The 69,094-nt window shown below is 40.6% G+C and overlaps 2 protein-coding genes across 2 annotated transcripts; one reads left to right on the top strand and one right to left on the bottom strand.

Moving 5' to 3' along the window:
- Positions 1-20,789: 20,789 nt before the first annotated feature.
- Positions 20,790-39,800, bottom strand: NSUN2 (NOP2/Sun RNA methyltransferase 2). Its single transcript, XM_080611194.1, has 19 exons — positions 39,631-39,800; positions 39,395-39,552; positions 39,177-39,281; positions 38,968-39,073; positions 38,255-38,326; positions 36,881-36,965; positions 35,877-36,069; positions 35,415-35,489; positions 34,115-34,245; positions 30,495-30,568; positions 28,725-28,855; positions 28,044-28,140; positions 26,741-26,916; positions 26,117-26,209; positions 25,059-25,194; positions 23,682-23,762; positions 23,321-23,459; positions 22,253-22,292; positions 20,790-21,553 (listed from the first exon to the last, which is right to left on the bottom strand). The coding sequence occupies exons 1-19, from the start codon at positions 39,718-39,720 to the stop codon at positions 21,124-21,126; spliced, it is 2,412 nt and encodes an 803-aa protein (XP_080467320.1). The 5' UTR covers positions 39,721-39,800; the 3' UTR covers positions 20,790-21,123.
- Positions 39,801-40,101: 301 nt separating this feature from the next.
- Positions 40,102-54,835, top strand: SRD5A1 (steroid 5 alpha-reductase 1; the record flags this gene model as incomplete). The annotated part of the gene is made up of 5 exons (XM_080609682.1): positions 40,102-40,418; positions 42,385-42,551; positions 49,527-49,628; positions 51,174-51,324; positions 54,769-54,835. 5 exons carry the CDS (start codon positions 40,102-40,104, stop codon positions 54,833-54,835), a joined length of 804 nt encoding a protein of 267 aa, XP_080465808.1.
- Positions 54,836-69,094: the final 14,259 nt, after the last annotated feature.

Here is a 69,094-nt window from a genome sequence, read left to right as displayed (position 1 = left end):
CTACAGCAGAAAGAAACAAAAGAGTAACAAAGCACAGCGGAGTTTAAACACAAGCAGAGAAGCAGCAGAGCAGGTGTTCTTGCAGTATTGGTGCAAAACCACTGCTCAGGTTATCTATAGATGCTTTGCCAGTGTAACAGTTTGTCAGCTAGATGGGGGAAAAATAATCAAAGCCTTCACCAAAATGGCTATGCAGGTCAGAACCACTCAGTTTTGTGAATGTAGCTGGTTTCTTACACTTCTCATTTGCATCAGCTGCCTCTTATCTGTCTCTAACTGTTGGTGGTACCCACAGGGTTTGCCTTACCTCTGTTATAAATGGAAATGCTTGGTACCACAAATCTGCCCAAATCTTGCTGTGGATTTATCTCACCCTGCTTTATACTTGGAGAGAATACTATAATCAGTGTATATGTGTTTTTCCCCTCAAACTGTGTATCAATTCTGTGCATCCAGCAGCAGAATGTGACTTTTGAGTGAGGAGTAACATTTCAAGGAGTTTATTTACTCAGTTTTATAAACACTTCTTTTTCTATCCTTTCTGAAAGAGGGAACAAGGATGTTTAGGCATCAAATAATTTGCAATCCCTGCAAGGACTGCCTGAGAACCTATAGAGGGATGTAGCACTGGAAAGCATGAGATTTGTTCTTTCCCTTTGGAAAAACTGTTCCCTCATCAGCACAGTAAAATTATGTTAAAAGCAGTGTGAAGGTGTGGTAAATCTTGGAGGGAGGTTATTTCTTTTCTGCTGTTTTTTAACCTGTCTTCTTTTTCTGTCAGTGGGTTATTTTAAATCTTCCTGAGAACCGTATCTTTAATATTTAATTAAAGGGTTAGCTAAAAGGAACATAGTGGGTGGATTGCTACCACTTCCCTCAAGCCTACTTATTATGTGTCTTCTTAAGTGTGCTTTAAATAGTTATAGCAAACATCATTGCTAAAAGTCACAGTTACTTTCTGGTTGTAGGAGGTTCTCTGTATCAGAGCCTTGGAGCAGCAGGAGAGGCAAATAAAAAATCTGGAGAGCTTTGAAGCTGTAGCAGAAGGGGAGCAGAGCGTGTGTGGTAAGCTGCAGCAACAAATCGTGCAAGGAAGAAAGAAGGAAAAGTACTCTGCATGAACTAGGGCGGGATGAAGGTCCTGACGCACCAAAAGTAAGGCTGCTCCTATTGAAGAGACAACAGCTTATAGCAGGAGCAGCCTGTGCCGGGGAAGATGCTGGAAAAAGGGGACAGCAGGGAGCACAGAAGTATTATGCTTCTGACCAGGGAGGAATGGAGATGGCTGGATAAGAATGTAGTTAATTAAGAGATTTAGAAAGAAGGTTGATCTATTTTAGGGAAAATTAGTCCATGTTTTTTTCTAGCTGCATGCTAGACAGGGTCTACTTGCTCTGCAAGCCTAACGAGAGTATTGGGAAAGGAAAGGTCTGTTAGAGGAAGGAAGAGAGGAAGACCTGAGAGAGAAGCGTAGGCTGAGGAGGATGTAACTGGGCACCTGAAACTCAGGATAAAAAAAGTCTGGTGATGGAAGGGTATGAAATGAGGGGTCAAAGGAGAGCAGCACAGCACCATAAAAAGCAACAAGGAGAGCTGGAGGACAGCAGTTTAGATAGGACCTACTGCAGGAGCTGGTTTCAGAGCTGCTCCAGGTGCCTTTCTGTTGAGGAGCTTCACTGAAAAAGATCCTATAATGTCCTTTTTGTTTGTATCCTAGAAAGCCGTATGTGCTTCCTCCTTGTTCTGACCTTGTGGCAGCTGAGAAAGATGTTAAGCTTTGGAGCCGTGGTGTGGAAATCAAACCAGGCTGTTGCCTCGCTTTTGTGGTAGGAATAAAGCCAAGTGTCATTCCCAGATCCCAAACTTGAGGGAGCCAAAATCAAAGTAGGTTGGCCAGTTGTCTGCTTTGTCAAAGTTCTTCAATATCAAGGAAGGGGGAGGATTTTTTTTCAGAGAGTAAACATGAACAGTCGTCCTTTATACAGTCAAAAATCTCCTTAGGACTTCTTGTACAATTAGCAGTCAGCACAGGTCCTCCAGCTCTCATTAAACCCATTTTATCAGGGATATTATTTTCCATCTGCTATCCCCAGAACAGATGATTAATTTAAAAAGAGCATCTGGGGAGGTGTGACGTATTAGGAAGTTGTTCCCTGGCTTTTTTAGAACGTGTCCTTTTGGAGGACCTTCTTTCAGTCTGAAAAAGCTACTTGACCGAATACACGCATTGCACAGAGAACGCTTCTGATAAAGGGAGAAAGCTGTCTCTGAATACCTAAACACTGAAGGATATCCACAGGGAGCAGAGCTGATGATTTATTTGGGCATGTATTTTTGTCTCATTAGAAATCAGTCCTAAAAGTTCAACAATCAAAAACTCACCAGTCAAAGACCTCTTGCACTTGCCTTGTTTTCTCTCCCGAAGGCAGTCAGTGTATCTCCTTCATTCCAGCCTAAACTTCAGTCCTGAATCCAAAGAAAGATAATAGGTGTGGTCTGTTCATTTGGTGCTGTGACGCTGTATTATATTAAACTCACTTCATTCTCCTTGTCCAATGCAGGACATAAAATCCTAAACCAGAACTTCTTGCATGAACAGCAGGGTTGGAACAAAGCCTTTCTAGTACAACAAATATATGTGATATGACTGTGTAATACACCCACTTTTACAAGACTCATTTTGAAAGCCATTCAGAGTCACAGCTGCCCAGCAGTGATCGATGTGATGGGCAGTGCTCTGATATGTGTTTATTTGCATTCCACAGGAACCTGCAATAGAGAGAAATCTATTCTTGATAGGCTGGCTGTACAGAGAAAATACTTTAGAACTAACTGGCACTGGGATTTAAATCTCAGTGTATTTGCCATATTTTACTTCTCCTCTCTCCTCCCCATTAAGATTTTCAGGCACAGACCTGGAACCATAGTCTTTGCTTTACACCAGCATTATGCCCAGTGTGGTTACATGACTCCAACGAGGTGGTCAATTATGAACACACTTCTTGTTGAGAAAGTTTTTAGAGGAAGAATGTCTTCCAGCTGAATACTTGGGTGTGGAGCTTGGCTGATGTCCTGAGGATTTACTTTTTCATGCTGGATGGGCAGATGCGATGCTTAGCTGAAATTACATGGGGAAGCATTTGCACAGAGTGAGTCAGTGTGAAAGGTTTATCTCTTCCATGCAGGAGGTAAGTTCTGGTGAAGGAGATTCCTCTCAAACTGCTATACAAACAGAATTAAGCAGGCCTACCTGCTGGTACAGTGTAATTTTCCAGTTACATACCCCTTCCAGCCAAGCACCAACCTGTATTAAATAGCCCACTACAGACCTCACATTTCAGAAGATGATAGTCAGTAGAGATACTGAAGAAAAACTCCTGGGTATCTATCTCTTCCAGCCTTCTTGATGCATTCCTGAGGGGAAGATGCAGCACTGATGTAAGTGAATGAGAGAGACCAAGAGGGCTGTGCACATGCACTAAGGGCATGCAGTGCCCTGCAAAGCGTCAGCTGTGGGAAGCTGGGGCAGCAAGCCTCCGAGCTTACCTACACCATGTGCATCCTGTCTTGTATGCATATACTGGTCTTGCAAATACTTTACAAATGTGTGTGTTACTTGTACTGAGTCAAAGGGTTCAGTGTATCTGATCTGAGCAAGGATTTGCAGAGCAGATGTGTTACTAAATACACACTGGAGGTTTTTGTGCATGTTAGTGACACATTTAAAGTTTTTCTTTGCTCGCTCTGACGAATAAAGTGGCTGTCAAACTAGGTCTGAGGACAAATAGGTTGAAAGTGAGTCACCTGCTATTCTCAGCACAGCTGCACTGGAGAAGTGATTTCGTTTGTGCATCAAAAGGTAAAGGTAAGGTACTGCAGCAAGAGCAGCTATTAAGACATTACAAGATAATATGAAGACAGAGCTTGTCTCTGTTCCCCCCTATATTATTGACTACTTAATTGCATTCTCTTAAATAGACTTTGCTCTGCTTTGTAAATTTTACCTCCCTTTATATCACTTCCAAGTTTTACTGAAACACTAAGGAAACATTAAAACAAGTCATGTAAATTTACATTTAAAACCTGCATTTCAGTCTAGAAGCATGCAAATGCCATGCTGACACCTGTCAGATTTCACCAACAACTTTCTCACACTAGTAAGTGTTGGACAAATCCATGATGATGGTATTTAACACAAAAATAGAAACTGTGTAATTTGGATGTTTGACTTTTTTTCCTGGATTGCTTTGTCTTTCAGTTTGATTGACTTCAGACGAGAACGTCAAGCTAACAGCAGTGAAGCTGTCATAGTGTTGTTTATTTATAACAGTTCCTTTTGTTCATGCTGCTAAATAAGGTGGCAATAAATATTCATCGCAGTTGCATTTCACCAAATGGGAATTCAGAGATAACTCCTCACACTCCGAAAACTTTGCATTTTATACGTAGTGTTTGCCACCACACTTACATTCATTATCTTTTGCTGACAAACGTTCTGGTATTTTCTCATTCAGTGACCTCATGTGTTTTGAATTATTTGTGGTTTACTAACAGAAATATTTGAAGTATGTTGCAGGTCCTCATGGCAAAATCAGGGAAACGTGACTCAACCAAATCTAATTGTCTGTGTGACTTAGAGGAGTTCTTCACTTGCCGTTTGCATTAACAACATCCATAGACTTTTACTAAAGATTCCCCTTTCGAAGTTCCTCAACAAACTAAGACTTCAAATTCAGCAGGAAATCCATGCTGACATAGATTAGCATGTACCTTGGGAATGAAAGGAGACCATCCCTAAGAGATATTTAAACCATTTCTTCATTTATGCCAACATTGTTCAGTTCTGAGAATGTATAACAACAATACAAACACAGGTAATGCCTTATACTGGATGAGATCGTTCTTATTACATTATATAATGTTATAGTGTATTAGTGGAATTTATGATATTCTACCAAATTGTGAGGAATGATTGATACCTTGGGAGGCAGGGCTCACATTCAGAGGGTCCTAGACAAGCTGAATGAATGGGCCAGCAGGAATATCATGAAGTTTGGCACTGGAGTAAGTTGCCCAGAAACAGTAGCATCTCCACTGTAGGAGAGTTTTGAGACTCGACTTGATAGTGCTGAGTAACCTGATCCATCTTATAAGTTAGCCGTGCTCGAAACAGGAGTTCGGACTAGAAATCTTTATAGGTCTCTTCCAAACTAAATATTTCTATGATTCGTATACATTATTTATATTACAAATTTTGCTGTTCAGAGCTATTGGGGAAACAAATTTCATGGCCAAAAATATGCCTGAGAAGTTCTGTCTGATTCATAAAGCTGCTGACCTCCAGGAAGGGCCAGCTGATCATGACTCTGTACTTAGTGTGAAGTACTCTATTCCAAGCACCCTATGCTCTAACTTAACTGCATGGAGGTAGGTGTACAAAGTTGTGTAAACACGTTGAAGGTGTCACTAATTAGCATATCCACAAACATTTTTGCATACATACACCAGATACCAGCCCAATGTTATAAATATTTTCCATGTAAATAGGTGTTTTGAGAGAACTTTTAATTGTGTTTTCCATTAAGAACTCTAGGCTTAACGGGTTTTTCATGTTGTCTGTTATCCTGCAATGCAAGATTGAAATATACTTCCCTCAGCAGAAAGAATAGAAAGGAAACCACATAAAACAAGCCTGGAACTTATAGATGGGATCTTCTGCAGGAAAACTAAATGCTGGAAAGCAAGTTATTGTAACTGAAGTTGTCTGATATTGCAAGGTTTTTGTGATTGCTAACGTGAGCTGTTCTTGAATTCCTAGGGCCAAAGCCTCTGTTCTCAGTCTTGCCTGCATCTCGTTTTACCTGCATCCTCTAAACATTCTGCAAATTAATGCCTGAGGCAGAAAGGATTTTGGTGCCATTTCTGACAGGAACTGTCACCCAGAATGATGTGTTTGATGTCCCTGTTCTGCTGCACAACATATCCCAGTCTGGTCAATACACATATTTCCCCTGCCCACCTTACAGAGTCAAAGATGGCCTCTGTATGGACCTGGGTTTGTCTTCTCCTTCCCTGCTCCCTCGTATGCTTTGCATCACTGTTCTTGGATAGGAAAGCCTTCTCTGATTGCACTTATTTTGACCCATTGCTGAGATAAAGTTGTGTTGTCAAGTATCCTTCCCTCACAAGCTCAGTCAAAGCACTTGGAAAAACAAAGGGATAGAACAAAGGACTAATGTATTCAAAGTGACTAGCCCTAGAGCCCAGCTGTTCACATTGCCACAGTGAACAGTGTGTGATTCAGCTTGTTCATCCTCTGTGCTGGAGCAAAATGGAGTAATACTGGAAATGCAGTTGGTTTGAATGTTAAGCGCTGCAGGAGCAGTTCTGCTCCTTTCAGTGAGCACAAGAGGTGCTCAGCATTTACAGGGTATCTTTCCAACAAGGGTATCTATGTTGAGTTGCCTGTCACCTCTCCTTCACCACTAGGCAGAAAGAATCTGAGCCTTGGCCTGACCTTCTGGACAGTTACTCTACGGGCATTTGGTTATTCTTGATGTATTTTTAATTTTTTAATGTATTTTTATTTTCTAGTTACATATATATGTATATATACACACATATACATGTGTGTGTGTATATATATATTATATATACAGGGGAAACTTGGACCCAAGTCAAAAGCAAAGCTGAAACAGACTGTTCTGATATTCCTTCCACCATAACACCCATAAGGCTTTCAAATCTGGAGCATAACTACATACACATCTTCTGCAGCATTAGGGGTATAAATGACAACTTTCTCTCTAAGCCATTTCTGTTCTTTCTGCAATGGCAGTTAATAAATTCAAAGGTTTCTACCCATTGGACGTGACCTGAAGAGAAAGTACATTTCTTGACATGAATGTCACTGACGGATAACATGACCTGCTTGCTAGTTGCAGCTATCTACTCTACAATTCATGCGCCATCTCCCAGATGGAGACAGCTGGACACTGTCCATAATACCCACGGTAAATTCTTTATGGAAAGAGCCTAAATGTAACTAGGCAAGCCGCAGTATGAGTGGTGAGGATCCACTCTGGCGAAGGTGGCAAAGGAGAAGTCAGAAATAGTCTCCACCAGTACACCTGCTGACCATAAATTATTGTAGGCAACCATGTTCCTGGAAGAACTCACAAGTCCTTTGGAAGGAAAAGAAGCAGAGGCTATTGCAGCCTCCCGAAGGAGAAGCTTCAGTTTATGCAGTTGATTTCTCTTTAAATCTTCTTCTGACAGAGAAGAACATAAATTCTTGTCAGTAAAGAAAGCCAAACTGGGGTGGCCGAGAAGTCAGGAGGTGCCAGGAATTTGAAAAACTACCAGAAAATTAGTCCTTACACCTCTTTCTCCTATATTACCTCACAGGCCTGGAGCAGCCATTCAGTCTGAATGTATCTTCCCACTTTCCCAGTGTTTTCCCAAGAGATGCGGAGTACACGTGGCTCATACCCAAGGGGCCTTGTCACTGCGACCATCATGGGCCAGTGTGGACTCCTTCTAAATGAAAAGTTGCGAGCACTAGTAGGGAGAAAAGCACTCACAAATGTTTGTGTCCTCAGCCAGCAGGCATCTGTAAGTTGTATGACTTGTACCTGCTTTGCAGAGCTGTATACTTGATTTGGTATATTTTTAGGTGAGTTTTGTGCAACGTACCAGCTGGAGAGAAAGTGGGAAGTTGTCGGTGTCGCAAGTAAATTGCAGTGTGTACTGAGCTTATGGAGCACAAATAAACATAGCTGCTGCTTTTTTGTGTGGTTTAAAGTTATGCTCTGCAATAGTGACAGCTATCTCCTGTTAGAGCTAATGTATGAATCCAAGAGTAGACAGCCCTGGTTTATACCACAGTCATGTCATCTCCGTCACTGAAATTAATTTCAAGAAATAAATTCTTTCTTCAGGACACTTCTTCAAGTGATCTGGGATGTTGTCCCATGACATGTAACAACAGCTCTAATGTAATAGAGAAAATGAAACGGCGTTTCATTTCCCAATGCCTACATTCCTTTAATACTGATGCTGTAAAACAAATCGTGAAAGCTTAAGCATACTCGTTAACTCATGAAGTTAAACAGCCGGCATATCCAGCTTCAGCTGAACAGGGCAAAGCACCAAGGAGTTTTTTAAATGTTTGGTCAGATTTTTCTCTATATAAGCAAAAAATACTTAAAGGATCAGACCTCTCTGTTTCCAACTGAAAAATGTCTTCAAAAGAATCCTTAACTTCTTAGGGAGGCTATGTTTACACTAAGGGCAAGCAATCTTTTCTAAGCGGAACCCCCTGCCACTGTGCTTCCAGCTTCCACAGAGGTGTCTGGCCCCTGGTTCCCTGGTAGACTCGGCCAAACCAGGAATACCATTGCTCAGCAGATGACAACATTGGCAAAGTTTAGTCAGCGTTAGCACCGGTAACATAAAGAGATTATCCTCTCCAATTCAAGCAACTAGTAAAAATTTAATCCTTTGTAGGCATTACTTCAATTAAATTCTTTCAATCTGGAAGAGAGGCATTTAGGTATCTGTGATGGAACCCACCCACTTATGAGAAAATACAAAGTCTTGGCTTCTTGACTTCAGAACAAAATAAGGAGACTTCTTTCTATTTTCATGACTCCTTGACCAGAGATATCACTTTGTTTACAGGCTACATATTGAAAAAACTGATTTTCTGTTCACAGTTTCTTCCTTGACTTCTCCAACTGAAGCATCTGCTGCTGCCTAATGGATAAACCAACCAGATTCCTTGTGGTGGACTAGAAATGGAGAGGTGCTCCAGCCCCTTGATCATCTTTGTGGCCATCCTCTGGCCTGGCTCCAAGAGGCGCATGTCTTTCCTGTACTAAGGACTCCAGAGCTGTACACAGTACTCCAGGTGGGGTTTGCCCCACATTGCTGGTTCATGTTCAGCTTTTCATCCACCAGATCTTCAGTTTACAGTGATCTCTGTAGATCTTTGCCTGTTACTGCCCCTGATCTCACTGGAAACTTCCAACATGCTCAAAGCTGGTCAAAGAGAAATCTTAGTTTTCATATTGTTATGCGTGGAGCACCTTTGGCTAGCTGGTAATTGCCAAGGCATTTGAAGACTCTGAACACAATGTACAAACAGACTGGCTTTTCCTAAAGAATGCCTGACAATATTTATATGTTATAACTCATCATCTTTCAATATTACTTGCAAATTCCATTCATGTGTTCATGATATGCAATAAAAACAACTGGTTTATCTTGTGCTAGGCAAAAGTTGAAACAGGCATCTGGTTTGTATTTCTGATATAACATAGAAATGTTGAGATCAGTACAAATGAATTACCCATCTGGATGAGACAGTCATTTAGTTCAGTATCCTGATGGGTCAGAGGGAACCATCACACTTTTGTCCTGAGGATCAGAATGCTTCAGGCTGGAATGGAGATGATCTCGTTCAACCTCTTGCTCCAAAAGGCCAACTTTGAGGTTAGATCAGGTTGCTTAGGGTCTGCTTGAGTCCCAGATATCTCACAAGGTGGGCATCCCACCACCAGCCTGTTCCAGTGCACAGTCACCCTCTGGGTGATTGAACTTTTCCTCCTGTCCAGCTAGTACTGTGCCTGCTGGCTCTAGTCTTCTTCCATGGGCACCTCTGAGAGGAGCTGGCGTTGGGAGAAGTGAATATAAAACCAGTTCAAGAAGAGAGCAAAGAACTGTTACATTTCCCTACTTTGTGTGTCAGCGTGACATGTCAGTGTTGTACCTGCCTGGAATCACCATCAAGCAGAGGTCTCCCCTGAGCTGTGTACAGCAGCACTCAGATCTCACCACCGTGCTGGTGTTCTCTGTCTGAAATTCAAGTGTTTGAGGAGTTCTATCTTTTCTCCACAGTGCTCCTTCCTTTGTGTTCACTCTGGAGAGCCATTCATCACGGTATCTCCATTTGTTTGTCTTTCACTAAGTTCTTCTTCATTTGACTTGCCTTGTAATGTTCTCAGGTTTTAGCTAAATCAGATAGCCATGTGGCCTCTGCAGATTCCACTAATTCACTGTTCACATTCTCTTTCCAAATTCCCAAGTATTTCGTATGTTATGCAGATCAACTGTTGAAGCTTAATGTTCTTGAACATTCTATAACATTTCTCATCTTTTTCCATCCTGAAAGTTGGTTTCTCAGTCCTACCCTGTTTGCTGCATCATGGCCAGACTTGTAGCGGTAAGAAGATTCTGTAATTTTATATCTGCTAAGAAAGGACTTCCTCAAAGGTTTTTGAATGATTGATTGTGTTGTGTTGTCCTTTGTCTTTTCTTTCTTTCTTTTTTTTTTCTTCTTTTTCATTTATTTCTTTCCTTTAATTGGTCAATTGACCAATTAAACCTGTTTGCCAGCTGCAGGCACAAGGTTTTACTGGCTCTTGGTTCTCTGGATCACCCAGGAAGCTTTTTTTGATCTGAAAAATAAAACCCCAACCCAAACCCAACCAAAAAACCAGAACAGAACACTCAGCATTTTGCGTATCTTTAACCCTATAGCACAAAATCAGGTTTCAGCCTAGTGGAACCGGATAATTTTTATGTGCCATTTGGTTTAGTACCTACTGTTTTGTTCACCAATTTGTCCTGGTACTTTCTGTCCTTACAAGACTTCATCATTACTCCCAAGCCCAGAACTGCCATGTCTTCAAATTGACTGCAGAGGCAGTTGCCATTAAGAAGTCACATAGCTTGCTAGCAATGCCCTGAACTGCTCCCTTTAAGCACTCAAGGGATCAGCTCTTGCGTGGTCACAGTTCCCTCAGGAGCTGGAACCAGTAAATGCATCAGTGCCTAAATCTGTTGTTCGCTCCTGGGAAGCCACAGTTTTAGCACCGTGCATATGATGCCCCAGGTGCATGTTTTTCTTTTAACGTTGGCTATTTGATCTTCAAAATCCTTCTAACGTTCCTCTCATCCACAGCCAGCTGCAATCCTTCATTCGCTTTTTCTTCCAAATGTTCCAGGATTCCTGTTTCACCCAGCAATCTTCCCCCATTTCCCAGTGCTTATCTTTTGCCATCCTGCTTCCCACCCAGTTTATCACTTCTCCCTGGAGCTTTCTCTGCCTTGCAGCCTCCCTAGGGACTCACAGCTCATTCCACTTACCCGCTGGGAAGCTCAGAGCCATTTGTGAATGGACACATCCGCACAAGGAGAAGCAGGCGCAGTGTTTAAGGGCGTATTCATAGTCAGGCCAGACAAGCTTTTCCCCCGTTCAAGGAAAAGTGCTGCAGGGGTGTCTATGGGAGGAAGCAGCTTTTATTTGGTGTTTGCAATGGTTCTGCTATGCGGAAACATCGCTTATGCACACTGCTCCACTACAGTGCTGTTTCAGCATCCTGGGCTCCTCCAGACCTATTCTAAATAGAATCATAGAATCACAGACCGGTTTCAGTTAGAAAGGACCTTAAAGCTCACGCAGTTCCAAACCCCCTGCCATGGGCAGGGACGCCTTCCACTAGACCAGGTTGCTGCAAGCCCTGTCCAACCTGGCCTTTAACATCTTCTCTGGGCAACCTGTGCCTGTGCCTCACCACCCTACATCCTTCAGGGGTGTGGGGAGACAGTGTTTTGGAACAGTTTGTTGAACAGGGTCACCCCCCTCCAAAGAACATTTACATAATGAGAGCTTGTGGAGCTGTTATCACAGGCTGCATATGCTTCGACTTCTTTTGACAGGTTGTTTCTGGGCCGTCTCGTATGTGCCATATGTGGGAGCCATTTGTTGCTGGTAGCACACTTCTTCCACACGTAAGGGGCAAACAGCTCTAGTGCCAGAGCCAGTCTTTCTGTCTGTGACCTTCAAGCTCAGCTGGGGGTGTGGAGGCAAATACAGTGGATTTCCAGTGATCATGATGCATTTGTTGGACTCCAGTCCCCAGACCTTGCTTACGAACACTAGTAGACAGCTTTGCCTGGTGCTAACAGCCATGAATTCAAGTCTTGTTCTTACCAGCTGTTGAGACTTAACTTCTTTTTATTATCAGCATCTCCTATTCATTTTTGCACAGTAATGCCCCTCCATTGGCAGTTTTAGCAGTTAGCCTGACAAAAGGTGTCATCTGTATACATCTCTCTACATTCTCTCTGTAAATCAATGGCAATTTGTCAGTAATCACTCATTTCCTACCAAGGCCTCCCTGTTCTCCCATGTACTGTCTTTGTGTGTGTGTGTGTGTGTGTTAAACTCGAGTACTGCATTTCAGGAAAACACAGTAGTATTTCAGCACAGCTGTGTAAAAGTCCAGCTGGCTTCTCTAGAGCTACGTTTTGATGAATGCTTCCCTGCAGGAATGGGTGAGCACGGGAGCAGTGCCCAGAGGTGATGGACCCTCCACCCTGTGACATTCCCAAGACCCACATGGACCCTAAGCAACCAGCTCCAGCCTTGAAGGTGACCTCTTGTGGTGCAGGGGGCTGCACTGCGTAACCTCCCCAAGTCCCTTCCAACCCAGCTTGTTCTGCTGTTCTATGGTCCTGTGCTCTTGGTTTAGTGGGCAGACTTGATTAGAAAAGCAGTCTTGTCTGCCTCAGAGCATAGCCCGGAAATTAATCTGGAGGGACAGAAAATTACATCAGCTTTTTGTAGTTGGTTGGCACGTTACAAAGGACGTATCAGGGAAATACCCTGCTTCATGATGTCTACCTTTTCAGATTAAACCTGATTTAATGTGCTTTACTTTGATCTTCAGGAAAGAATTGGGATGAGTTTGGCTCTCCTTTCAATGTAGCTCAGAGGAGTCAACAGTATTGCCCTGTTATCATAGCACTACCAAGGCAGGCTGTGGTACAAAACGTTAATGTTCTGCCCTGTGCTCAGGGTAATCAGAAAAACAGTTTTCAGCACTAGTATTACATTATCCCTGCTATTTCTTCTCAGCGGGAACAGCACAGTCTCTATAATAACATGATCAGAGATTTCGTATTATTTTAACCCTGCAAGCCTTTTTGTATGACATCAATTCTTAATGGAGCATGTCACTTCCATGGCCTCTTGCAATTTGTCACAGGAAACATTAAAGAGTTAGGATTAAGTTAAGACCAAGAGCTAAAGAGTTAGTTCTTATTTGAGGGTTTTGAGTGAGGTACTGTGTGAGCTTTCCCGAACAATGACTGTGAAAAGCAGAATAATTGCAATGGCCATAGGAAGCAAATAAATTGTTCGTCAGTTGTGATGACTGCTATTGTTATCTGACACCTTTTTCCAGGTTTTCTTTCAGCTCACGTTTTTTCTGGTGCAATTTCATAGCAGTGGTGCTTGGAAAGGCTTATTTTCCTTTTTTCAGACCGAAACCCCAGATTAAGTGAGTTGTTTCTGCTACTCGCTGAACACTGAAGACCCCCTGACAGGAAAGTTAGATTCAGTTGCCTTAATGTTATCTCTGACTGTCTTTAAGATGGTCTAGAGCATCGGAAACATCTCCACGGGACTGGCTGACGTGACATGGAACCTACTACACACCCATGTATTACGTCTCTCCACAGACCATTTGCTTTGAGATGGTCTCATGAGCCATCTAGAACAAAGCAAACAACTTGCTATCAACACCTTCAACTAGTATTTCTTCCCAAAGGGGAACTTCCCAGCCTCCTTGAAACAATCCCAGCAGGATTAGTGCCTCACAGGCTGTCATTCCTTTCATACCAACACTTCCTTTCTGAAATGAGATAACTGAGAAACTGAATCTCCCGAGCCCCCTCGTTTTACCACATGCCAGCTGGCAATGTCTTATATCCCCTCTGGGCACAGTGCTGGGGTGGCACTTATTCACGTGGATGGACATCTCCTGGCCAAAGTCGAGGGGAACATGAGCTTTCCTGTGCTGTCTGTAACCAGATAACCCTGCCCTCATTTCATTTCATTCCATTATACGTTTTTTTTCCAGGAAATGAAGATGTTCTAAAATCCCTCAGATCTGCCCTTTCTGTCTGAAATTCATAGTTGCTATATATAACTCACGCTCTGCCTCTAGAGACAATGTAACATTTACAGCTGAACATATGACTTAACGAAAACAAGAACAATTCAGATCTGTAAATGACTCACATTACTCGTGTACTGCAGCTTCCTTCAGTTAGGAATGCAGCATTTTGAAACATAGGACACGATTCACCAGCCGTGTACCTTCTGTAGTGTTACTGAAGCAATGGTATGGTGTGGTGACACAAAAAGCCAAGGTGGAGGCTCCCTTCTACCATAGTAATCTAACACTAACAATTTCATCAACAGTTTCAGCTCAGTTCTCATTTATCCTCTGATTTATGACAAAGTTGAACTAACAATAAGGTTATTCCTACTGCATTTTGGCAGATTCCACAATTAACCTGAATTACAGTAAATGAAAAGCACTAGCAATACTAAATGACTGCACATAGTCAGTGCAGCGACTATGTTGTTAAACCACTGCATCTGGTTTAACTTGAGTTTAATGTGTGCACATGCTTCCCTCATCGCTAAATGCAATACTTTGATGTCTGAATAGCCAGAGGGTGGCAAAGGTGCATTGAGTAGAAGAGTCTCAGAGAGCTGCGAGTGTCTGTACATTGCTGAACGCATTCACCTGGGGGTGATCCTAGAACCAGAAAAAGGCTAAGGTTTGACTCAGCTCTGGAGGTTGGCTCAAAGCAAGGCTAGCTTCACGGCTAGATCAGCTTGCTCAGGGCCTCCTCAGCCAAGTTCTGAAGATCTCCAAGGATGGAGACCCACAGCCCCACTGGGCACCTTGCCTCAGTGCTCAACTCCTCATAAACTGGAATTTCCCTTGCTGCATCTTCTATCCTTTGCTGTGAGTCCCACCACTTTGCCTGGAGAAGTGGCTTTGTCTTTTCTATTGCCACCTGTTACTTACTAGAAGACAGCAATTAGATCTCACCTACCCTTTTTTCTCCAGGCTGAACAAATCCATTTTTCCCAGCTCACAGGCCATGGGCTCCAGCCTCCTAACCACATTGGTGGTCCCTCACTGGTGGACTTTTAAGCAGAAAAAGAATTCATAAAAGAATGAAAACTTCTATTTGCTGAAGTGAATGTAAAATAATACATGCATCTAAGGAAGAAATATGTGAAAAATGAGATTCAATTTGGCAAGAGAACTACAGGATATCAAGAAATCACTCTGCAGTTTGTTCTTACCTTGTTGAACAGCCCTAAAAAAACACTGATAAATAGATTCAAGGGAAAGGAATCAGCAGTTGATTTCAAGCTGACTGCCTGTTACTCCCTTTGAATCTCTCCTTTCTAAATAGTAATTAACGTATCTAAAAAGACGAACTATCCCTTTAAACAGATGGGGCTGTTCATGCACATAGTCTCAGTGAAAAGGTCTGAGGGACCAGAGAAAGAATGAGATAGTAATGAAATGTTAGCCGTAATGAAATAAACAAATTAGACATCTTCAAATTAGACAGCCCTGATAAGCATTATCTAAGGATGCCTAGAGATGTGGCTTCAGCTGCCTCAGAAGCCTTAGCAGTCATCTGAAAAACTGAGTTATGGGAGATTAGAAAAGAGCAGATGTCTCTGAAATGCTAGAAGAAAGGAGCTGGGAAATAATAAAACAATCAGCTTAACTTCAAGGCTGTCAATCTGGCACCTTCCGCAAGCCCTGAATTATTTTTACCATAACAATAAAAAAATACAGATCCAGGTAACTTAAGCTGATTTTGCAGCAATCAATTTAAACTCCCCCACCCCCCCCCCTTGCAAATGTATTACTAAGGTGTAGAGGAGCACATATTTCTAAGACCACTTCAGATCAGATGAGTGTACTTGTCCCTTCACACTCAAAACCAAGCCCTGAAAGCTAGGAAATGATAGGATATAGAAACATGCATAAAAAATAAGCTTACTATAAGCACCATAAGGTCTGTGCGTATGCAAATGCCAGATCTGGCACTGCAAAACTCAAGGAAGTGTTATAGTGTCCATAGCAGCAATTAAAGTTTCACAAGAAAAGTGGCAATGTTCAACAGTTCTGGGAAGTGGGAGGTTGGTTTCTTTTTGTCCTTGTGAACAGCCATTCAGGACGAAGGTGTCAGCTCACTGCTTCTCTGGATTCGTGCTTAAGATCCTATAGGTGCTAAGAAACTACATTACAGGGGACAGAGGGAACTTTCTTCAGAAAAGGCGGATATCTGGGCCACTAACAGGCAGTTCCATGTGTTATCTGTGAGAGAAGGTGCACATACAAAGAGGTAAGAGCTCCTCTTTCTCTGCAGTTTAGAGAGGTTTTTCATTAGTGTGATAGGTAACCTGTTGCAAACAGAGACCTGTGAGCACAGTGAGGGCCTTACAACAAATGGTGCACATACTCTGGCTACCTGGGCTATTCAAAGGCCTCTTAGCAACAGCCCAAACCTAAGAAAACACACTATCTTCCATCCATCATCTATCATCGTTACACTTTGTTGATTTTCTTTCTTTTTTAGGAGAGGGAAGAAGTTGGGTGGATTCAACCCTGCTCAGGATTGGAAGCTGCGCAATCTGAAATCCTAACTTGCAGGTGTAACAGGATTGCAAGTTAAGGTGGAGAGCCCCGCTCAGAAACCCAGACAGGACCTCAGAAGAGAGGATGAGAAGCAGTTTGCACTGCTGCCTCACTAGTAACTGTCCCCGAGAGCAGATCCATTACACACCGACCCAGACAGCAAGACTCAAAGCACTCAAACACTCTTTGCCTGTGGGACATACGTGCGTAGGCAGTGGACGAAGCTGGGAGCTTCTGGCTGTTCCTTTTTTATCATGATGTAGTCATGCCCTTCGGCTCCACTCTATACTGCAGTCAGAGATGAGAAGTGCCTTTTCTGCCTCTATAGCCTGTACTTCTAGAACAATGTATTGGTTCTCTAAATGGAGATCATGTGGCATTCCCATGAGTTCCAGCCTTTTTCTGCATTGAGAACTATTTTGAGGTGGAAAAGAGGTACACAGCTTTGCATTAAATATGATCCACATATTAATTATAGTTTTTAAAATCATCAAGTAATTTACATTCTCATCACGAGCGTGTCACCACACAAAAAGCCCTTCAGCAACGATTACTGAAAAATCTTTGCATTTCATTTTATTATCTCTTTCAGCTCAAGAGAACTTTGCACAGCACTAGCTGTATCTTCATGTGCAGTCAACTGGCACATTTTGAACAGCTGCACAGATCTGTGCCATCAAGAGAACAGCGATCTGAAAAATCAGAATATGAAAATGAAGTTTCAAGGCACAGAAATCCACCAAGAATATTCCGGAGTAAATGCAGTGGCATATACTTCCTGAAATTTAAAATGCTCATGGAGTAGCTAGGGGTTTGAGGGCAGTGATTACTCCCCTCTGAGCTGCTTGCAGGGCTGTATCTGCAGAACTGTGTCAAGCATAGGCCTCCTATTAGATTTGCCAGTGAACTGGAGATGGCTAGGAGGGTGCAATCTATGATGGATGAGGAGGGGAGAAGAGAGCTGGGTCTGTGTACCCTAGAGAAAATGGTTAGAGGTTTCGCCTGCTCTCTTCAACACCCCAACAAGTGGTTACAGAGAAGATGGAGCCAAACTTTTCTCAAGGGTGCAGTCAGTGATAGGACAAGGGGAACAGGCAGCGATTGTAGCAGGGAAAATGGGAACATGAAAAAAACTTCTTCCCCATGAGAATGGCTAAGGGCTAGAAGAGCTTGTCCAGAGAGTTGGAGCATTGTTGGATGGTGCTTGCAGCACTTGAAAATTCCTAAATTTTCAAGACAGAACTGGACAGAGCTCAGAGCAAACAGGCCTGTTTGTTGGGAATAACAGAACTGCTGTTGTAACCACACCGCTTTGCTGGGCCTTGTTTACAGGACTGGTCCTGGAAAGGCAGCAGGGCAAGACCATGTGCCAAGCCTCAGCTCCAGCAGCAATGTGGCACAAACACACCGTCACTTGCTTCTCGGGGTGGAGTTTTGCCACTGGAAGAAATGCATGCACTGATTTCCCTGTGCTGCAGCCCCAGACAGGGATTGTTCCAGGACCTAACCTGCTTGCTTTCACTGCCAAGACTAAATCTGAAGTTTTTAGGCAGGAATTTTTCAAGGGGTCTGTATACACTGAGAAGTCTCATTGGCTTCTAATAGCACTCAAGACATTTAAGAGAAAAATAAATCACTTCAGTGGCCCTACACCCTACACTACTGTATATTGATTTTGCATCAATCTAAAGTATGAAAATTATAACAAGCTTCCAAAGCAATTACTACCTTTAGATAAGTACTAAAGAAAAAGCTACAAAGGAATATCGCATGTGGTGTTTTCCCTCCTTTTCATTCTAGGCTTTTCAGTCAACAGATTATCTTCTGAAGGCTCCAGCTGCTTCTCCTAAGGACATCTCTAAGTAGAACATAATCACACCATTTAAATGCAGGAAACTTTTTCTTGCTCCCCCCTCTATCACATACAAAACCCCCCACCATCAGTGCAAAAATCTAGAGTCCTTTGTTTCCAAAAACCAGCAATGCTAACTAGAGGAATCTTCTGACTTTAAATCTTTAATAGGGACTGCTTACAAGGATGGACTTAGTGAACTTTTAACCTAACGATTTTTAAGGCTTTCATATTTTCAAACTTAACTTGATTGCACATTCTCTTTTGCCTTTCTTTTGTTTGCAGCAACCCACATTCAAAACCACCAAAGCAGAGGTTCAGCACCTGACCATCAAAGCTGCAGGAGGACATAACAGAGACAGACAAACAAATCACTCCCTGTTTCACTAGGCTCCCAGCCCAAGAAGCTAGGACAGCATTTTCAGCCACCATGTAGAGCTTTGGACATCTTCCTTCCTGGCAGTCAAGGCAAGACTAAATGGGACAGAGCAAGTGGTGTAAGCAACCTCAATCTCTGGGGCCTTTTGAGATAAGGAGTAAAACTGCTCATCAGCACAAGAAAATTACCCTCCCGGTTTCCTGATCAAATCTCCCACTTGCACTTGACAGGCAAAAAACAACTCCAAAAAAGGTCATAGATAACGCAGGACAATGGAACTCTTCAAAGGATTTAAAATGATGCAGATGCGGGCTCTTACCTATGACAAGTCTAAGTTATACTCAATTCCAGTCAGTTTATGATCCAATAAGCTACTTTTCTTTACCACCCAGATAATCTTTCTACTCTCATTTTAGTCTGCCCGTGGTAAGCTCAGTCCATAAAAAATCAAGATTCTTAATTTTCTATAAAGTTCTTCGCTTTTGGTGATTTGTCTGGATTGTCTATATCACAAGTATTCTTATCAGCTTGTCATAAACTTGTATCCTCAGCAGAGCCACTGACTGAAACAAAGCTTAAACTGCTGCTGAGGCACATCAGTAGACACAGGCATAATTCAAAAACTAATTCTGGTTTCTTCACATGAGTTTTAACACTTGACCTTCTAGTAATTTATGGAGATCATTACAGCATAAAAAGATTAGATGGATTAAAATCAAGTCATCCTCAGGGTTGAGTACTGCAGACTGTGATGGTGATGAGGATTTAAAAATGATCCTGGTCTTCCACTTCAAATGCCAGAATAAATGCAATGATGTTTCATGCTTGAAGTTTCAAGTTACTATTATTTTTTCCCTCATATGCTTGTCAGAATTAGAAATTGTACTCTGCATACACCTCGATTCAAAAGAAATTTCTCCTATGCTGCTCTTCAGCCTAAGGAGCAGACAAAAAAGCACCTGTCCAATTGTAGCTCCTGATTGAAAGAACAAACTCAAACGTTAGCAAACTACAACGGCAAGAACTGGTGTTTTATTAACCTATTTTACAGACTCTCAAGAGGAAATGAGTCCTGTCAATGGGTCTTCACTGCATGAGACTAGTATCTCATCAGAGGACATGGCATTATTTCACTTTTACATCTCTCCCTCAAGACTACTCCCTCTGATGAAGTAGTTCAAGGGCAAGCATCACAAAGTGCTGTAGCAAGGTACAGCAAATGGATCCGAGCCACATTAGGACGTCATCGGCAAAAATAAACATGGTGAAACTCAGTTTGACAAGCAACACAAATATTTGCATTGCCATGTGATTGGCATTGTCCTACAGAAGGACAATACCTTGTACCATGGGTTGCTTTCCTTTCAGGTCCACTTGATACAAGTACAAAGAATACTGCTGAAACTAAGCCACAAAGGATGGAATTTATATTATAAGTTTCTGAGGTAGCCAACTATTTTTTTTAAAGTCAGATTAGGTAAATTACCCTTCTGCACCTAAATAACCTCTTTTAGACATTTACTATACAACAATATTTATACCTCCACAGGGCTTTTTAAACTGTTATTTCAGCTATAAACAAGTATGCTGCAAAAATCAGAGATGACTCGCACCTGAAGAAATGATGGAGAAACAGATGACTGCAGCAGATTTGAGGGAAAGTCACAGACTTTTAAAACAGGCACATTTCAAGGTACAAGTCTCAGGCATGCTCAGCATAGCTGAAGATCTAAACAACATTCACTAGCTGTGCCTGTCAAGCAATCTGTCACTCTCAAGAAGAATTTCAGGCATCAGTCTCCAGCAAAATGCATTCTGCATTTTTGTTTCCAGATGCGTGGTTTTATTAACCAGGTTCTCAGTTATTTATCCTATACACGCATTTTTATGCATGCTCACACTGATTCCCTTACCCATTTAAGAACCTGTGTAAGTAGTCATCAGACTGGGTGGTAGATGGAGTAAGCAATATTAAGAGAAAACCATTCTTCTAGAACTAATGTGTTTTGAATGAAACAGGTGTTTTCTTCTGAAGGAATTCTTGACCAGTTACACAAGTAGCTTGTTTGTACACGCCACTATTCCATTTCAAATATGGGCTTTAGCTTTTACTGGCGCATGGTCTGTTGCCAGCAACAGACACAGAAACCCACCAGTAATACAGAGCTTAAAATGGTAAAAAGAAGACACACTTGAAAAGAAGTATCTTTATATATAGTTTTCGCTTAAAAAATAAAATAGGTGGAACTTTAAAAGAGGAACATCCCATTCCAAACAAAATTTTAAAATACACTTCCATGCTAAAAGCACAAGTCCGGATGTCAGCCTCATAGAAGCTGCCAAGTAACAGAGAAAGAAACCTAATCTTTCACAATACTCCTATCTGTGTCTTTGCTTTCTGGGATTACATGACTATTGGCATTTTTACCAGATTGATCTAAATCCTCGATTTTATTTTCTACTTCCATAGCACTGTTTTCCACAGGACTGTGGGAAGATTCTTCACCTATTTCTGCTTCCATTTTTGTAACTAAATCATGTTCTTTGTCTTCCACATCCATTCCTTCCTCTGTTTGTGCCAGCCTATGTTGAACTTCTTCCTCCGTTTTACTTTCCAATTCCTCATCTTTTTTACTTTCCGACTCCTCATCTTTCCTCTTTGCTTTAAACACTTCAACCCCCATCATCCTCAGGTAATGAAGTCTCTCATTCCTGGGCACAAAGGCACGGAGTGATGTCTTCCCTTGCCAACCACACAGCAGTATAGGGCACTGAAGATCATCAGGTTTTCTACAAACAAGCAGTTACATTCAGTCAACTATGAGAAAGTTCACCTTCAAAACTTAACCTTATAGCCATACCCTGTGTGCATGTACGTAAGTAAGTGCACAATCTTTAACACTGAATGCATTTTATGACTATTTACAGAAGACAAGTAAATTTGTCTTAACTTCTAATATCTAAACTTAACTTAATATCTAAACAGATGCCTGGCTGTTTACAAGCAAGCAACCAAAACAAATAAGCTCAGTGTTATTAAATTTCTGCAACAGGCAAAACAATTTTCTAGCTCTGGTTTCAAACTAATATAAGCAAAAGCAAGATGACAGCTTACATTTTAAAAGTTCTCAAGAGTTTCTAATAATACTTTTACAAAAAAAAAAGAACAACAAAAAAGTTTAGCTTTTTCTATTCCAAATACTGGACTTCACAGGGTAACAAACAATCAAACACACACACACAAATCACATGCAGTGATACTGTGAACCTCTGGCACAACTACTAGCTCTCCTTTATAAAGCTAAACTCTACAGCTGTTTTAAGAATACACAGGCAAGATAGCTTCTTTCCCTGTATATTCTTTATATCCTGTCTGGTGCTATTGTTGGCTTCACAGCCCCTCTATGCCTCCACTTCTGTTTTTGCTGAGTGAAAAATTCTTGTCTAAGTTATAAAACTGCATAAATGGAAAGCAACAATTCTACTTACGCAGGGTCTGGGTCGTACTTCAGAACTATACTTCCCATTGCTACAAGGAAAGGGAAGAGGGTGGGGGAACAAGACCAGAACAGATGAATTACTTGGTACAATGTTAAAATTACTGCAACTTGAAAATGTTCAAGAAAACAAGTTCTTAGACAGTCACAAAGCACGAGCTGTTAACAGTTATCTATGTCAGTACAGTGACCTATAGACAGTATCAGTTTTATTCCTTTTATTTTGTCTTTTTCTCCAGACCAAAGCGTTTCTATAATTCCAAAAGCAACTGCTAACCCTGCTCCCACACAAACAAAGAAATTCAACTAAAAAAACCACGTAGTGGATTACTTTACTCAGTGAACCTAGGAAGGAACTCTTACTTAAGTAAAACGAACATTAAGAGTATGCCAGCCCAAACTTTAGAAAAATTGTTCCTCCCATTTCATCTCATCAAACACTGAAGTACAAGGACCAGCGATGACATGGAAATAAAACAACATAAACAAAAGACAGAAAACCAGCCTTCATTTCTTCAAGCATCCAGCACAAAGGAAATAAAAACTTATTATGACTAGGCATTGATCCCCATATTTAAGAAAATAAAAACTTGAATAACTAAATTTGATACAGAAAATCATGATAAACAATTGCAGATGACAAACAGTTTCAGCTGGAGCACTAACACATAAGTATCAGTAGCACATATAAAATCTTTGATCATCAGGTATTTTAAATGCTGCCTCACACCACTGTGTCACAAAAGTCAAAGTTTGGCAACTCTTCTGTTCTCTGGAGTTCATAAACCTTAAAGGCTGAGATCAGAAAGGACTACAGTTTGTAGTAGCACACCTGGTTTCCATAATGCTTACTTACTTAATTACCAAGTATATTTAAGATAAATCCAGTCAAAATTTTTAGCAGTTTATGTGGCAGGATTCTCATAGTCTTTTCTATATATATATTATATATGTAGTATATTATATATAAAAATATATATAATATGTGTGCATATATGTTTTATATATATATAATACGTATATACAATCCTTTTGTCATAGCACAAATTAGAAGGCTTACCCATGTCTTTGACTTTCTTCTGTGTTTCACTGCTAAATTTACTTAAGAATGGATTTTCCTGGGTTAGCAGAATTTTAACATCTTCTATGCAGACATTTATAATCCTCGCATGAATGAATGGGTACAGAGTATAAATTCCCTGTTTAATAAATAAATATAATTATTTCAAAATGCAATCTCTACTTTCTGAAGAAAATTGTTAAATCAGTATTTTCTTTAGCTAATGTCAGAAAACAATTTTCACATTTTAGACCATACTGAAAATGTCAATTGTCATTAATCTGACAAAGTTAATGCCAGCCGTGCTATAGGCTTTAGGGGAAATGAAAGTATCTCCATTGAAAATACATTCTCAAATTACCTCTTGTGCTAATCTGAATGCACATCCAAACTGTTCCCCATCACTGTTGCGAGACCAGACTTTTATCCCTGTGTTAATAACCTGCAAACGGCAAAGCCAAAGATTATCATTAAGAAGTATAAATTCTAAATTACCACTCTGAACTTTGCTTTTTTCTCAACTGTTTCACTAAAAGGAGGAATAAAGAATAATTCTGCTGTAATGTTCATTTGCACTGGACACTAAATTAAATTAATGTGAAAATTAATTCAAGGGAAAAAGGAATCCCCACTATCAAAACACAGTTCTCTCTCAGCATAAACATTTCTTACTCCTCTTCATGTTTAAACCTGAACACTGTGAAGAAGTGGCAGTCTTAAAATGAAGGCAATGAACTATTAAGATCTAATTTTAATTTTACTTTGAGAAAGAATTTTCTGGGCAATTCTGGGAAAGTATTCAGTCAAGGACGGGATTTTTAAAATGCACAAGTGCTTAATATTAGGACACGACATCCTTTGCAGTACCCAGAGTCTCACTACCTAACATAACCAACAAAATTTTAAGGAACTGGTGCATTATGTAGCCACTTCCTATATGTTAGATAAAAGTGTAATTATTTATCCATCTCAAAGATCTGCTGCAAAGATGTAATGAGTATCTTTGGACATCTTCAAGATTTGATTGGACGAGGCCCTGAACTCTCTTATCTAGCTTTGAAGTTAGCTCTGCTTGGGGCAGGAAGGAAGCTGGACTAGATAACCCCATTCTAACTTAAATTATTCAACAAGTTGTAAGACAAATCTTTAGCATTTGCAAAGCATTTTCTATGGGGAGTCATATAAAAAATATATATATAATTTTCCCCTATAATTCACAAAAAATACTTCTTATCCCATTACCATTCAGCTTAATTAACTTTCCAAAATGTTCAGTAGTTGAAATTACTTAAACAATGTCCCCATGTAACACAGCCAGCTAATAACTGAGCTGAAGTTAACCATTATTTTTTGGTAGGTTTTCAAAGCTCTTAATACTTTTATAATTAAGGGGCTCATAAATACAAAAGCCTTAGTGTAAACTCATGAAAGTAACTGAAAAGCATGCAAAAACACTAGTACACACACGACAGTTATAGATTCACTCCTCTATTCTTAAGTTCTCTTGCATCTGCCAAAAAACATACTGATTTTAACCTTGGAGATTGTTATTTACTTTTTTATTTACTCAGAAGCAACTCTTCATCTCTTGAAGAAAACATTCATACAAAAAAAACCCTCAAACAAGGCCTATCAGAGGGCTAATCTTCTATATAAACAAGCTCAGCAATAAAGTTCAAGGCAACATTCACTGATGTTTATAATCTCCGTTGTGAAAACCTGAAGAGATAAACCATACCTTCATCTTCTCACTGTTGTTCAGAAGCACATTTCTTAGCTCCTTAGAAACCATGTACAGCTGTCTCTTCTTTCCTTCTTGAGTTCGGGTTAGTAAATTCATCTTGGGAAATGATGGGTCCAATGCATAAAACTCCCTGTGGCCATAATACTTGTTTTGATTAACTAAGCAATGAAATTGCATACTCAAAATGCGTGGGTCAGCCCATTTCCTCCACCTATTTCTGCAAACACTTAACACTGGCTTCAGAACTAGACTTTCTAAGATGCATGTGTCCTGGTTTAGCAGTAGCAGTCATTTTTCCTCCTTCTTAGTAGCTGGTGCAGCGCTGTGGTTTTGACTTTCGGCCTGGGATACTGATAAAGCCGATGTTTTCAGTTGCTGGTCAGAATGTTTACCCTGACCAAGGACTTTGTGAGTCTCATGCTCTGCCAGGGAGGAGGGGAAGCTGGGAGGAAGCAGGGACAGGACACCTGACCCAAACTAGCCAAAGAGGTATTCTATACCACAGCACGTCATGCCCAGGATGTAACTGAGAGTATCCGGAAGGGCTGGATCACTGCGGGGTGGGGGCGAGGTACCAGTCAGTGAGCGGTTGTATTCTCTTCCCTTGCTATTTCCTTTATCATTATTATTATTGGTGGTACCAGTAGTGGTTTGTGTTATACCTTAGTTATTAAACTGTTCTTATCTCAACCTGTGGGAGTTGCATTCTTTCGATTCTCCTCCCCGTCCCTCCAGGAGTGGGGAGAAGAAAAAGGGGGGGAGAAGTAGACTGTGTGGTTCTAATTTACGGCCTGGGCTTAAATCACGACAGCATGACATCAGAAAAGACAAGTTGTCATAGACACGAAGATACACTTGAAAATTTCCAGTGCAAACTATAGTTGGCTATTTTCATATAAGAGTTTTAAGTGTTGAAGAGAGGGGCACGTGGTGCAAAGTCAGGGAAAAGTTTTATGTATGACCAGCTGGACCCATCTTTTCTGATGAAGTGAACTGATGTTCTTTAAACTACTAGGAATCTTATGGCCAAAACAGAAACATTTTTTTCTTACTGGATAGGAAGGAACAATGGATCATCTTCAGGGAGAAACACAAAAGGGTCTTCTTTAAAACCAAACAACTTCATTTTTTTAGATGGTGGTGGTCTGAAAAGAAAATGATATTGCAGTTTCAATTTTAATAAAAGTACCTGGTTTAAACTCAGTATATTCAGTTCATTTGGTCAACATTTGTCTTGCGGTAATACACCATACACAAAATACACCAAACAGAATACTGACATTTTCCTGCGCTTCATTAAAAAAAACACTACCCACAACTTAACTTCCTCATTTTAAGAAGTGAAAGCAATGCTTGAAAACAGAAACCATAGAAACAGTAAACAGAAATTTCTGAGTTGTGAAGACAGTGAAGTTCTTCCAAAGGTTGACTTCTGAAAGTTTTTTTTTCCTTAACAGAGAAGAAAGGACTAACAGACTTTACAAATGCTAGCAAGAAAAGTATTATTTCCTAACCTGCTGAAATACAAAACAGAAAATGTGGAAATAGAAGACAACTGATCAAATTAATTTATTCTTCTTGATCAACTTCTAAATGAGTCCAATAACAAAAGAACTATAGAATGCTCAGCAATTACGAATCTGTCACAGGACAAATACTGAGACATGGCCTCTTACCCACATACTCCTTCCTTTTTGCTTTGTTCAGTGTTTGAATTCTGCAATTCTTGCTTTTTCTTAGACTCTTCATTTTCATCAAGTGTTGGTTCTTCAGTAATACGTTCAGAACCATTATCTGAATTGGCTGCTGTCACTTCAGCATCTCCTGTTCTTTGCAGTAATTTCTGATGAACCTATTTCAAATTACAGTATTTTCAACAAAGCAAAAATAGTGTCTAAGTTGTAATAACAGGTACCTATATTCTCTCTTTGCACGTACTTAATGCTTATCAATTTGAATGTTAGGGCTTAAACAGATCCATTTAGGGAGTTAATCTGATTACTAAGTGAAGATACCATTACAAGTTGCATTTACCTCTAGTACTGATCTGGACAATTTCTTACTAACTGTTCAGGAAAGCTATTTTTGTACCATTTACAAAATCGTGTTCAAGCACTCAAAGAGAAGACTATTTTAAGTCAGGATCTCCTGCTTTCCTCCTAGCACTCAAAATGACTCACACATCTTGCTGCTGCACACTTTCTGTAAGAGTGCTACAACATTAAACTTAGAACACCATAAACTGTTTGCATGACGCTTGCTTCTGAATAAATGCTTCTTCCTTACTGCCACATACACTTGACTCATATGGTGTTCTAATGATGCAAATCAAATAAACAGAAACAGCTAAAAAGGGTACACAAAAGAAGTTTCTCTCAAAGATATCAGCAACATAAGAGATCAAATACATCATGTCAACTTAAAATCCTGTTGACAGGATTTTAAAGACAATTGACGACAAATGGATTAAAGTCAGGTGGCTGAAGCTGCTGCTGCTCCTAACAGGTTTATATCCATTCCCCTGGCTGCTGAGCTGCTAGACTAATCTGTTGGTGAATCACTTCTGAGCAACCAGCCCAGAATAAGATAAACGGAAATCAGAATTTGCTTACAACACAGCAGAAAAAAAAGACTTCAGCAGGACCACACACAGCTGAAGGAAGTGACAGCTCTAGTGGCCCAATCTGATCTGCTTCTGTAATTCTTTGAAAAATCTTAGCTTTAGGTTCAGGTTTTACCTTGCTATTTTACTAGGATTTCAAAATTCCATCCCACCCTTTTTTTTTTAGATTCTTTTTTTTTTTTTTTTTTTTTTAGTTCTTAAGGGATTTAGGAATTTATTTTTAATTGACAATCTGAACTATGACTGAAAGGCAGATACAAAACAGTTACAGTATATTTTCTATCATACAAGCTTTCCAAAAATAATCCAGAAATGTTATTAAAAGTTAACCTTTTAGCTCCTTTAAAAAAAGTTACCTTAGGCTGGCGTTTATTCCATGGCATTGTTGATTTTTTTATTAACACAGCCACAAAGAAACCTCCCGTGTTCTGATGATGTGGCAATATCCTAAGACTAGAGGGGGAAAAAAAATGTTGCAATGTATTCATCAGCAGCATTCAGGCTTTCACAGTACTAGAAGCATAACATTTATATTTATGTTCAGGGTAAACTAAGTATTCCCAGTAGGATTGTGCAGATCTGATTTATCAAGCTAGAAACAGGATCTAAAATAGAACATCCTGGCAAAACAACTTACACCAGTGCAATGCATTCACTTCACTATTCACTATTCTGAGTTTTAATGTCTCATTTCTATAATTTACTTTTAGAACAGTTACGGAAAGTAATTAATAACAAGTAAGTCACTTTTAAAATGTTAAAGTTTTTACACTTTTCCAGCAATTTAGGCTCTGTATCTCTACTGGATGCAAAGAATTTGGCCTGCTTGTGTGAGTACTTATTCCTTGTAAGCAACTTCCAATAATTTCTCTCAGTTCACTGGAATTTAAATATTGTGTACTGTCATTACACATAAAACAATTAAAATATCCTGAGACCTATACAAGCATATTCCTAATCTGACCTAATTATAATTTGCCCACCCCCACACAAAATAAACATCAAAACCTAATAAAATCTACTCTGGGAAAACTTACCAACGCTCTAGATTCATTGACTTCAGCTTCTCTTCATCTTTTACAGGAAACATAGTGGGACGTATTTGTGTTTGTCTATTTGAAGGCACATCTTTCCACTCTTCAAGCCACTGTCCATCTTTCAGCATTACCTTCAAAGGAGTAAATATAAATACTGTGAAGAATACGCACCACCATTTTACAAGTTTTAATTAAAATACTTTCAAACCAAGGTTCAGATGCTAAAAAGGGAAGTTATTTTCTGGTATAGTAAATTAAGTTCTTTAAAGTATATTGTTTCTTTGTGCACTGTATGCGTGCATGAGATTCTTGCCAGCTGTACCTCTTAGCTTCTTGTATGCTTCACGAAGCGTGTAGTCAAGTAAAGACTTGTGCAGAATAAAATGCAGTGATCTCTGATAACTTGCTACAACATACAGACTGCCAAAATCCAAAGGAAGAGCAGTGGTAGAATATATAAAATTAGTAAGACATCAGATTTAAGATACACTACTTTTTTGCCATAACACTGGCTGTGAAACATTCTGCTATAGGCAGCTTCTGTGCAATATACAAAGAGGATACTGCAGCCTAATAAGGGTTTAAAAACAAGGAATCCCAATTTCATTACATAAGAAAGATCCAAGAATGCAACACAACAGCTTGGTAAGCATGGAGCCCCTGCCACAGCATATATAGGTTATGATAAAGATGTTTTCAAGGGAAGTTACTGAAGAACCATGAATTCTGTAGTACCTGTATTTTTAACCAGGATTCAGAACATATCTATAACTGCCCTCTAAGATTAATTATATAATATAATATTATAGGGAATAAGATATACTCTTAGGGATCTTTATATATATATATATATATGCACAGTAGCTCTATGCAGTAAAAATTTAGTGAAATTAAAATCATAAGCCAGTTATGCATTTTACATTTATCCTTCAGTTACTAGCATGAAATTTAATTTTTCAGAACTTTCAGAAGAAAGAAACCAGCTAGTTTCTAGGCTGAATTTCCAATGGCAGAACATAAACAAATCTTTATTCCATCCATCTTGTGGACAGGCATAAATCTGCAAACTACCATTGCAAGAGACTAGTGAAATGGGGAGAGAAGACAGAGCCACCAAGGGGGTCACAAAGGCACACGCTCATAATTAGAAGTTCATCAGAGCTTCTTTTCCTATACCAGGAAGACCTTCTACTCTTCTTGATTATACTCTTATCAAGAAGCTGAAGCAGCTTTGGAGGGTTTTGCTCCTCTCTGCTAGTCTGTTTCCAGAACTGAAATCACGGAAGTTGTGGAACAGAATATATAATTCCATTAATATTCTAGGATTACTCACAGCACTGCAGATTTTATTGCTGACTTCCAGAAAGGGTTTAACAGCTTTTACTTCCAAATGATCGAAACAGACCAGCTAAAGAACTGTAAAATCTAACACTCACAGGCTGTACAGACAGGAGGCATAACTTAAAAAGTGGCTGAAATTATGTTGCCACCTACAGGCCACATGTGCACATTAGAAAAGGGAATTCTATAAAATACAGGAGACAGCAAAGAAAGCTAGAGGAAAAAGATGACAGCAGATGAGAAGTAAGAACTTACCATTAGAAAAGTTTTTAGCCCTCTCCCCTACAATGCTATATTGTCTAAAACTCTAAACAGCAAATCACTATCATTACTTCAGCTCAATCTAATGTTTTGAAATGTTAAACTTCAGTATCTCCCTAATTTAACATTCTACCACAAAGAACTTCACAGAAGTATTAAGTTCAGTACCTTCCATTTTGTAATTCCTGGCATCCTCTTCAAACCTGGTAACTCAGAAGAGACATCAGCAAGTTCTAAGGCACCTGAAATCAAGAATATACACATTCTTTAAAACAGATTTGAGAGTTGTGTTCCTAATTAAGTTTTCCTTAGTTTTCTGTCAAGTTTTAAGACCAGTTTAAGACCATTGCTTTTTAAAACTTTCAAGGAACAAAACATTACACAAGCACTGCCATGTAAATTAACCAGACAGATGGCAAGAACTGTTCGTAATAACTCCATAAATTTGCAACCTATAAATTAAACAAAACATAATGATATTTTCTGTAGCAGCTGCATAGAGTAATACTGTACAACCCATATCATAAATGTCAGTGTTCCAGGCAATGCAGTCTTAGAAGTTTTTATCCTCACTTACTCAGCATCTCTCAGAAAGGTACTCTTTTGGGATGACTAAGCCTTTTAAAATGCTTGATAAATTCTCATTTTATGGACTTAAAATCTTAATTTATTCCAGTGCGACAGGAAAAAGAATTTATTATTTTTTAAATGGAAAGGAAAATTTCAAACTGTACATGGACCCACTTAAACAGTTCCAGAGGAGTGCCATGAAGATTATCAGAGGGCTGGTGCACCTCTCCTATAAAGACAGGCTGAGAGAGCTGGGGCTGTGCAGCCTGGAGAAGGTTCAAGGGAGATCTTATAGCAGCCTTCCAGTACCTAAAAGGCGGCTACAAGGAAGCTGGATAGGGACTTTCTACAAGGGTGTGTAGGGATAGGACAAGAGGTAATGGCTTTAAGCTGAAAGAGAGTAGATTTAGCTTAGATACAAGGAAGAAATTCTTTACTGTGAGAGTGGTGTGGCACTAGCACAGGTTGCTCAGAGAAGTTGTGGCTGCCTCATCCCTGTCAGTGTTCAAGGCCAGGTTGGATGGGGCTTTGAGCAACATGGTCTAGTGGAAAGCGTCCCTGCCCATGGCAGGGGGGCTGGAACTAGATGATCTTTAAGGTCCCTTCCAAACCAAACCATCCTATGATTCTACGACAAAAGGTGATGTGCCTAGAATACATACTACTACAAATAACATATAAATACATCATGCTACAAATACATATAAAATAAATACATCTACAAATGACATCAGAGTATAACTTCCTCTACTGAATAAGAACTTCAAGCTGCCCCAAGTCCAGAAAGAATGGTATAAAAACTTACTGTTTAAATAGGTGATCTCTCTAAAGAAGAGTAACCTGAAAATTTCTTTTTTCTGATTCTGAATTCTAACAGCTAGGTAGGCTTTTCCTCATGTTGTACACAATTTAACAACCTGTTCGAAATGAATAACCATTTACTCTTACAGTGACACTTTAAGCAGGTCTTAAATAAATGACTAATACATGAATTTATGGATGAATTCCAAAAAGACATTTCAGATCTGATTAAACCTGATGTTTGCACTCGTCCTTTAAATATTCCTGCCTACCTACAGCGTGACTTCAACTGATACCTCAAGACTACATCAGACTGAGCGGGCACTAAATAGTTTGTCAGAAACACTACAATTTTCAGTAGAGAAACATGGTACAAAAGTGCTTTTTTCTTACTTCAGCCCTAAGGGGAAAGCAATCTCTGATCTGCTCTACAAGGAGCCGTGTAACACAGTGCTAGGATTAAGTTAACACCCAAGAACCAACAAACCTTCTATACTGACCTGAGCAAATACTTGAGGTTCAATGCCCCCTGCAGACTACTGTGCTACTTCATCCTTCTTTCGCTACACCTACATTCAAGCCCCAAGGATAACATTCACTCACTGGGACACCTCCACTGGGCAGAGAACAGATCCAAATGCCATAATAGCCAGTCAAGATCCTTATTTTCAAGTACTCAATTTGCCCCAGATGCTGCAATTGTTGGCCTCATTAACATCCATACTGCTTTATGATCCTACCCAAATTAGTCCTTACTGCCTTCCAACCATCTTTAACCTTAACTGTGGTGTACTACAGCCTTCAATAAGCCAAGCATACTATCATTTACTTGAAACGTGTCTATGTTGTAGAACATGTTATTCTCTCACTCATCTACCAAACAAACAATCTCTAAAAATGTCCTTTGACTGGAAATTGAATAGTCAATTCCTAATTATCTCCAGGCATTTTAGCTAAACTGCTGTTTCTAAGTGTCCTGGGTTGAGCAGTAGCAGTCATTTTTCTCCTTCTTAGTAGCTGCTGCAGTGCCATGGTTTTGATTTTCAGCCTGGGAACAGCACTGATAACACCGATGTTTTTAATTGCTGCTCAGTAATGTTTAGTTTGACCAAGAACTTTCTGAGTCTCATCCTTTGCCAGGGAGGAGGGGAAGCCGGGAGGAAGCAGAGACAGGACACCTGGCCCAAACTAACCAAAAAGGTATTCCATACCACAGCACGTCATGCCTAGTAAATAAACTGGGGCCAGTTAACCCAAAGGGCTAGACCACTGCTCGGTCGGGCGGGGGATCGGTCGGCAGGTGGTCAGCAGTTCTATTCTCTTCCCTTGTTATTTCCCTTATCATTATTATTATTGGTGGCAGCAGTGGTTTGTGTTATACCTTAGTTACTGGACTGTTCTTATCTCAACCTGCGGGAGTTACATTCTTTCGATTCTCCTCCCCATCCCCCCGGGAGCAGGGGGAGGAAGAAGGGGGAGTGAGCAAAAGGTTGCGTGGTTTCTGAGCTGGGCTTAAACCACGACACTAAGACAATGAAATTTCACATGTAATTGGAGGCCAGAATAGTGACTGGCACAAAGAAAACATTAAGCAAAACAGACTAGTCTACTTCCAGAACCAGCTCAGCTCCAGAGGCAATACAACTCCTGCTCTGTACAAGGCTCAACTTAGTCTATGGAACTTTTAATGTGAAATTCAGTTAGGTATCTCCAAACTTCAGGTTACTGACTCAGAAAAAAGTGTCCATCAGCTCAACACCAGAAATTTGGGCTACTAAACCCTTCTATCACAAACTGATGCAGTGAAGCTTCCCTACTTATCTCAATTTTTCTACCTCTTGTTACTTCAGATGATAAAGACCTAAGAGCAACTTAAGCAAGCCTTCATATGCAAGTCAAAAGTGTAAAAAAAACCCCATAAGCTTAAAGACTTTAGAAGTCCAAGTATGCCAAACTGTGGGTCAAAGGATGCTAAAGGTATCAGTGACTTCCACCTGCTGGTGCACAGTAACATTCCTCTAATTGCTTAAGTATACTCTGGGCTTTTTACTCCTATAGCATACAGCACTAGTGTCCCACACCATGTTTTCCAAAGGAAATATGAATATCAGACGTGGAATCCAAACAGCGGAATCAGTTAGCAGAAGCAAGATAACACAGACTGAATTCCACTGATCTGTAGAAGTCTTTTGTGTATTACGAACATAACTTGTTCAGGCTTTATATCTGCATCCTATTTAGGCCCACTTAAGATGACTGCTCCTATCAACACCGGTAAAATCCTACGGGTACCAAAAAATGGCTGCAGTTTTGCATACTAGGAGCATGTTACCTACACTAAGCTTATTACTAGTAGTTTCATACACATACTGTTTTTTGGGCTGAGGAAAAGATTTCCCCACCTTGGGAATTCTCACCTTGGCTCTTTTCCAGCAGAGATGCGATCACAGCTTCATTTTCAATGGGGTTCAACGAACACGTGGAATACACCATCCTCCCACCTTCTGCCAGCTGTTCAACACCACGGGTTGCAATTCTTAACTGCAATCTAACAGAACACCAGGTCTAACCAGATCTAGCCAGGTATCATTCAGGAACCAGAAAGATCTGTCATCAAGTTTCTTACACATGAAGCTATACTGCAGGCACATAATGCTCCAATGACTAAGCCAGCACTTAACCAAGCTCCACAGCTGTCATCAGTACACAAAGTAAACTCAGCTTTAAACTAAGTCAGCTTAGTGCAGACTTGCTGCCTATACTGCAGACACACTCACAATTACATCTACTAAAACAGCAATTAGGTCAAACATTAACACTATTGCATGGTAACTTTTAACATAATGCTCTGTATGTTGCTCTCTCTAGTGCCCCATTAAGATTATAATAAAGTACTCCACAGAAAAATAACACCCCAAAACCTGGCTCTCCTTCTCAGAAATCTAGTTAAAATGAGGAGCAATCTATTACAAATATGGACAACACAGCTTAGCTAGCATTGGCTTTCTGAGAAAAGTATCACTGAGTCAGATAATAAGCTTATATAATATAATATATATATAATATATGCAGATAACTACCTGCATACTGACAACTGAAATAGAACCTGCAATTATGAGTTATCTAGCAGTAACACCACAGGTCAGCTGAGACACAGTAATTGACAGCATTCCCAGCTTGTTACAAAGGCACAGTAAAATGTTCTAAGCTTTTCCATCTGTGTTTAAATTACTGCTTTTTACCATGTGCCTGCACTAGGCTAAGTACTCATTCACCATCATTTAACATAAATCAGTCTCAGGTAACTGAAACCGTGTATGTATCATCTCTAATATTCTTAAGACTTTAAAACATTTCTATTAAATCTTACAAGTTGCTGTATTTTCCAACAGTATTTTACCTGCCTAAACATTAAGAATCCCAACCAAATTATTTGTTCCCTCTTTCATTAGCTACCTTGTCTAAATTAATTCAATGAATGTTAGTATGTCAGATATTCTTAAGAATACAAGCAATTTAGATTCATAGACTTCACTCCTCATATCTGAAACACTATACTTTCCCTGAATGGCACATCCGCTCTTGATCTGAGAGAAAAGCGACTCTTCTCAGTCTCTGCTTTGTCATACATTAACATATGAATGCATGCAGATGTTAAAGCTCCAGGAAAAGGAGGAGAGAGAAACGAAAGTGCAGATGTGTAATAAGCATTTTTACCCATGGAGCTGTAAACTGTTTTGTGTTGTCCACTTCTTCCATACATCAATGTTTTTCCTCATAGTTCCATCTCCACTGTAACAGAGGTCAAACAGATTTTTATTATTTGTGGCTGAAACTTCATATCCAAGTCATTTATAGCAGCAAAGTATTAACAGTCCCTCTCCCACATTAACTAGTCCTCCTATGCCATACTGTTTGCTTCAATGCCATCTTTGTATTTCAGAATCCTGAGCCTAAGTTCAAAATTAGTCCAAATTTAAGTACCACTTAGAATGAAAAATGTTCACCTTGATTTGGTATCCTCTTACCCAAGACAGTTTAAGGCATTCACCTTCTTTGGTAGTTACTATAAATCATAACTCACTAAACAACTCAAAAAGCATAACTCAGTAAGACAAAAATTGTAGCACTGCACTTAGTGCACTAAAATCTGTGCACTGAAGACTGCATGCAAGATACCTGCAGGGGACGTCACATAATATCCTGTCATAGAAGAGGACCTCTTTTCTTCCATCAACATCTATTTGTAGATTAGGAATGCTGGAGGCATCATGATTTACCACCATGATGCATGGACTGTTTAACCTCTTAGCCTGATGAACCAGCAAATAGCAGCGCTTGTTGTCGACATCATTAGCAATTACAAAACCCTCTGGAAACAAAAATATTGGGAAGATGCTTTACTATTCAACAGCTAAGTAATTTTACATAGTTTACTGCTTTATCTTCAAAGTTGTCTAAGCCTTTCACTAAAGACTTTTACTCAAAAGACTACTTACGAATAGAGGACCCCTTACTGAACACAAAATAGGATGAAGTATGCTGAGGTTTAACTGATGTGTCAAATACAGTCTCAATAGTTCTAGCTTCCATGCAGGAACAAGCAGCAACTTCTCAAAGTAAAACCTTTGTAACAGAAAGAACCTCCACTGCCACTGAAGACAATCTCTGTACATCATCAGATTTCCAGAAGAATTCAGAAAGAATCCACTCCCCCCAACTTCACAATTTCCATGGGCAATATTTTCTGTAAGAATCTAACTGAAAGTAAAGACTCTGAAGCTTAAAAAAAAATAAAGGAGATAAATATAACGACCATTCTAAGGCTAAAGCTCCCGAATCCAGTGTTTGCAGGACACAACTAAAACACAAGGGCTTATGGGCCACCACCTACTAGGTAAACCTGATATATATAAAAAAATTAAGAGCTTATCAGATCCAGCGTAGTCTGAACTGTGAAGATATCTATCTATATCTATATGTAACCTATCTCTCTCTTCTAGCCAAGGAAGCCCACAAAGTTTCAAGGCAAAGGTGGGGGTACTTCCCATCTTGTATCACTCCAACACACTGGGGATTCAAAATGTAGTTAAATGCAGTTACTTATCTGTAATAATTATAACAATCAAGAAAACGCAGAAATTCAAAGTCACAAAAGTTTTTGGTAGTTTTTCCAGACTTACTGGGAAAAGGATCATTCATGTCTGCATGTAGCATTTCAATCAGTTGAGCAGTCTTAGATCCAGGTGCAGCACACATATCTAGAATCTGCAAACAGCAGAAAATTAAATAACAAGTCCTACCTTTACGTGGTTTTTAAGTCTGAGAAATTTACTATGTGTTCTTGTTGAAATTAAATATTTTTGCATACAGTTACAGAGTTATAATTGTTCTGAAGACCAATTTACAAAAACATAAAGTACAGTTCTGTTTTACGTATGCTTTATCTCTGAGAGTCTAATATGTAAAAAGGACTTTAGTTTGTAGGAAACACACACCAGCTGAAAAAGAAAGATCTGAAAGAGAAATATGAATATAGATGGGGTATATGGTCCTTTTTTCAGCGCACAAACAATTTCAGTTTAAGTTAGCTGGAACTTCATATATTAACTTTTAACTTCATTATAACTTCACACACTAAAGAGCAAGTGGTATTTTTCTTTAACTATCAGTAAATTAATCAGCCAAGTTGACTGTACAGATTTCATAAAAATTAAGTGCTATCTCTCCACACACATTTGCATTTTAATGCCAAAAAAATCAGGGCAGTATAAACTGCTTTTTTCTAATATCCTTGAAGAAGCACTTGGGAATTATCTGAATTGTCCTCAGCAGCAGAACAGAACAGCACGGACACCAACACCTGATTTCTAGCATTATTTCTTACTCCTGGTTCATCACAAACTTGGCTTGTGATTGAGTCATTCATACAGTCACTTTCACAGCAAACCATTTGACAGCTAACACTGCTTTCTTAAGTAAGGAAGCTTAGAGTCTTTCTTTTTGCCTAGTTATGCAAACATATGACTATCTTCTGGACCTTTAGCTCCAGAAATGTTAGCTGAAATTGTACAACAGGATAAAAGACAGGGATGGATCTGCTCCAGTTCCCATACAAGCTCCTGCCATGAACAAGACTAACCTGGATGACAGACCGCAGAGAGATGCAAAGAGCATTTATGAAGAGCTTCAGGGAGCACGTGATAAGCACTGCTTAATGCATCATGAAACACACTCAGTAAGACAGTGTCACACCTGCCATTTAAAGTAACAGTTGTAACACTGCCAGTTTCCACTTGTGAGATAATGCATAAAATAATGAAAAATAAGCAAGCCTAAACATGCTTTAAAATTATCCAGCAAGCTAATGGTGAGGGAAAAACAAATTGTGAAAAACAGATTAAAAATTAACACAACCACAGAGAGGTTTGATGGCCATCAAGCTGATTTTTGCATAAGAGAATTTTGTACCAGCCTTAATACTGCTCTTGTAATTTGTAGTGTAATCAAACTATCTACTAGGAAAAAATCCAGTACACAGCATATTCTAGAGTTACCTTATGATGAGGGTTAACATTAAGGAGCAGAGGTGGGATCATACTAACAGCCTCCTGTCGACTGATATTTCCCTTGAAAGGAAAAAAAGAACAAAAAGAAAGATCAGCACCCCCTTCTTTTTATTGCACAAGAGAGCACATTTCTTTTGCAATATATTTTTTTTAAATCTCTATAAAATAAATTAAAGCAATCTAAACCACACTATTATAAATTCAGGATTGAATTTTGGTAGCGTGTAACAACAAAAAAATCAACATTTTTCACCCAACTGAAGTCTCTGGTAACAGCATATTTACTCTAATTTTGTTAAATCTACAGATATAATTTCTGCTCAGTAGAGATGGGAAACTGGCTTCAAACAAGTGAGAAACATCCATTACTAAAGGTAAGCGTTGTTATGTATACACACACGCTTTTTACTGAATTTAAACACTTGTTTTCTAAGAGCAACTCATTATTTTACAGGGACTCATTTTCACATTCTCAAGCAAAAACCAAATGCAATTAGCATAGGAGAAATACTTGTAACTGCAGTTATGTGCCAGTCGTAGGATGAATCACTGTCAACACCAACATTAAACTGAGATTCTTTTGAGCTACTTAGCTGCTGAGAGAAAAGGTACAGTCTCAATGCCTCATAACACAGTTAAATAAAACATGGCTTGGGATTTGCAAGAGAAAAGAAACAAATCAAGGTGTATCTAGGACTTACACATTCTGTCTCGCTAACCAGAAACTGATGAAACTTCTCTAGCTGTGGTGACTTGCGCAATATTTTTCTGCTCAGGTTGGTGTGCCAGGCTAGCTCTTCTGGATACCTGGGGCAAAGAGGCAGAAGAAAGGCAAAGGCAAATGAAACCAATTTGTCAGGCTGGATGTCGGGACTGCACAGGATGTCTGTTGGACTTGCACCTCGCTCACCAGCTCAGCGACTGTGGCATTTCGACCTTCTGGCCATCCACTTCCAGGTCCTCCAGCTCCTTGAAGTACTTTTCCTTTAAGCAGTGGAGAATCTCTCTGGCGTGGCTGCACAGGAGGGAGACACACAAGATGAGGAAGGATGAGGAAGTCGCCTTCCCCAGGCAGCAGGTAAAACCGGCGGGTACCTCCGTCCCCCTGGTCCCCTGCCCAGCCCCTACCTGCGGTAGCCGGTGATGCGCAGCGTGGCGGGCAGCGGCTCCCTCAGCGCCGCCATGAAGTCTCCCCACTCTCCGTCGGGCACGATGCCCAGCTCCCGGTAGTACCGCTCGAACAGCTCATTCTCCTTCACGATCTCGGGGTAGCCGCCGGCCCAGCCCTGAAACACGCCGGCACCGTCAGCCCGGCGGCGCTGCCGCTCCCCTCCCCTCCCCTCCCCTCCCCTCCCGGCTCTCACCGCCTGGTCCCCACCGCCGCCGCCGCCGCTGTCACCGCCTCTCTCCTGCCGCTGCTGCTGCCGCCTGCGGTCGCGCGCGCGGCGGCCCATGGCGGCCAGGCGCCGCACGAGCCCCACCACGCGCCGCGCCGTCGGCGCGGCCGCTCCCGCCCCTCACGAGCACAGGGGCCGCGGGCACCCACGGCCGCGGCGCCGCGTGCTCGCGCCGGCGATGCGCATGCGCTAGCCCTGCCCCCAAGCGCGTCTTCCGGGTCACTTCCGTGCCTTCGGTGCCGGTGCCGCCGCCACCGCGGCGGAACTTCCGTTCCAGAAGCGCCTCTCCGCCCGCGGCAACCCCACCAACCGGAGGGTGGAGGCAGCGGTGCCGGTCACGCCCCCCCGCGGTGCCGATTGGTCCGCGGTGCCGGTGGGTGTGCCCTCGGCCGGCTGATGAATGGAGGCGCCCGGGCGCCTTTGAGTGTGTGGTGTGCGATGGGTGTCAGTGACGTTTGCTGGTTGTGGCGGCGGGTGTCGGGCCCGGAGGAGCAGCGGCTGCTCGAGCTCCTCTCCTACGGGCTGGTGGCGCTGGGCGCCGGCTCCGCGGTGCTGCTCTGTTTCATACACATGCCCTATGGGCGTTACTCCTCGCGGCGCTTCGGCTGGCTACTGCCCGCCCGCCCCGCATGGGTTCTGCAGGAACTGCCCTCTCTCCTCGTCCCGATCGGGCTCGCTGCCTGCGGCGGGGCGGTCTCCGCCGCCTGGCCCAATCGCATCCTGCTGGGCTGTTTCATCGTGCACTACGTACAGAGGTGCGGCGGGGTCTGCGATGGAGCGCTCGGGTGGGGTGGGGGGCGCTCCCTTCGGCCTCCCCTGGAAAACGGGGAGGACGGGGAGTGGTGACAGGTGAGCGGGTGCCGTACTGCGGCAGTTTAGTGTCAGTCCCGACAGAAACACCTGACTGCTGCTCTCCGGCTACAGGGACTAAAATTCTGTCGTTGGTTAATTATTGTTAATTCTTGCTATTCGCTGTAACAATCGCTAATGTCTTTTTTGCACCTGTGTTAAGATGCTCTAGGTTTTTACATGAGCTGAGCAAGTAATTGTGCCGGTGCCGTGCTCGCCGCTTTGCCCTGCTGTGCGGGGTGCGGTGGAGTGCTCGGGCGTCTTTCAGAATAGAGTATTTGGTGGTGTAAGAGCACAGTGTTCCAACACGGGAAAATCAGCTCTGGATGCTGATACAATTTTACTATGGGGAAACGGTTGTGATTTTCCAATTGCAGTGTTCACTTCGGAAGTTTGACTCAATGATTCTTGTGGGACCCTCCCAGCTCAGGACATTCAAGGATTAGTTAAAGCACTAGCAGAGCTGGGGCTGAGTGCCCCATGTTACCGTGCAGTCGGTGGTATTTGGATATTCTGTAAACTACTTGAGAGAAAGCAGCCTGACTAGAGCTTAGGCAAGATTTTGCTGTTCCCATCAAGTCATGGTAGGTACTGGTAATACTCCACAAGTGATATTGTTACCATGCTAATATGGCAGGGAAAGATTTGTCAGGCTAATTGTGAGTGTGGTATATGAGTTGATATCAGCTACATGCAGTGTTTATTGCGATAGGCTGTTGGTTTTGACCAAAAGTATTCCATATCCTGGTGGTAGAGAGGGATGCAATGTACAGTTGGCCTGGTGGCTGACTGGCTTTGCAAACCCAGGACTGCGTCTTTACTCCCTCTTTTCCAGCCTTAAGAATAAAGAGATTGGTGTTGACATGTTAACTCATCCTCTGTGTCTGGGAAAATCTGGAAACAAAAAGTCAAAGCTTGCACAGAAAGCTGACCTGTACCGCAGTGTCTATTTTTCCAGTTGCTTACTGCTATCTCTGAACAGAGGGACTGTTCTGTAGGTGAATGTAGACTGTTGCGTGTTTGTTGCAACCTAGCGGTCTTTAAATAATCATATTAATGATTTTTGTTACGCTTTCTTGAAAGCTGTCACGGTTTTGCTTCCTCTGAAGCAGTAATCCTTGGATAGCTGGAAAAACACGCAAAGAATGCTCAGGCTTCAGTAATCCTGTTCCTGTATCATTACAGATTGCAATTAAATTGATAGGTGATGGGAAGTTGGCTAGCCATGAGAGACAAAGCACAGAAACCCTCACCTGCTTTTCTTGTTTGGAGCCTGTTTGCTCATGTAATTGCCAGGAAAAGCAATCAAGATTCCTTTCCAAAATGAGATAGCAGCTGTGGATTTGTCACCTGCCTTTATCAGGTGTCATAGGGTAGACCAAGATTATCAAGGCAAAAGAATTAATATTTTCAGGTAACTTTAAGAATAAGGAGGAAACCGGGCTCAGTTAGGTTAATTTCACAGGGATTGACTTTCCCCCTGGAAGTGCTGGTGGATTTGATGTAGGGATTGTGAGACCTGGCTCACTTCAGAAAGCTTAATGATACGCGTGAACACTTGGGAAGAAAGGTGGACAAAAATATGCCATGTTTAAAACATCAGTTGCCTTTACTCCTATGGTCAAAGTAATTGCCTTGCATACAAGGTTCAACAATTCTGTTGTAAGGACTGAGAGGACTGATCTTGTAATTCTGATGAGGCAACAAAATTATTTAGGTGTCAAAGCAAGTGTAACTCCTTCTGAACTGGGATTAGAGACTGCTGAGAATTTCAAAAGCAGGATAATATGGGCTATGGATTACAGTTCTGTACATCAAAAATATCTTTTCTGTTTGTTAATGCAACAGTTTTTCTTTCCTTGGCTGTTATAGGGCACTCATATTTCCTCTTCTGATACGGGAAGGAAAACCAACACCATTTTTCACTTTTGTGCTGGCACTTCTGTTCTGTGTTTACAATGGATACTTGCAAGGCCGAAGCTTAAGCAACTATGCAAAATACCCTTCAGGCTGGTTAAAAGATCCACGTTTTATTACAGGTGATGTAAAACACATTATGAGAATATTAGTTGTAGTTTTCCTTTGTCTTCAAGGCTTTTTATTTTTCATTATAATTTTATAGTGTCTTCAATCCCATTTTATAACTTTTCTCATAGTTAATTCTTTTGTTTGCTGTAGCTGGAAGCCTTTTAACCTTTTTTGTTTTAGAATTGTGAACTGACACTTCTTCCCACAATGTCAGTCTTAGCTGAGCTGACTGTCATATTTATTCTTTAACATCAAAGTAAATATGGGTCATGTGGTTGGGTTTTTTTGTTGTTTTGTTTTTTGAATATAAGAACTTGAGGCCTGAAACGAAACCATCAATATGCAGGTTTAGAACAAACAAAGCAGACTTTACACATAACATGTAGATTAAACTGAAATCCCTTGTTTCTCAATGTCGTGGGTACTAAAGGTTTGTATGTGGCCAAACAGAAGTGAATGAATTCATGGGGTACAAATCCAGTAAGGGCAGCTGCTAAATACCAAGATAACATTTCTAATGCCCGAAGTCCTCGCTGCTAGGGTATTTAGGTGTGCATGCACATGCATGCACCAGCCCACACACCCCTGTAATAGGAGTGGGCTTTGCCGGACAACATAACTGGTCCTTCAAGAAGGGTTTGGAGGGTGGATCACTGACTCCTATCAGGAAATGAGGTTGCATTTATACTTGAAGCCGTGCATATGATTAAAAGGCTATGATGTCTAGTGGCACCAGGAAGATCTTTTTGATCTGAGTATAAACCAGAATATTTTTCCTTGTCATTCAAAGGCATAATACTGGGCTGTGTGGATCCTTGATCTGACCCAGGACCACTCTTGTTATTCTAGAGTCAGAGCAAATCAGTGTTTTTCCCAAATTTCTCAAGACTTTTAGAATAAGAAGCTTTTACCTTTACTGCAGTGTTACTGTGGATGACAATAGGCTGCTGTGTTAAATGTTGTCATGACTATAAGATTGACAAAATGTAAATCAAAATAGATTCCCTTGTCAGGATTAGGAGGTGGTACTGCTTGTGTTCTAAAAATGGAGAAATTGAGGCACAAAGGAATTACTTCAGTGGGTGGTAGGCACTTGATGTGCTTGAAATTCTCGTGGTATTTTTGAAATTCCAGTCTTCTTGTTGTTGTCGGATCCAAGTTTAACAACAAAAAAAGTGATTAAAAGATTGGTGGATCAAAACTGTTGAAGACTGATGCACCATAGATTTGTTTCCGGTGCCCTAGTTTAGTACCTTCATCGAAAGATACCTCAATATAGTGCTGTTAAATCATGAGTCAGGAGCCATAAAACAATTCATCCTTACTGTAAGATCTTAAAAACTTAAGGTCGTAAGACTGCTGCTCAGGTTTCATTGGTTTGGTTTTTGTATCAAGGATTTCTGAAAGACGTACATGTATAAATAATAATAGCTGGAGTCATCTGCCTTCTGTTGTGAATACTTCTGTGTATGAATTAGTTTAGTTTGGGTTTGTTTGCTGTTTTTTAACTTGGGTTTTTTTCCCCCCAAATAATATCAGTTCGGAATATATGCTTATGTGTATTTCCAGTAATGCTAATTGTAAGCAAAGTGTTGCTTTCATGACTATTTTGAGTCAAAATATTGCTTTAAAAAGTTATCCTGAAAACTATGAAAGTGAACATTCCTGTTAATGGTATTAATGGTACTATTATGGGTACTATTAATTATTATATTACTAATTAATGCTGTTATCAGTTCTATTAATAGTACTATTAGTAATGCTGCTGTTAATGGTAGCAACCGTTTTGGATGTCACTTGTTGACTTTTCTGAATGTTATTACAGTAAATCTTTAGTTTGGCATGGCTATGAAACAGCCAAGCTGAAGATGTCTTGTTTCTTCTTGTACTAGAATATCTTTTGGGTTTTTCTTTTTGTTTTGTAGTGCACATCAAGATAATTGGAACACAGAGGATATTTATAATTATTTGGTATTCATCTCAGCTAGGTATCACCAAATGTGCAGTTTATGCTTGTAGCTTTGTTCAACTCCAATGCAGCAGTGCTGTATTGTACGCTGGATACTCCCTGAACAACAGGATTATTATGTTCTGGTTCTTAAACATCTGGCAGAAAAAAATGAGTAAAAGATTATAAAATAACAATTGCAAGAAGGCATATTTGCTGAGGGTTAACGAGGTATTTCTGAAGTCCATATGAAGTTACTGAGTAGAAGAGAAATGGGAGAGTGTCTACAAGTAGCAGCCAAACAAGGTTCAGTAGTTGGAAGCTGAAGTTAGATAAATTTGCAGTGAAGGCAAAAATTTGGGGAAGTGAGGCTGATTGACCATCATGGTGGGAGGTTTCAAACAGCTGATGTATTCTCTCTGAAGCCTTAATATACAGATTGACTGTTTTCAGATGTTTAGGAGTTAATTCTGAGAAAGAAATAGCTTATCCCTACACCAGCAATTGTTTTGGAGCAGCATACAGTTTTGATGTGGTTAGCTCAGTTTCTCTGGACTGCATGTAGGTTTAGGTCAGAGCAGTGAACTTCAAATGCAGTGCAACACTTGATAAAACCATGAGCTTGCAAATAGGTGTGGGAGCAGCTTCATAATTTTTTTAGCATGTACCTTACATGCGTGCCAGTAGAAAGCCTGTGAACTTAACCAAAAGAACCCATGATACTCTGAAGTGGTGAGTGCTGTAAACAGGGATATATATGCATCTGCATGTTTCCCCCTTGTGTTCTTCCCTAATCTGTCTGCACTTCTAGTTGGAAGCTCTTTTCTTCCTTTGCTTGCTTTAGCTTCATCAAACCCTTTGTAGTATGCCAGTCTGCCATATGTCTTGTCTTACTACTTTAAATCCCCCTTCAACCACTTCCTTTCATGTTGATGGCTAACCCTTCTGTTCATCAAAACACTTTTTTTTGCAGCAGCTATGTGGAGAAGAGCAGTACCTATAACTCAGAAGGCACAGGTGACAGAACATCAGCACTTAATCTGTTGTGTGAGGCTTTTTATCTGGCTGTCAGGCAACCAAGCACGTGTGCCACCTCAGCCGTCTATACAGAATAGATGTGAGGAGAGCATGGGTGTTTTCCATACCTGCATATGGTCTTGTGACCGACGGATGAGGGTTAGTCAGTATATCTCCTAATATCTATTGGCATCTGGATGCTCCAGATGATTTTGTGCCTTCTTGGAGAGACTAACCACAGAGATGAGATGAGGCACTTGTTCACCCTAAGTGTCTACAAGGCACTTCTGACACCTGTAGAAATTGGTCTCCTGGTGTTTTTTATACATCATCTTGCGCTGCATCTTCCTGAAACCCAGAGTGCGGAGGTGAACCAGCTGGCAGTTATCATGCTGTCACTCTGAAATAGTCTGAAGAAGGGGAGGTAATCTTGCATGAGATTCTATATAGGTACGGGTGAAGAGGGCACTGGTGCAACAATGCATATATGCTCTTCTTTGGCACTACATTGTTTGGTAATATACACCTAGTTGTTCTTATGCAAGGGTTCTCCTAATATGAAGCCAGGCCTTAACCTCCAGGTTTACCCAGATGGAGAAAAGCCTCTTGAGTTGAATAGATGACCTCACAAGACTATTATGTATATATACACCACTAGTATGGTGTATCCTGTGGTTCTGAGAATCTACTGGGATATGCTGTGGCTTCCTTGCTGTTTACATGTCCACATTTCCCTGTGGTGGAAGCCAAGTCAAGTAGATTGTGGTGCATAACCAGCTCTTGGCTTTGTAGAGTGCAGTCCTAGGACTTAGTCATGGTGAGAATCTGAGGATTAGGACAGTGAATCAAGCACAGATTCAAATAATCATTAGGGTTAGAAAGGACCTCTAGAGATCATCCAGTCAAGTCCCCCTGCCAAGGCAAGGCCACCCAGAGCAGTTACACAGGAATATGTCCAGGCAGGTTTTGAATGTCTATAGAGAGGGAGATTGCACAACCTCTCTGGGCAGCCTGTTCCAGTGCTCTGTGACCCTCAATGTAATGAAGTTCTTCCTCATGTTGTGGTGAAACTTCTTGTGTTTTAGTTTATGGCCATTGCTCCTTGTCCTGTCGCTGGGCACCACTGAAAAGAGTCTGGCACCAACGTCCTGGCACCCACCTTTGAGATTCTTACATGCATTAATGAGATTCCCTCTTGGTCTTCTGTAGACTAAACAGGCCCAGCTCCTGCAGTCCCTCCTCATGAGAGATGCTCCAGACCATGATCATCCATGTGGCCCTCCTCTGGACCTTCTCCAGTAGCTCCTTGTCTACAGAGGAGCCCAGAACTGGACACAGTACTCCAGATGTATTCCCAGGTCCTTCTCAGCTGAACTCTAGTAGGTCAGAAAAGCTGGAACACAGCCTTGTACTAGCTACTAGGAAAAAAAAAAATAACTGTTGCAGCTGAAACCAGGACAGTCTCCACCCTTTATTCTATGCCATTTACATCATGCTCAGGTCCCACACTTTCCAATATACCATCTTGTTTTCTGTCTGTCTCTCTCTCTCTCTCTATATATATATATTATCTCTGTATATACACACAGATGTCACTCCTTAGTCAATGGACAATCCCTATGAAGTTTGTTGAGTTCATTCAGCTCATGATGTTGGGTTTCATCTGTCGTAACAGTCCTTCAGGGCAGGAGAATGGTGTTGGATTGTTGCCTGCTGACGTTAGTTGTGATTTCATCACCACTGAGCTTATCTGATTTCATCAAAGTTCATCTGTTGTTGGGGTGATGATTGAAATGAAGTCATGTTCAGTCAGTGGTGATCTGTGGACAGTACTGGGAGACTCCCACTGCTGCTACCACTGCTGGCTTTCCACAACTTTATTCTCTGTCCATTGAGTATAGGTGCAGGAAACACAGTTATGCGCAGTACTTCAGCAGAGGGAAACTGGATCTTAAAATCAAAGAGGAGTGCTGTTAAAATAGCTTACCTTCATTGGCTTGCTGTCCAGGAAGAAAGATTTGGTTTCCTTTTGATGTGGTATTTTTCAACTAAGAGGGGTAAAAATGCACAAAATCGAACTAATCTTCTATAGTAAATGGACACTCTTAAAACAAGCTCCAGTCTTTTTGCATTGTCTGAAAACTTCTTATAGTAATTTGCAAACAGATATGAATACCGAATATGCAGTTAATGTTCTCAGAAATTATGGTGGCATTTCAGAGTAGAAATGTATGGGTAGAGACAATGACTTGCTTATTTAGTTGTATGAGTAACATCCCTTGTTTTCCAAGGTAGTCTCGATCTCCTCTGGCAATTAGCAAATTGATACATAATTACTAATGCTAAGAGAAGCAAAATATTTTTGTTGCTGGATGCACTGGGGAGTCAATATTCTCTGTTGGGATAGAGATCTGTTCTGAGGGAAAAAAGTTCACATTATCTTTTTTTCTAAAAGTGGAATTCAACAGCATTTGAATTATTCATCCTGTGGTTTGTTTTTTTTTTTAATGTTGTTATATGAATTGATCTGTAAATACCTTATGTTGATCTAATTAATCTGTAATCTATCTCATGATGATGTCATTACATTGAATATATAGCTGAAAGGATTATGGTAAAATTTCACTGCAAAAGACTTCACATACAGCAGCTACACACCTTGATTGCTAATGGAAACTTACTGCACTGTGCTGTATGAGCAGAAGGTTAAGAAACGCTCTTGTCCACATGACTAAATATTGCAATTAGTTTTGTAATGTAAGCAGATTGTAACAAGCTAATCAAGCAACTTTCTTTATATAGGTAAATATGGAAAGAGCTTTCGTGCAGAAGCCTTCATTTCTCTGCAGAGTAGACATTTCCTCCTGATCCCTGTGAAAGCAGGCAGCTAGATGCCTTAGGTAAATGGCATCCCGCAGGGGAGTGTGAGAATAAGCTGCCTGTTGAACAACATGTTTGAGGGGCAAGGTTCACTTATATCTGTAGCTTCACTTTGAAATGTAGCCTAAGTCTTGGTGAAGTACGCTCTGACAACCTGCTGGCCTTGCAAAATGGCCCTTTACATCCTGATATCCACTTAGTATCCTTGCTGAGATGGTCGTACTGCTGGATTGCTCTCTATTGAAAGAGAACCATCTGAAAGACTTGCATTATGGGTGCAAAAAGGCAAAGCTGTCCTAGTCTAGCATGTAGAGGACTTTGTCCTAGAAGCACATCACTGGCATATTCTTGATAATACAAATCAATAACTTTGGAGGAAGATTCAAAGCAATACAACAGATCTACCCTCAAAACCTGAATTCTGTCTGCTCCTAGTAACAAGGAATGCTGCCTTCAAAGGAAGATAACATACGTAACGTAGCCAAAGACTCAAAATGGAAGGGTGAAAATACCAAATTTCAATCCTAAATTTCTTTTGATTTATCCCATGCAATCATGGCAACGAAACATAAGGGTGCAGAATGCAACAATAATCTTAGTTTCTGTGAAAGCCTGGTGTAAATGGTTAACGCATTTTGTTGAACGATGTAAATAGTGCCCGAATTCTTTCACAATTTCATTATCTCTCTTATTGCACAGAAGCCTGCTGTGGAAACTCTGGTGTGATGTCAGTAAAAAAGAAAGGATTAAAAAGTGGGACAATGGGACTAAGATGTATCCCTCTGGCAGGAATAAGAATGGCTGTTACTTTCAGTGTTTGAAATGTTAAAATATTTTTCTGTATGGAAGTCAGTGAAATATATAAATTTATGCATGTGTACATATATACAGATGTAATAAGAATGAACTTTATACTTACAGTGCTATTCCTTTCTAGAGACCTGTTGATCACTGTGAGGTCTGCTGAAGAGCTCAGTGTGGGAGCGGGATTGTGTAGGATGTCAACAGAATTGCTTATACTGCTTACGTTATTACTGCTTTGAGATAATATGCCTAATAAGTGATACACGACTGTAGTTTGTTTTCTGAACATACTTTGACTCAGTGTATTAAAGTTAATACTTTAAATATTTCTCTTCAGGTTTTATGGGGTGGTTGATTGGCATGGCAATCAATATTCATTCTGATCATATTCTCAGAAATTTGAGAAAACCAGGGGAAACTGGCTACAAGATACCAAGAGGTGAGTAAATGTGTTAGAAATCTATATAGCTAAAGAAGCATCTCCCATACGAGGAGAGGTGGAGAGAGCTGGGACTGTTTGTTCAGCCTGGGTAATTGAGGGCTCAACAGAATCTTACTGATGTGTAATACATGAAGGGAGGGAATGAAGAAGAGGGAGTTGGGTTCTTCTCATACCTTTCATGAGAATAGGTAGGTGGACGGAGAAAGACCTTAGATACGGTCTTAGGTAATCAGAGAGCAATGACTACTGTGATAAGGGAGACACAGGGAAAAGGGGACAGATATCCAGAGGAAATTAAGCATTATAAATTCTGTTCTTTGTGGGGAAAAATGAAGGCTATGAAAAATGAAGGCTATGAAAGGACTTTTTATGGAGCCTAGCGAAGTGTTAAAGTTTATTGACACTTTTGGAAACATTAGACTCTTCCAGGTATATTACAATGTATATTACACTCGGTGAGAGAAGAAAAATAGTGGTTACCTCTGAATTCTGATATTTCTAAGTGTTTCCCTTAAGTTGTTGCTCTCTTGGTTTTTAATGACACTTTTAAAACTAAAACTGGAATAACTATATATACATATAAGGCAATAGCTTGTTATTTTTCACCAAGGCAACTTATTAATAGAAGTAAATAGAAGTGCCCATGTGAAACTAAGTGTACTGTATTACAGTGTACAAAATAAGTCCTGAAGGAAATAACATGTTATTTGATGTACAATCAGGATGAGTTGGTCTTTTTGATATTGCTTATCCAGTTCAAATCCTAGAATTCTGCTTCTCTTTTATCAGAGGCAAAGGAATTATAATTAAAGCAAGGTCAAAACATGTCCTTTATTACACTTGGCAAATAGTTGTTTGTTTAGTCCCACTGATAAAGCACGTACTGAAATGTTAATCAATTTGTACACTAACTTTGGAACTAGGGTGAAAGTTCTTTTATAAAATTCCCAGCAGGTGAGAACTGATTGTTTATGTGTAATTGGCTATAAAACACATTTAGTGCAGACTGGTAATTACTGCTTTCACTGAGTGCCAGGGCTGAAGCAGTAGACCGGACAGGGGGTGGTCTACTGCAACACATTTTAAGCTAGAGGATAAATTTGGAACTTTAATTCATAATAATGTTCATAGTTAATTTCTGAACTACTGAAAGAAATTAAACATTGTATGCTAACTAACCCTATGGGTATTTTTTTTGACTCATAAAGGGGAGCATGTTTTCCATTTTTACATATTATAAGAAAAATTTAGTTTGTGATCAGAAAAACAGTCTGATATAATTTTAAAGTAATTATTTAGAAAGACATGAACTCACTTATGATATTGATAAATCTGCCTTTCTTTCATGATTTAAAGAAGAAAAAAATAGAACTGGAGAAGGTCAGTCTAGGAATAAGGTCTGAAGTGATCATTGTACAGCTTGAAATGAATACCACTGCCTTTAAAAATTATATAGAGACACTGGTGATATAGATCTTATTGAGCTCTTATTATAGCTCTAAAACCTCAATAAGTTTTAAACTAACTCTGTCCTGCTTTCAGGAGGAATGTTTGAGTATGTCAGTGGAGCCAACTTTTTTGGAGAGATCCTGGAATGGTTTGGGTTTGCCCTTGCCTGCTGCACCATTGAAAGCCTTGCATTTGCGTTGTGCACACTTTTCATCTTGGGTTCAAGGGCAAAACAACACCACCAGTAAGTGTTTGGGGTTTATAGTTTATGTTGTCTCTATGCCATTCTTAATTTCCATTTCACAAATTAACACCTCATTCCAGAGGGATGTTGCAGAGCAAGTCCTATGAAAGACTGCTACTGTGGTGGAGAGTACAATAGAGAACACTGAGTAGTATTAAGCGCTGCTGAATTTCAACAGGATAGCACTGAGCATAAGCACAATGAGGTGGCCAAAATAATGCTTAAATGAATACAGTTCATCCTGGATCTGTAAAGATTATAGATGAGTTTGCGGAAAATTGTATTAATTGTTCATCTGCTATACTTTCCCTTGCAATTCAAATTTATTGCTATAATATTAAAATCTTGAAAATCACTCTGAAGTATTCTGTCTCAGGCACATTTTGTAGTCAAGTCTGTATCATTGTCTATAATCAACTGTACAGACCATATGAAGACATTTCTGGTAAGTGATATTTAATGAAGTTTCTGCTTTGTAAATAAACAATCTGACTGCTAATGTGACTTTCCTGCTAACAGAAGGATCATAGTTTGAGAAGACTTGTTTCTTGAAAGGGGTGGTGCTTAGGGACATGGTTTAGTGGTGGACTTGGCAGTGCTAGGTTAATGGTTGGACTCAATGATCTTAAAGGTCTTTCCAACCTAAATGATGCCATGCTATGACTCCCTTTAAGGAATAGCATTTTTAAAGGAATTTGAACACCTTAATCTTGTTTTGGTTATTTTCTGCTTCCTGCTTTGATTCTCGTGCTGAAACGTAGTGGCATGAGAGGAAATAAACGTGAATTTATGGAGGAAATAGGTTGGGAAGAAAAAAAAAAAAGCCAAAACATTGCTAAGTCTGTCAGGGCAGCCATGGCTATGTCTAGTGGGGTCTTGAAAAACTCCAGAAACAGATGTTCTCTTGCAGATTATATGTAGATCTGTATTATCTTCCCAGTGAACAAGCAACCTGCAACTTCCAAGCGTATTGCCTGTGACCATCTCTCCTTGTTTTACGACCTGCTATTTCTGTGGAATCACAAAGTATCTTAGGTGGGAGGAGCATCCAAAGGTTGTCCAGTCATCTGGTGTAACCTGTTCCAACCAGAGCTAACTGCAAGACTATACATAGTTGCCCAGAGACTTGTCCAGTTGAGTTCTGAGTGCCTCCAAGAGTGGAGGCTTAAGCACACCTCTGGCGAAGCACTGGAACAGGATTTTCTCCATTCTCATTAGGAAAAGGGTTTATTCCTTGCATCTAGTTGGAATTTTCCATGCTGCAACTTTTAGCCCCTGCCATTGGCAATTTGCTGTGTGCTTAAAAGGGAGGATATGGCTATGCCTTCTCTCTGATATAGTGGTAGGTAGCAGAAGACTGTAATTACCTGTTAACTTCATTTCCAGGCTGAACAAGCCTAGTTCCCTGAACCTCTCCTTTTATGTGTTCCAGCGATGTAGTCAACTTAATGGCCATCTGCCGGATTCTTATCTGGTTTGTGGACATCTCTCTAGCACAGGAAGCCAAAAACTGGAGGCAGTAATGCAGATGCAGGCTCTTAACTGCTGAATAGTGGAGAATAAGCACTTGGTGGCTCTATACTTTGTTAAAGCAGGACAGTATGCAGTTAGCCTTCATCATTGCAGGAATCTGTACTGACTTGTGTTCAACTTGCACACCAGGATGTCCATACCCTTCATGCAGAGCTGCTGTCTAGCCAGTCTCTGGCCTGTACTTTTGCATGGGGCAATTGCATTCCAGCTGCCAAGTTTGCATTTCATTCATAGTTTTGCTTCATTGTCTTTAACTCCCCTTCCAATACTTGTAGGCAGCAATAACAGTGACTCTTAGTCTCTTCCTCACCAGACAAAGCAATGCCAGGTTCCTCAGCCTCTCGTTGTATATTATGTTCTATCTTATGCCTTGTGTCCTGGGTTCAGCAGCAGCAGTCACTTTTCCTCCTTCTTAGTAGCTGGTGCAGCGCTGTGGTTTTGACTTTCGGCCTGGGAATAATACTGATAAAGCCGATGTTTTCAGTTGCTGGTCAGAATGTTTAGTCTGACCAAGGACTTTGTGAGACTCATGCTCTGCCAGGGAGGACGAGAAGCCGGGAGGAAGCAGGGACAGGACACCTGACCCAAACTAGCCAAAGAGGTATTCCATACCACAGCACGTCATGCCCAGGATGTAGAACTGAGAGTCCCCGGAAGGGCTGGAGGACTGTGGGGTGGGGGAGTTATCGGTTGGCGGGTGGTGAGGTGTTGTTTTCTCTTCCCTTGTTATTTCCTTTATCATTATTATTATTGGTGGTACCAGTAGTGGTTTGTGTTATACCTTAGTTATTAAACTGTTCTTATCTCAACCCGTGGGAGTTGCATTCTTTCGATTCTCCTCCCTGTCCCTCCAGGAGCAGGGGGGAAGAAAGAGTTGGGGGGGGGAAGTAGACTGCATGGTTCTAATTTATGGCCTGGGCTTAAACCACGACAGCCTTGACAGACCTCTTTTCAAAGCTCTTGATATACAGAGCATTGTGAAAAGGTAAATGTTGTTACAGGAAGTAATTGGCACTAAAGGAGAAATGCATAAATGGAAGAGGGGTACAGAAAGAAAAAAAGAAAAACCTACTAAAAATAGCAAATCCATGTAAGTCAAGAAATATTTTGATGTAACCTGTTTAGTTTGAAAGACTTGAATTACTGAAAAGGATAGATGGTTTAATGCTGGTATTCCACAGCTGCAGGTTATCATGCATTGCATGCTGCTTACTTCAGCTTTGATCTTGCAGTTAGCTATTGATAACGAGTACCTGCATCTCTGAGGAGCCCAGATGAAATTAATTTTTTTCTTTTGTAATCTTAGAGAAGCAGAGGAATAAATACTTGAAAATGGGAGTAAATGTGTTTGTGTTATAAGGTCTAGATTTGAAAATGGCAATGGTGTTTGAGGGGGATTAGCAGTAAGGGTAGTATAATGTTTGTCACATTCAGTTTGATTATCCATATCCTGACTGGAGCTGATGATGATCCACAAGAGGACTGTCATTCCATTATATGAAGTATTCCTTGCTTCCACATGAAGTCATACAATTTGACATGTTATCCCCTTGAATGCTTTGGATTCTTCTTTCGCTCTACTTCTAAAATGCAAATATTCAGGATGCACAACAACATATATTTTGCAACAGCAGGCTATTCCTTCCTTTCCTGGCTGCTCTCACCACATCTGTTGATTTGATTCCCCATTGCTGGCAGCAGTAACTTTGTTTCCTTATAGCTGGTGGTTAGATGTCATAGGGTGAAAATGGGAAAACAGTTTTCTATCCAGAGTAAGTTCTAAAGGCTCCTTTTGTTTGTTTGTAGTTTTAGAATATATGGATTAAATTAAACACATTGTAAAATTACATAATTTTCTTGATAGCATTTTGAAGAGTCAGTATTCATGAGATTCCTGTCTTTCTTTTTCAGGTGGTACCTTGAGAAATTTGAAGACTACCCAAAGAATAGAAAAATTGTGATCCCATTTGTGTATTGAGCTGTCTTTTAACACTGGTTTGTGAAATGGATGCTTTCTGTAACAGCTAATGCTTTACAGGTGGTACTCTGATCATCACTGTGACAAAGGCCTTGCATCAGCACTACTTAGTTACTGCTTTTCCTTTTCATGAAAACCTGGAATCTGATGGATGTGGTGAATAGGAACAGAAACACTTTTTCAACAGTGGAGCACCATCATAAGTACATTGGGCAATGTGTCTGAGTTCACATTATGGAAAATACTGTATGGGACTTCCGGTGCTTCCTTTTCTTTCTATGCAGGCTTCTGCTGTTTCCACTCAATATAGCCACTGTTCTGAGGATTATGCTGTTAGTCCAGTCACCCTCACTACAGTCTGGATGGTGTGTTACTTGCCAGCAGACACAAATGGGGTCAGTTTTCTCCCTATGCTTTCCTAATCCTTTCTTCCACCAACCTGCGTTTCCAGGAGAACTGATGATGCAGACGAAGGACATTAGATGAATATAGTTGCTGTTAGATGAAAGACAGTGTTCTTCCTCCTCTGCATAGGTAAGACTTAACACCATTTACATAAACAGTTGCATGCTACCTTTCCCAGATAATAATAGATTGCCATCTACCTCGCGATTTGGTAACTATCTCAATATTAATCTGTTTTCTCACTCCAGACTATTTTTTGGAAGACATTCTGTGTTTTGGGATACTTAGGCCAGTACAGCACTGTGAACAATTGTGTAGTGTTTTCTAACTTACTTTATAAAAAAAAAAACTTGGATTTTACAAGAACTCCTTACTATGCTGTTTTAAAAAATTCAAGTGTCTTCCTGTTCCTGTTGATAACACCAGATGATTTTATAGTCAAAAAATCTGGAGTCTTCTAGTGCTGCTCGTTTTTATTAATGTCAGTTCTCAGACACCTACATTTTTCTCCTGAAGGACTCCAGAAGGGTTTCAGAAACATGAAAATCAGTATACCTGGGATTCAATCAAGTTTAAGGCATATCTGCATTGTTTGCATGCTTGTGATGCTAAAGAATTTTTCAGAATTGCTGAAAAAGAAAATTCTAAGAAATTCTACAGAAAACTTCAAAAACCTGAAACAAACCACAAACCAAAACCAGCCAAACAAAAACACCACAGAGTCAACAAACCCAAACCAAACAACCAACAAACAAACAATAATTAAAAAAACCAAAACCACAAAACCCAAACCGAAAAGCCAACAAACAAAACTTCCCACAAAACCCAAAACCTGCTGCTGATATGCTTAGAAATCAATGGAAATCAAACTTTTGCCAAGTATTTTCTGATCTGTTTACACTTGATATGTTGGGTTATGTTCTTCTAAACAAATTGGTAATACAAGTTTGCCAGGTGTTGAGTTTTCCAGTTTGGCATTGCAGTAAGCTTTGTCTCAAAATTCTGTGTTTGCTGTTGAGTTACACTGCTGTAGTAACCAGAGTAATGCCTATGATGAACTTTACCTTTAAAGAAATTTATATAAGAGTTTGAAAAAGGTACATTCAGGAAATGGGCAGTGAAAAAGGACTTTGTGACCCAAGCTTCTGCCATATTTATACAGTACTTGCTGCACTGAAGTCCTAGCTATCATTAAGGATTTATTCAGTGGTGTAGCAAAAAGTTCTATTGTTATAGACTGAAATAGTCAAAGGAAGGATGAGAGGGAAACTGTCAATCCTGCAGTGATAACTTATCTAGACTTAAACCCTTGGACTGCTCCTCATAGCATTGACAAGGATGACTGATCCTGCTGTTGGCTAATATCCAAAACGTCCAGTTCCAGGAGCACGTAGTAGTATCTATTCCTTTAATACTAGTGTCATTACTCAATTTTCAGGTTGTTTAATAATTTCTTTAGTGTTTATATATTTCATTAGTGTTTTACAGGAAGTTTGAGGCTTCCCTTGTTTTTGTTATCACACCATAATTTGATATTTGATCCTAGTTGTTCTGATGATCATGAAGTACCCTAGGGAGAGGAGGGTGAGGAGGATGACTTATTCTTCGGTATATTAAAAGTACTAAAGTGGAGTTAATGGACAAAATAAGTTCACTAGGATCACTTAAAGCATGTTCTGAAGATAATTTTAGAAACCTAGTTTTGAATATTAAGATATTTCTAAACCATATCACATCCCTGTGGCAGTTTTTCTAAATCCTGGTATCTAAATCATCCAGCTATCAAAATCTGGTTTAGGGGAAGAATATAGGATTCAAAGAGCACTGTCTATTCTTCATAGTTTAAATACTTGCATAGTTTATGGTAAACTAATATATCTTTAGGGATATTTGTTATAAAAAAATAAAGTCACTAATGGGATAAGCAGCCAGTCAAAAAAAAAATCTGGCTGCAGCACTTTAGTCTCTAATCCACCTCTTTTGGGTTTTTTTTGGCCTTTATGAAAAGGCAGATATTATTTTAATAGTAAACAGTGAGAGAAACTGCTTAGTGTTAATTATGTATCCTCATATTTAAGAGCTGTGGCTTTCTGTAATTGGTAGCCTTTATCATAGTTTACACATTTGTACTGATGCCTCAGTTTTGCTGTGGTGCTGTGCTGCTAAATACTTATCTTGACTAAAAATTCATCTCATTTGCTCACATAATGTTAATTTATGGTACACCTATAGCAGGATGGGGATATGATGCTTGACAGCTGATCTGTGTCTTTTCTCTTTTTATGAAAAAGAAAAGCTAAGGTCTGTGGGATGTTAATGTCAATGTGTTTAGAAATTTGGGTTAATTGGATATTTAAAAAAATAAAGACAGTTTTGTTCTTTGTGTGTTTATATTTTATATTCTCATTATACTGCTGGAACCTTTCTTGAGTATTGTGCAGAATTTGAGGCAGTTCATTAGAGGAATGGCTGAGGGAACTGGGTTTTTTTTTTTAGCCTGGAGAAAAAGATGCTAAGGGGAAACCTTGCCACTCTACAACTGCCTAAAAGGAGGATGGTGCAAGGTGGGTGTCAGTCTCTTCTCTCAAACAACAGGAGGTTAGATTGGATAGGAGGAAAAATTTCTTCACCAACAGAGCTGTCCAGAACTGGAACAGGTTGCCTAGGGAAGCACCCAGGTGGAATCACCATCCCTGAAGGTATTTAAAAAGAGGCATGTAGGTGTGGCATTTAGAGTTACGATTTAGTGATGCACTTGCCTGTGCCAGGTTAATGGTTGAACTTGATGATCTTATGAGTCTTTTCTAACCTAAATGATTCTAACATTCTTGCATTTCAAGACCAAGGTACATTGGTGAAAAGCATACAACCAACTTGGTCAAATGCTAGAACCGCCTTTTGTTTAAACAATATCCCGTTTATTTCTCACACTTCACTCATGCTGCCTTCCCCTTTCATCAGCTTACAGATTTTCTCTGTCTGAAAATATCTGATACTGAAAAATATTTTCTTGAAAATACATAGTGGGAAATTGAACTCTGTTCTGCCTGTTCCAGAAGGAGAAAACATGTATGCTTGCTACTGGGTATAATATCTGTAGTATTATTATATTAGTAGTATATATATCTGTAGTATTTTTAACATGTTAATTTTTAACAGAGACATTTGCCTCTTTCCCCAAAATCCTTACTAATAAATTAATGGTTTGCAGGATCTTGCTTGAGTACTTTTTTTTCCTGCTAGTAATCCTTGCTGCAATTTGTGAAGGTTGACCAAGGGTTTTGTACCATTGATTTCATTATCTCAAATGAGGTCTTGATGACTGCAATAGTAAGGTTGTATTAGAGTAACATAGACGGATATGGGAACTTGACAAGATGTACTCAAAAAAATAAATCATTAAAAGTCACAGGATTATTTTTTTTTTTTTTTTTGTCTAGTGATACATTCTGAATTACAAGAAAACCAAGTATGTAGCTGAGATTCTCTACACTTGCGGTTAGAGCAGAATTAACAGAAGCAGAGGTTACTTGTTTGGGTTTCTCTTCTGTTGATAGGTCATGGTGCACTTTTCATTTGGGACAACTGTAGTGCCTGCTGTTTCAACTCTTTAGTGTGATTCAGCTAGCTTGCTGTCTTTCTGGGGAATTAAAATAGGCAAAGCAGGCAAGAGCTACTGAGTGCCTAACACAGTTTTTACAGCCTGTTTGGGGAGAAGAAACACCTCTAGCAAACACATGCTTGTTAATTTAGTATGAGAATATCCCAGCTTGTTCTATGCTGTTAAGTTTTACCAATAAGTTGCACTTGTTGGGCAGTCTTTCGTACCTATGTCAGTCAGTTTTGTGAGGAAAACAGACCTGTGGGTACAGTTGCACCACTTCTTGCAGTGATGCAATGTGTTTATCAGCATGTATGTGCCCACACTAAAACAGATGTGAAATGGTGGAAATTCCTATTGCAAGGCAACTGAAGGAATGAGGGTAAAACAAGGTTTGAATTTGCGAGAGTTGCACAAATGCAACTTGCTGTTGAGCTTCTAAATAAAACATGTTTTGCACATCCCATGCCTTGTTTACCATGTTTGCTTTGAAAGCAAAACCAATACATTATCTCTTGTTTTGTACAAGTGGATGGTGGGAGCAATAGGTAATTTGTTCATGGAGATGAAAAAATACGTGTATCACAATTGATACAACATTTGGTATAATGTCTTTCTGGAGATTGCCAATGTGCTAGCAAGAGCCTCGCAGTGATGATGTTTGTCCCTGCTCTACCTGTCCATCTTCTGAGGGGACACAGGTGGCTGGATCTGAAGAGGGAGCACTAATGAAGCCATGTGTTCTAGCTGCTCTGAGAGGGAGGGCTCTCCTTCTCTTGCACTATTTGAAAGGGACAAACAGTAAAGAAAGAGCTGTGTGATCATATCCATGAACGGTTCTTTTTTTTTTTTTTTTTTTTTTCCCTGTTACTGATGAGTCCACTTTCTAGTAAAACTAGATATAAAAAAGTCAAGTTCCATTCAAAACCTGGCATACCTGTGATCTGTGATTCAGTTCTCAATTTGTTACTTCCTTTGCCCATCCGTGTCTGGTGTTCTTATTAGAATACCAGGTAGCTATTCCTGGTGGAAAAAATTCTTCCTCCAGTTTCTCTTCCCTTTGTAACATAGTTGCTGCAACTCCCTACTTCGGTGATTTGCTGGTTTTTTAAGTCGTGATTAGAAGTACCTATTTTCCCTTCTGGTGAGTTGACCCTGGCTGGACAGCAGGTGCACACCAAAGCTGCTCTATCACTGCACTTGTCAAGTGGATGGGGAGAGAAAATATAACAAAAGGCTTGTGGGTTGAGATAAGGACAGCAACACCAATTACTGCCATGGGCAAATCAGACTTGATTTGGGAAAATTAATGTATTACTGATCAAACTAAAGCAGGATAATGAGGAATAAAACCAAATCTTAAAACACTTTCCCACCATTCCTCCCTTCCTCCCAGGCTCAACTTTACTTCTGATTTTCAATACCTCCTCCCCTCCAGCAGCACAGAGGAAGGGGGAATGGAGCTGTGATCAGTTCATCACATGTTCATCTGCTGCTCCTTCCTCCTGAGGTGAGGACTCCTCACATTCTTCCCCTGCTCCAGCCTGGGGTCCCTCTCATAGAGGACAGTCCTCCATGAACTTCTCCAATGTGAGTCCTTCCCATGAGCTGCAGTTCTTCATGAACTGCTCCAGCGTGGGTCCCTTTCATGGGTGCAGCCCTTCAGGAACAGACTGCTGCAGCGTGGGTCCCTTCCATCTTGGAGCCAACTGGTATTGGCTCTATTGGACATGGGGAAAACTTTTGGCAGCCTCTCACAGAAACTACTGCTGTAGCCCCACCTCTACTAAAACCTTGCCAATACAAAGCTTTATTTTATAAAACTACAAAGTAAAACAATTACATAGCACTTGCAGGCAAAAGTCTTTTGTCAGTTGCTTTAAGTGAACTGACAACTGAAACTCTGAAACTGTCATGCAATGTTTTGAAAGGTAGACATTTCAATTCTCAGTGGATAATATGTAATTACTAGTGTAATTACTACTTTTCAAAGGGTTACTAGCAAAGGTCCATAAAAGTGAAGCAATTGTATTTTGTTTCCTAATTCTTCATACTAGATGAATTGCCATTGCAACAGCTTTTAATTTCAATTCAAAGTAGACATAACAGGCTACAAGAAGTTACAATTGCCTTTGTAACCCCAAATGCTACTTTTGTAACACATTTCTTCCCTGAATTAATTTCTTTTTAGCAAAATATATTTCCCTTAGTGATCTGAAATGGTGATGTAAATACAAAATCTGCTCTACAGCCATTAGCACAAATGGTTCACACATGGAATTTTAACTTCTCTATCCACTTCCCATAAGTGAAGTACTCATGTAAGAATAACTATGATGCCGACTGGCCCATATATGTGCAGGCTGAGCAAAGGGGCCTTCCAAGAATCAATAGAAAACAAAGTGAGACTGTGGCCAGCTAGGAAAAGCAAGCTACTGTAAGTCTGACTTTGTATTAGTATGTCATTACTATTCTCATTAGTCTGACAGTATTAGTCCCTATCTGGGAAATAAGTGTGGAGAAAAGATTGCTTACAGAAGCACAGTGTTTCTTTGTTGGGTTTTTTTCTTCTTTATGTTTTTCCAAAAAATATCAAGATTCTTTAACATAGAATTGTTTGTGTTTGTGCTGGTGAATTTTAGGCAAAATACTGTTTGCAGGAGGAGCAGAAAGGGAAATGCTGGTTCTGACCAGAAGCAGAGTTTCGTCCTACATTTATTAGTGATTTGCAACTAAAATATGTTCTCAAGTACAAGAGCATAGCATCAGATGTAGGCAAAACTACAAAATTCAAAGTACCGCTCTACTGTTTATAGAGATTGTTTTCCGTAACACCGTATTTATCAGCCTAAGGAAGTACATCTCCATGGGCATTTTGAATTGCGGCCTTTGAATGTGCTTTCATTTTAAGTAAACCAGTTTTCCTAAAGGCTCTCCAGAAAGCATTTGGAATGGGTATTAGTGAAGTCTCCAAGCAATTTTGGTCTGTGGGAACAAGGTCTCTTACCTCTGTTAACCTCTGTATAAATTCCTTCAGAGAAACGTACTGTCTTTTTCTACTTTCTGCTCCAACAGCAAGGCCAGCTGTTTGGCAGCAAGGCTGGGCACTCAGCCAGAGCACTACTTGATCTAGAAAAGGTTTTCTCTTTCCTAACGTATACTGTAAATATTTTGTTCTAGCAGATCTGATTTGAAACTTTCCTGGGTGATTGATAAGATCTGCCCTTTGACATCACAGGCCATTTCTTCTTCCTTGTGGGTAACTGCAGATGTAATTTATGTGGGACCAAAACGTCTTGTCCATAATTCTTGCTGGGTTCCACATGGCCAAAAAGAGAGAGTTCAAAATGAATGAGAAAGTTTGAATCAGGTCCAGCAAAGAATTATGCCGTGCAATACAAATGTCAGGAAACTGTTCTTAGCAGCTGTGCAGAAAGCTGATGCAGAGCTGTCTACCCCATAAATGGCACTATCAAGGTCAAACTACTTCCACCCGGTCTCCTAGCCTTATGCCAGAGCCATTACTAGTAATGACAGATGGTTTCCAGGACAGCACCAGGCAATAGCATCCTCATGGCTAGGCTAAGTATCTCATTATGCACCATAACCTGTCCTCAACAAGAAACATATTACACTCAAGGCAGGGGAAAGATTTCCGTTGTCACAAAGATGCAGAAACCGGAAAACAGCAGGAAGAAATACAGGGCAAAAGGTGAAAAAGGCAGCTTCCACATCTTCAGGACAACAGTTTTAGACAGATCCTTGTAGTTTTTACTTTCTGTTCCCAACAGACATAGGCCAAAGGAAGACTCATCCAAGAGTCAGCCATAGATACATACACTGCCACTCCTGAAGCACCCCACTAGGTAGTACGGGGTATAGACTGGTGCTGTATTGTTCTTACAGGTAAGTTAAGGAAGGGAACAATCAAGACAGAGTCCCCACTAGAGGTACAGAGGGACTGGTCAATCTGTACCAACAAGGAGCTAGAAGAGGATGACTGTATCACGTAGGAATTGGTTGAGTCCCTGACACAGCATCTCATGAGAACACTACTTTCAAAAAGGGTCACCTCTGGACAGCATGACCTACACCATCAACAAGAGAATAAATCAACAAAAACATTTACAAAAAATGGCAACAAAGGTGTCAGAGAAGCACTTTTCGACCAGTAAGTGACAAATGTGTGCGGTTGGAAAGGGCAGTAGCATGTCTATATGCTCAGAATCACTTCTGTGGAGTTGTCTGCATGGCCAGTCTGATTGAATTGCTCCTCACTCATGGTAGATTAACTGAGCAAATAAGAGGCAGAAACTGCACAAGAATTCTACATTCAGTGCATTTTGTTCTACAGTTTTCTCCCGCCATGCAAGACTCATTGGCAGCATGGATCTTAACTCTACGCTCTGGTAACCACATGGCTTAGCTGGGTTCTGAGAATTTTCCACAATCCTAAAAGGCTTGAGGTTTACACTGTGTGAATATCTGTCACTTTCTGACTATATGCTCAAGAATTTATTTCCATCCATCAAAAATAGGTCCACTGAATCATATCTGTCACCACCTCATCAGGAACCACCTGGGATAAACTTCATAGGTATCACCAGGCAACTCTGAATGAGAAAACAGCTACACCCTAGTGATGAAAAAAAGCTCTCCAGGTCTTACTAGGCAGCCACAGAGCCACAGGTACATCTGGTTTGTGTCTAAATCAACTTGTTTCCAATGAGAAGCAAGTCCTCCATCTACCTTTTTCATGGCATTAGTCAATACCACACCATGAGCTGTGCCAGAGACTCTCCAAGAAAAAAAGTATCCCATTGTGAGCTTCATCTGGCAGCAACTATGGCAAACAAACAGCTTCTAGTTAGGATTGTAGTACTGAAGGCCACTGTTCAAAGGCAGGTTGCTGGCTGCAGGGCAGTCAGACCTCTTGCTCAGCTGGGAAGCACAAGAATCATCAGTGAACTATCTGGAGATCAGGACTCAGCAGAGATGATCACCAGGTAGCAGAATTTGGTGCAAGAAAATTGGAATGTCAGTAGAAAGTCTGGGGGAGAGCTGTCTGAATACTGTTCTGACAGTCCCTCCCCTTGACTTTGGCTCCTTCAAAGAGCAAATGGCAAATGTGTGTGCTGAGGGATGAGCCAGCACTCTGCCAGTTTTCCTGCCCCTTGCCAACACCCACATCTGTCCACTCCACCTCCTTTGTTCTTATTCCTAGACCAGGTCTTTCTCTGCATCAGATTAAATGTTCAGCCATGCTCTCTTACTGACACACTTTCCCATCCTTGTTCCTATCCTGATTCCAAAGGACCTGCTAAACCCTATTATTCTTTCCTATCAGTCCCTATCTAATCTATCCTACAGCTGCTGCACATTAATATTACCTAAAAACCCAGCCAAAAAAATCTTGCTCTCTTTTGATCTTCTGTACTCTTCTGCTAACTTATCCATTGGCCAATGTGAATATGGCTCAGGTCAGCACTTTTATACTGGCATCAAGCTATTTCTCTTCTGGAAATCTCCTGCCTGGGATGTCCAAATGATTAAGTTGTGGCCCAAGAACAGTTAAAAATAATAGCTTTGAAGGTGGAGATGCAGGACATAGACATACTTGAGACGGAGGTGCAACAGAGTGCAGTTTCTATTTAAAAAACGAATGTGTTTAGGTATGTGCATGTGCTGCCTATAGATGAGAACCAGTGGGCAGGATGAACCAATGCAAAATACTTAGGCAGCTGACCATGCAAGATAAATTAGCTTCTAGAAATCTGTACAAGATTAAATATGGCTTTGATCTAGCTTGGAAGCTAATAAAAGTGAGCTACATCTTTCACCATGACCATTTTTGCTGACACCTGACGTAACTTTTCTTTAATTCTACCCACAGTCATTCTGCTATGCATAAATGATTCTTTCAGGTTTAGTATAGAAGCAGCTGGTGCCCTATCTGATGCCATGTTAACATGGCAGATGAGAGCCCCAGGGCACATCCTCGCTAAGCAAATTTTACATCAGATGTGTCACAGCTTGTCCTGTATATCTTAGCACTTATTTATCCTGCTTTTTTATAATAGTATCTTGCTCTTCTCAGCAGAAAACTTAGGTCTGAAGGAAAGCATTTTAATTGAATATTGCTCCTAGGAGGAGCAATGCATTACTTATAGATTATTTTCCTAACACGAAGTCTAGCCAGATCTGGTATTTACCTTCCATTTTAGAGCACATGAAAACACATTGTGAGCTGGGACCCCTTCCCTTTGCCAGGATTCACACCACCAGTTCTGTATGCCCTCAACTGTTCTCTATGCAATAGTCTGGAGAATGACAACTTAAAGGTGATCCTGGGACTTCCCAGTTTGGAAACATAAGTAAGGAAGTAATCCTGACCAGTTCATTCCCATGAATGTTCATAAAAGTCTCTTTAAAGTCTTCTTTCAACCTGTCATTCAAAGGCAAGTGATCCTCCTTACGAAAGCAACTCTGCTGGGTTGTGCATCAACCAGGAAATACAGAGCACCTGATTTAATACAACTCTTCAGATCCCACTTAAAAAATACTTTCAAAAGCTTCATAGATATTAAACATAAAATTAACTTGTTTATCATGTCTCTCACAGATTATTTTCTACACCTAAAATTATTCTTAAAATCCTGTCTGAGCTTGTGTCATGGTTTAAACCCAGCTGGCAATTCAGCCATGCAGCCCTCGCTCACACACACCCCTCTTTCTCCCCCCACTCCCGGAGGGATGGGGAGGAGAATTGAAAAAATGTAACTCCCACAGGTTGAGATAAGAACAGTCCAGTAACTAAGGTATAACACAAACCACTGCTGCCACCACCAATAATAATAATGATAACGGAAATAACAAGGGAAGAGAATACAACCGCTCACCACCCACCGACCGATACCGAGCCTGACTGAGCAATGATCTCTCCCTTCTGGGTATCTGCCCCCAGTTTTCATCCCCCGGCATGACGTGCTGTGGTATGAAATACCTCTTTGGCTAGTTTGGGTCAGGTGTCCTGTCTCTGCTTCTTCCCGGCTTTCCCTCCTCTCTGGCAGAGCATGAGACTCACAAAGTTCTTGGTCAGCCCAAACATTACTAAGCAGCAACTAAAAACATCGGTGCTATCAGCGCTGTTCCCAGACTGAAAGTCAAAAACACAGCACTGCACCAGCTACTGAGAAAGGGAAAAATGACTGCTACTGCTGAACCCAGGACAGCTTGCTATCTCAATTTAATTTATCACAATTTGTTATGTCTAAATAAGGCTTTGAGGAAGAAAAGTCTCTAAGATCTAATTGTCTTCAATTAGGTGTTAGTGCTGGCAGCACATTCTCTCTTAAGAAAACTGCCACGTCTTAAGGGCAGAAATTCCTAATCTCTGAGTTAAAAAACCAAACCTTCCAAACCCTGTATCCTTCCAAACTTTCTCTAGATGAGGAGCAGAAACAAAATATAACCCAATAACAATCTGAAAATTTGCATAGACCACCTCTGATACAGAACACTTTAAGTTTTCAGTGACTTAATACATGTAATTAAATAATTATATGTTTTAAGTCACTGAAAACTGTAAAAACTGCTGTATAAGTATTTAACTACTGTGTAATAAGCCAAGATAAATACTCATAATAAAGAAGAATTTTGAAAGAAATCCCTATTAGAGCCCCAAATATATCAATGGAAAAAGAACGTGGGTATATCAAGGTGACACGCTTATCTTGCTCCTCTTGTAGTACTGCACATCTATACAATGTGCGCAGTGCTGAAAGGTCTCGGAGCATTGACACACACCAAGCAGCATGAGGCAAGGACCAGACCTGGCTGTTTGTGCAGCCTCTCCCCGCAAACTGCCTCCCTGGCTGCAGGCATCACTGAATGGCGTGTGAGCCACCTCCCACACTCTCTCCATTTATCGCCCAGCTATTTCATACAGGCAGCTAGGGAAGGGTTTTCATGCGTACGAACATGCCTGGCTGGGAGCTGCAGCTGCTCAGCTGTTGATTTATCATCTGCTCAGCTCGTCTGACACAGGGCTGGCAACCCTTGTAGGGGTGGGGAAGGACGGATGGGAAGAGGAGGCGGCTGGTGGTTGACAGCTGTTTTAGCCTCTGCACTTTAATTGGCTCTGAATATGCCTCAACACCCTAAATTTGGCTGATGCTCAGTGTTCATCAGAAGAGGACACAGAGCAACAAAGAGAGGAAGGATTGAGCAAAATGAAAGATTTAAGGAGGCACAGATAACATGATTTTAGCCTATTCAGGGTTACCCATGCCAGGCCTTCTTTAATGGGAGGGAGAAGCCATTTTGAAGAAGGTAGAAGCATGTGTTTCCAGAGGACACATAAGAAGAATGTCCAACTCATGCCTTGTGAGAACCAGAAACTCCTGTTCTGGTGCTCTACTTGTGTCCCCATTGTGATCAGCTCCATTTCAGAGATGAAAACTGTGTCTCCACTCCCCCATCCAGAAATGTATTTGCTGACAAAAAATTCACAAGACTGCAGCTAAGGAAAGTCTCTACATCCTCCCCAACAGTGTCTCCTGGTGACTAGCACATTCTGAAGGCAACCTGTTAGAGATGCACCTCCTTGGCAGGACAGCCTTTCTCTCACACCCCTTCCAGCTCAAGACCATGGTTTGTTCAGGCCTTCTCTCTTCCTGCTTCAGCAGATACAAGTCTGGTCAGAAACACTGCTGAGCCCTACTCTCTGTGCCTTCTCCATCCATCCTATGGGCTGCAAAGGCTATGAGGAAGGAGATCTGGTGATCGTGAATGTGGTGATGCCTAAGAGGCTTGCAGCAAGATTGTGGGTGACCAGAATGAAGGTCATATATGACAAAATCCTGGAGATGTTCTGAAGCATGTGAACTCTCCGAGAACCTGCTGGTCACCTCTCAGCTGCTGTGTCACCCTGGTGGAATCACATCTGAGCCAATTCACAGCCTCAGAGAACAGAACTAAGGTTGCATTACCTGTATGCTGTATCCACATCTCATTATTTCCAGAGGTGTAAACTGAGCCACTTAAAAGTATGAGACACTATCTGCCTGTATCTGAGTTAATGAGTTCAGAGGGCTTGTTAAAAAGATAGAATAGCAAGCATTGTGCAACACTGCCCTGCATATATCTCATGTAGGTATTCAACTCAATTGTTATTACTTACTAAACCATCTGAACTATTCACAGAACTTAACATGAGCCACCAGTATGTCCTCAACATAAAAAGGACATGGAACTGTTGGAACAAGTCCAGAGGAGGGCCACGAGGATGAGCAGGGAACTGGAGCACCTCCTGTGTGAAGATAGGCTGAGAAAGTTGGGGCTGTTCAGCCTGGAGAAGAGAAGGCTGCGTGGAGACCTCATAGCAGCCTTCCAGTATCTGAAGGATGCTGCGGAGGGACTCTTCTTTAGGAACTGTAGTGATAGGACAAGGGGTAACGGGTTCAAACTTAAACATGAGAAGTTTAGATTGGATATAAGGAAGAAATTCTTTACTTTAAGTGTGGTGAGGCTCTGGAATGGGTTGCCCAAGGAAGTCGTGAATGCTCCATCCCTGGTGGTGTTCAAGTCCAGGTTGTACAGAGCCTTGGGTGGCATGGTTTAGTGTGAGGTGTCCCTGCCCATGGCAGGGGGGTTGGAACTAGATGATCTTAAGGTCCTTTCCAACCCTAACTCTTCTATGATTCTATGATTCTAACTGGAATTGTAGTCATCAGAACATGGAACTCGTGTCAAAGTCATCAACTACAAGGTTACCAAAGACTCTGGTAGTGTCAGTGTTGCCAAATCAGAGATGCATTTGGCTGAAGCTGAAACTGAAATACAGTCTTCATCCAAGGAGCTGTGGTTGTATTCTCTGTGACAAGCAGCCACATTAAAACACTTTATAACAGATTAATTAAATGACCTCAGACATAATAAGCCTACATGTTTTGTCATTAGCTCTATAACTTCAGAGTTAAATACTACCTTAAAGAAACTGAAGTGATGAAACGAGAGTAGACACAAGCACATTGTGTTAATGGTGTGAGACAGGCAATGCTAGTATGAGGCATGTTAATATGATATTAATAATCTGAATTAAGCATTTGAACTTCCCCAAGGCAAACAAGGCATTGTGTCACCTGAGGTTAGGATCTTTTCATTATCTGTGCCCTCACAAGTTCATGACTGGGAAGGAAACTCTTTTCAAAAGAAAGCAATTTTTTCTGATGATCAAAACTATATTTGACTTT

The sequence above is a fragment of the Psittacula echo genome (genome assembly GCF_963264785.1).
Source record: "Psittacula echo genome assembly, chromosome: 2".
NCBI lineage: Eukaryota > Metazoa > Chordata > Aves > Psittaciformes > Psittacidae > Psittacula > Psittacula echo.
The sequence above is the reverse complement of the archived record's forward strand: the minus strand, read 5'-3'. Positions and strand labels throughout refer to the sequence as shown.

Excerpts from the sequence above, each read along its gene's own strand:
- NSUN2 (XM_080611194.1), bottom strand. The coding sequence starts at position 39,720 with ATGGGCCGCCGCGCGCGCGACCGCAGGCGGCAGCAGCAGCGGCAGGAG. Across the intron at positions 36,070-36,880 it reads CATGAATGATCCTTTTCCCA|AGGGTTTTGTAATTGCTAAT; the intron begins GTAAGTCTGGAA and ends TTTTGTTTCCAG. Across the intron at positions 34,246-35,414 it reads AACAGTTTACAGCTCCATGG|ATTGCAGTTAAGAATTGCAA; the intron begins GTAAAAATGCTT and ends GTGTTCTGTTAG.